This window comes from Ixodes scapularis, unplaced genomic scaffold (assembly GCF_016920785.2).
Source record: "Ixodes scapularis isolate PalLabHiFi unplaced genomic scaffold, ASM1692078v2 ptg003032l_1__unscaffolded, whole genome shotgun sequence".
Taxonomy (NCBI): Eukaryota; Metazoa; Arthropoda; class Arachnida; order Ixodida; family Ixodidae; genus Ixodes; species Ixodes scapularis.
Window position 1 is genome coordinate 3,509 of NW_024610290.1, and position 72,089 is coordinate 75,597.

Genomic DNA, 72,089 nt, shown 5'->3' on the forward strand with positions numbered 1-72,089 from the left:
GGGATATCAAGTTCCTGGAGTGTAAGAAACTGGCCTTTTGGGGCAGTGATCACAGTCTCCTTGAAGGCACAGTTCTGTTGCTGGGTCGCACAGAAATGCCGAGTTCATTTCACCAGTGTTGAATATTGAGCCTGTAACGTTCTCTAGAGCGGCAATACAAAGATAATAATTGGCGCAGCGCACACAAACGCACACTTCCTGGTGTGGAATACATTGGACCCATCTAGGGCGCAACGAATAAAATTTCGTTAGCCCAACGCCGGAATCGGGATGCTTGTCTTTGTATATACGGAAGTCCTCTCGTATTGAGCGTGTCATGAAGCGCTTTGGCACGAACGTTTTCTCTCCGTTGAGCATGACAGAGATGACGCCCTTCTGGTTGGGACTTTGGCGCGAACATTGTAGCTCGTCTTTCGTGAAGTACTCTAGGGCAGCAGACAGGTTCCCAGGACTCACCTTGCACCTCGTGTAAGGATCCGGCTCATATTACACGCCATGCTTTTCCTTGAGTTTTCGGAATTTACTGATGAGGTACATTGAGGCCTGTGGAATCATCTTTTGAACCTCATTCTTCGTCAGTGTTGACGGCAGGAGTGTAAGCAGTTGACAACGTTCCCGGAGAGAGGTGGCGGTTTCAAAGGCCTGCCGAAAGTTGTCCACCCACTCAGTGCATGTGGAGCATGTTGGTTCGGACGACCCCGATGGTGTGTCCCTGTCGTACGCAATACGTAGCCTTGAGCGTATATTCTTGACAGCAACCTGCTCCAGTTCTGTCTGCTTTCTCTTGACATAGGCAGGCCTGTCCCGACTTCTTACGACGCTTGGTTGTCTCAGCGGCGACACATCTGTAGGTAGTATGCTGCGATTTAGATCTTCAATTGCTTCTTCAGCTGGCACAAATATCTCAGGGCACTGCTCTGAGCTTCGCATCGAGATCTCCTTAGTGATGTGCATGAAGCAATGGTAGCACAGGTAGTCCGTCGCACTCACTTTGGTGGAACAGTCAGGCGGAAGAATTTGCTTCAACGAGTTTAGGTCCAACTCGCCAACACTTCGAAAATTCCGCTGCTTTGGTATAGTCTTTTTGTGTTTGCAAAAGTAATCTGCACAAAACACTCGTTCGGAGCTCCAGGACGTCTTCATAATGTATACATAAATAATAGAAATTAAACCCCAACTGATGGCATATAATTGCCAAGTGAAAGAACTACTGGGTGCACAAGTGACAAGTCCGAGGCTGAGGAGCTCACTCACTGCAAACGTACATTTGAAAAGAGAGGTCACAACTGAGGCTGTCGGCAAAGCTTGATCCACGTCAAAGGAAGAAAGAGGGAAAGTCTCCAGACAAAAAATTGTGGTCAGCGGCCTTCGAAAAAGACTTTCCGGAATCGCACTGTCGTCCCTCCACGCGCTGATATGAAAGCACCCGAGCTTCTACAACGTGGTTCATGACACAGCCTGAGCCATGTCGGCGACCGGTTCGCGAGGGGTTGGCGGTGGGGTTACGTTGATGGTCACTCGGATTAGCCCTTGCTGTACTGAGCTGCCGCCTGCAGTGCCTTATCGCCGGCTGGTGTCCACAACGAGCACACACACACCCTGTCTACACCAAAACTACAAGCGTTCACCGCACACGCGTCGCCGCCGCTTTTAAGCTTTTGTGAAATTGCTTTCTTCTGAAATCCTTCCAGGCGGGCGTACACAATATCAAGCGTTTCGAGAAATGCCCGTGGAGTAGAACTATGGGAAATTCGGAGCCCGCGATGTCGATATCGTCGCCGTTGTGTTAGTACGCCGTCGCGTACTGCAGTCCCCCGTTGGGGGAGGGGTGGGGGGGCGGTCTTACTACGATAACATGGCGACAGCGTTTACACTCTATGTATTTACGCGGGGCTCGAGTATTTGGGGATAATGCTGCCGGTTGGTGTGCCCCTTTGTGCCTGATATTATCGCCCGTGACGCCAGCGAGTGAGATGGCGACAGGCATGACTGCTCAGTAAACAGGCGTCGGCGGCCATGTTTTGCTGGTTGAAGCGAACCCCCTTGTCCTTGACAGCGAGCGGGGAAATGAGAAAAAAAGATTGTATCGGCCGTTTTGCCAGAACTAGCGACGAGTGTCGTCTGCGGTTTCCGGCAACTATTTTGCCATAATCGTGAGCTTAGCGAGGAAATGATTTTTGCTAGCCACAGAACACTACCACGCAGAAAGGGAATGCTTGAACATGTCTTTGTTCTGGATATATATCAGGGATATATATGAGAGAGAGAGAGAGATGAAGGTAGAGCGGAAGAGGGAATAGCATATAGTGTCGCAGGAGAATAAAGTAAACAAAGTTCCTAGTGGCCGATGGCTGCATGATCTTTTCTCGGATCACTATAGTCCGTAATATGATACCTCTTTGTACACAGTAGTTTCTCCTTAATTTAAGTGTGTGAACGATTTCTTTAGTTATCATTGGCCTCATCTGAATAAAAATATATAATAGATGTGTGTTGGTTTCATGAAACTGGAACTCAGAGTCAGTTCTTGTATAAAACACTGCTAAGTGTAGGCTTTGAAAAAGGACCCTATTTTGGGGAGTTGTATCTTGTTTCTCAATAAAATGATGCAACATGTTTTTAATGGAAATGAATGCCGAAATAGAGTATAACAGGTTACCTAAATTTAAAATAAATCGAGGGTGGTGTTTTTTTTTATTCGCATCGGAATTTTTCTTTGTTTGATTTTTTTTTCCATGTTTGACTAAATATATCCTAACTATTGTATCACACAGATACCTTAGTTATTTTTTAAATATTAGCTATATATTAGTAGAAATCTGCAAATTATATCATAATGATTAAATTATTTCATGAGATACAGACCTCCAAAGTTTGCCATCTGTCGTTCGAGCAGGCATGTTTGTCAATTTTTAGAAAAATAAATAAATTTTAAATAAATATGATTACTTTATATTACAAGCAAGCTATACCCATAGTTTGCGCCTAAACCGTATTACAGTTCTCCTAATGTTATCGCTTTAGTTATTCACTCTCAAACGGGCCCCCTCCATCAGTGCGCGTTAATGCAACTGTCCACCACCTCATGCATTACGATTTTTCCTGTCCCCAAGTATTTTTTCTAGTCAAAACTAAGTTTGGATTCGTTCATACCAGACACTAGACAATAACATATAAAAACATCAGTTGATTTGAAAATGTCGACTAGCCATCCTTTGGTCGATCTTATCTGAAATCACCCTGCTAACGACGCCGCCGTTCGAACGTCAGACCCTGGCTGGAGGGAGATGGTGGGTGGAGATAAAAACAGCTTTTGCGTCCACCCACTATCCTTCCAATCACAGCTCGGCGCTCGGGCGCCAATGCACCCTCTGTGCAGGAAGCAGACAAGCTTGCGCGCCGCATTAGTTTGGTGGAATTTGGGCGGGCGATGCATAAGCCTGAGCGGCAGAGTAGTGCCCGGCGACTACCTGTGCCATCGAAGTGCAAAGAGGCATTGACCCCGAGCTCATGCAACAGCGTCAAGTATTGCAGATCATTGTGCATTACATACATTGTGCATTACATATCTAGTCTTCTAACCTATACGCGACTCCAGCGACCTATAGGGGTCGCCACCACCAAACAAGCATGGCGGCTGGGTCCAGGTCGCATCGGCTCGGCCGGGCCGCCTGAATGGGTGGCGCATTCAATTTAAAAGATTTTCTTTTGTTTAATGCCCAATTTTATGGCTATGTGAACTGAGACGGTTAAGTGTAGCCGGTGCGCATAAACTTGCCGAGCATAGTTTTGTTTTGCCGGTGTTTTTTGTTCTTTTCATGTCAAACTTTCGTTTCGGAGACTTCGTTCAAAACCGAAACTATGGGCTCCGGAGAAACGGTAATATACTCTAATTAGTCTGATCATCTAAGGAAAGCGGCGAGGGCTACAAAATTGTTCCACCAAGAGTAATTTTTAAATAACTCGCATGCCTCGACCATGCGACTTATCTGTCCGCGAAATTGAGATTTTGTGCGTATCCGCGTTTCAAGAAACAGCTCCAGTCGTGTGCTCGGTCAAGAACACAGGCTGCAGGAAAATTACGAAAATTAAGCAAGCGCTTCTTGAGCCAAGGAGCATGTTAACTCGCTGGCGCTTCACTAAGCAGCTGAAACTCGTATTTCCATTCAGGGTTTAGTAGCAATCGAGGTTATTTTGTCGAATATGCGGATTATGTATTATATTACGTACTATGTCCCACTAAAGTGATATTAATATAATCTTCGGGTTGAAATATGAACCTAGTTGACTAACTATTCGGTGAACTGCTGAATAAAAGTATATTTGACAGACAGAGAGATACTACTTAAACATAGTCAAATGGTTCTAGCCGGTAGAACGGAGACGAATGCGGACAAACTGAGGAGAGTCTTCATCGGAGATTTAGTCAGACCTCTCTGCATTGAACTTGACTTCGAATCCTGAACGGATAAAATTAGTATTTTTTTTTGGCCGGTCAACCTGAGCAATGTAGACGTATATTGCTGCTGGCTTCGACAGGGGCTATAATATAAACATTGGAGGGGCGCGATAGACCCTAATGACGTGACAGCTTCTAACTTAGCGAGACGCGTCCCCCAACTTTTGAAAGCAGATAACTTCCCTCATTAATCATATGCAGCGAGCAGGTTTTCTGAATCAAGTAATTGCGAAATTAGCCCAACTCCTTCGGTGTGGTCTTTTTCGGCGAAAAGCAGCCAAGGTGAATAGCCAACGCACCGGCCGGCGTTAGTGGCTCAAATTAACTTGAAGCTAATCGAGCACAACCAAACTCAAGGGAAGCAGCTATCGAACCTTCCTACTCACTTGACTGCAACATTGGTGTTCCCTTCAGTGAAACACTTCGGCTGCCGACCTCAGTCCACTGTTCTACATCCTTATAAAGAAACCACTTATCAGTTACCAAGTAGTCGTCACTTTGAATGTGATTAGAGAAAGACAAGAAATCAAAACGTTTTTCCGTGATTCCTCCCCATCCAAAAAATTGAAAGCACGCAACCGTGTGTTGAGTAAACGGGCTTTCAAACACGTGATGGAAAGAAACAATCTACTGAGGCTTCACCACACTAATGAGCACTGAGGCAAACTTAAGAAATTTTCGGACCTTCGTCAAATTAGATTGCTCGCCCCCGCGCCGACAGGGTGACAGCACGTGTCCGCGAAAGCCACCAGAGACGCGGCGGGGCGCGGAGCGACCTGGACCGACTGGTTCCCTGTTTTCCCGCTTGGCGGCGTCCGTTTTGCTGGAGTCGCGCGGAATGATTAGGGAAAGAATCACCGGCTAAAATGTCACAGACGAATGTAACGTGATTGACATATGTAAAATCACGGACTGAGAACACATGCCAATAAATTTAGAGGAGGAATAATTCCTTCTCAATTTGGCGGGGAAGGTTTTCCAATAAATTTAGCAGTTAAATTGTTTCGCTGCATTCCGTGAAGACGTTTGCCACGTCAGGTTATGTGACCACGTGACGTGACGTCACGATGTTACATGACAGCGTGACACTTGTGAACATTATCTACGATCTCCAGAGTTTGACGAGAGCTTAAGCATTATTATATCAATGTTTGTTTTTGCGTGCTTTGGAGAGGTGGGCCTTCGGCTTATTTTTCGCCCCACGCATATTTTAATATGAAACGATCTTTGCAACACTTTGCTGTACCCATTCATACAACAAATCGTCAAGAATGTCTCCGCGATAATTAACCGAAGCTAAACGAAATTTTGTGTTTATGTACTCGTCTCATCTAACCAGGGCCGGATTACTAGAAACAGCGCCTCAGCTGAGACGCTGTGCTAGCAAGTTCTAGCATATGTCATCTCTATTTAAAATATTTTTCATCACCTGCAGTGTCATGTAAACACGGACCTTTGTTGTCCGAAGTTAAATAAACAAAACCAACCACTGTATAAACAGTACTATTGACTTTTTATTTATTTATTCTATTTATTTTACTCTCAGGGTGTGACCATTAGAGAGGGATAAGCGTTTGCATGAATTATTGAAAACACAGGCACACACAGACGGAAATACAATCAGTGTAGATTAGAAAAAAAATATATTCCAAGGCATTTCTAAAAAGGTCATGATTTATAATAGAGACTACGGGCCCAGCAAGGTGGTTCCAGTCACAGGATCTCTTAGATGGTATGAAAGAATTGTGAAAGACATTGGTGCGAGCCTATGGCACGCCAGCTTTTTGTTGATGGTCGTGTCTAGGTGGAATATAAATGATAGGTATGATCAGCTTATTACCCAGCGTGTCGTTAGTGAATTAATTTGTATGAAACAAACTTAGACGGGCTATTATTCTATGAGTTGATAATTGAGGGAGAAAAAGATTTGATTTCATAGTGCTTTGGCTGGATGTTTGATGGTAATTAGAAAGCATATATCTAACGGATTGATTTTGGACAGCTTGAGTCAAATCAGTTAGTATACACCGGCCATATTGTAAATATTATACAAATAATCTGTACACTATGTTGTAAAGAAAAAAATTTTCCTGGACGTACTGTCTAGCAACTTCAAAGCCAATTTAAAATTATTGTTTTTATGGATTTAATAAATAGCTATAGTCTTCGTAGTCTGTAGGGTGCCAGTAATATCCACTCACCTTGCAGAGCTCACGCTTGTTGAGCATGGCGTCGTAAGTGGCGCCCTCTGTGGGCTGCACGGTGCGCGGTGCCACTCCTTGTGCAATCAATTCCACGGCTTCTCCCTGCAGATGAGAGCGCACGGTCACCGCCAAGATGGCATCGGGAGTTGTGTGTATGTTTATACAGCCTAGAACTCGGTCTGCCTCAACGGGCGACGAGTCTCCCAGCTGTAGATGAGCAATTTAGCCAGTGCGTTACAACCGCTAGCCTGGGGTCTTTAACGTGCATCACGCAGCAGTGATACACGACCGCACGCCGGTACGATGCTCATCCAGATCGAAACGGACAGGGGTGGGGATCGATGGCATCGGGGACACAACCCAATAACAACTACACTCTGATTTTTTTTTTCCAGAGGTCACTTGACGTAAAGTCCCGAATTAGAACACGCTGTTCAAAAAAGGAACTTTCAACAACTCATTTACACCTGAGCGTGATGCGGTGGCGGGAAAGATCACAGGCACGAGAGCCATGCTTAAAAAAGATACGAGTCCGCAATCCCGCACGCATGTAGAAGTTTACGACATGGTAAGATCATGGATTAGAATATCTATATAAAGGAATATTTTACATAAAGATCAATTTTATATGTGAGTTAGAATTTATATACAAAAGAAAAGTTTTTTATATCAAGGAGCCTTCACATAGAAACTCTAGTGAATTTTTCAGCATCTTGTGTACCTGTAAGGGGGCTGGGGACCAGTCAAGCTGCTTGAACGGATTTCTTCCCTAGCCCCCACCGCATATGCATGTACGTAGTACATGATGACGAGAGTTAATAAGATTATTAGTAGTATTAATAACTTATCAAACTTTCAACTCCCAGTTTATTTTTCACGTAGAATGTCAAAAAGCGTATTAAGCGATACCTGACAGTACCGGTGACGTAGGCTGGGTAAGGTTTTATTAACCTGTATATATGATAAGTCATTTTTCTGAAGAATACTTACGTCGTATATCACCAAAAATATAAAACTGCCTCATATCTTTATTCGAGAATTTCAAATGCAGCAATGACACCCGAACACGACGGTCCAGAATTGCAGAGAAACGCTTGAAACAATCCCAAAGTTTTTTTTTTTTTTTAATGCAATAAGTTCTACGATTAAGGATTGAAATTTGGAACACACAACTGTGAAAACGAACCGAAAGTTGTAGAAAAAATCTTAGCTAGAAAAAGAGTTCCACACCACATTTTGAAAAAAAAAAAAATAGGCGTGGGTATTTACGGTTTAAAAATTGCAAATGTGGCTTGAACGAGACCAGAATTAAGCTTTACGTGCAATAAAAAGAGCTCGCAGCCAGAAGAAGCCCCTATATTGTCTGGTACTTATTGCTGTAAACATCTTTCTCGCAATTCTTACGTACACAGAATTGGTTAAAATATTATATTGCTTAATTTGCCAAGTGAAATGCGATAGAATTCAAGAGCTTCAAAAATAATTTGTGTTCTTTCCCAGCAATTGTTTTTCGTCGCCCAACCAAACCACTACAGAATTCAATATGGTAAATGTCACAGGAAAATTGTTCTTCTTGTTTTTCATTGTCATGCGTCAAGTTTGGCAGTAAGAGGGGATGTATTCTGCCAAGGACATTGTTAGAGCTTGTCAATTTCTGATACCGAATACACGAGCTCAGACACCGATACTTCCCGTGTTCCCACTTCCTTTTGTGGAAATAAATAATAGTTAATTGATCGAATGATTATCCGCCGATGTATTTATTGTACTTAAACTCAAAAAAACCAAACGCTGAGTTACTAGAGAATTAACATTATTAGATATCGTACATTTTGTAATGATCCAAACGATCATGTCAGCAAGCTTTGCAAAAAGGGCTGGCCTCCACCACTGAGAAAAGGCAATGGCTTCTGACTCAGTAAAGTTGCGTCGTCGACTATTCACGTCTTTAATCAAACTTGAGGAGGAAAACGACAAGGGACGGAGTTTAATTGTCCCTACCAACCCGCTCGTTCTGTCCTTACTTACGTCTCTTGCTCGTCTTCATAGTCCTGCAAAACGCGTGAGATTCTTGCAGTGTTAAGTGAGTCCAGGCTAACCTTTCTGCTTACATTCATCTATGTGCAATGAAGTTCTTGCAGTTTTCATTGCGTCCAGGCTAACTTCTCTGTTTACATTCATCTGTATGCAATGAAGTTCTTGTAGTTTTATTTGCGTCCAGGTTAAGCTCTCTGCTGAAGCGAAGTTCTTGGAATGTTAAATGCGTCCAGACTAACTTCTGTGTTCACATTCCTAAATATTTTATTAACTTCTTGAAGTGTTAAATGATTCCAGACTAACACATCTGTTTACATTCATCTGTATGCAATGAAGTTCTTATAATTTTATTTGCGTCCAGGTTAAGCTCTCTGTTGAAGCGAAGTTCTTGGAATGTTAAATGCGTCCAGGCTAACTTCTCTGTTCCCATTCATCAATATTTTATTAAGTCCGTAAGCTTTAAATGAGTTCAGGTTAACCTCTCTGTTTACATTCATAAACACTATTCAATTAATTGAAGTAATCGAAGGCCAGGCAGACTTTTTTGTTTACAGTCGCGAACACTGCTTAATGAAGTGAAGGACTTGAAAGCCTAAACGTATCAAAGCAAACCTGTCTGTTTACATTCATCGACACTATCCAATGAAGTAAGTTCTTGAAGTATTAAATAAGTCCAGGCGAACCCCTTTATTTACAATCATCAGCACAGTATTGGGAGCATGCAACACCTAAAGGGTGCGCGCCGATCCGCCTTGGCATGCCAACGACAACGTCCGTGCTACGTCGCAAGTGAAGAGCTGCCCGCTCAGACATTTTCCACAGCATCCACATCGCCTTGGCCGCGTCTGCGCCAAGCCGCGACCGCGCTTCTCGATCTCGATCAGGATTAAAAATTTAAAGGTTTGGCAGCACCTTAAGGTTCAACAACGTATCCGGGCCCAACATTGCTTTCTATTTGTTTTCACGTCATTCAAGCCGTAGGAGTTGCTCGAAGCTTGAAGTCAACCAAGTCCCCCGCGATCGTAAAAGGCAACGACGGCAACACGCCGCAAGCGCTGCCCACTCAGACATTTTCCACAGCATCCACATCGCCTTGGCCGCGTCTGCGCCAAGCCGCGACCGCGCTTCTCGATCTCGATCAGGATTAAAGATTTAAAGGTTTGGCAGCACCTTAAGGTTCAACAACGTATCCGGGCCCAACATTGCTTTCTATTTGTTTTCACGTCATTCAAGCCGTAGGAGTTGCTCGAAGCTTGAAGTCAACCAAGTCCCCCGCGATCGTAAAAGGCAACGACGGCAACACACCACAAGCGCTGCCCACTCAGACATTTTCCACAGCATCCACATCGCCTTGGCCGCGTCTGCGCCAAGCCGCGACCGCGCTTCTCGATCTCGATCAGGATTAAAGATTTAAAGGTTTGGCAGCACCTTAAGGTTCAACAACGTATCCGGGCCCAACGTTGCTTTCTATTTGTTTTCACGTCATTCAACCCGTAGGAGTTGCTCGAAGCTTGAAGTCAACCAAGTCCCCCGTGATCGTAAAAGGCAACGACGGCAACACACCGCAAGCGCTGAACACTCCGACATCTTCCAATGCATCCACATCGCCTTGGCCGCGTCTGCGCCAAGCCGCGACCGCGCTTCTCGATCTCGATCAGGATTAAAGATTTAAAGGTTTGGCAGCACCTTAAGGTTCAACAACGTATCCGGGCCCAACGTTGCTTTCTATTTGTTTTCACGTCATTCAACCCGTAGGAGTTACTCGAAGCTTGAAGTCAACCAAGTCCCCCGCGATCGTAAACGGCAACGACGGCAACACGCCGCAAGCGCTGCCCGCTCAGACATCTTCCAATGCATCCACATCGTCTTGGCCGCGTCTGCGCCAAGCCGCGACCGCGCTTCTCGATTTCGATCAGGATTAAAGATGTAAACGTTTGGCAGCACCTTAAGGTTCAACAACGTATCCATGCCCAACGTTGCTTTCTATTTGTTTTCACGTCATTCAACCCGTAGGAGTTGCTCGAAGCTTGAAGTCAACCAAGTCCCCCGCGATCGTAAACGGCAACGACGGCAACACAGCGCAAGCGCTGCCCGCTAAGACATCTTCCAATGCATCCACATCGTCTTGGCCGCGTCTGCGCCAAGCCGCGACCGCGCTTCTCGATTTCGATCAGGATTAAAGATGTAAAGGTTTGGCAGCACCTTAAGGTTCAACAACGTATCCATGCCCAACGTTGCTTTCTATTTGTTTTCACGTCATTCAACCCGTAGGGATTGCTCGAAGCTTGAAGTCAACAAAGTCCCCCGCGATCGTAAACGGCAACGACGGCAACACACCGCAGGCGCTGCCCGCTCAGACATCTTCCAATGCATCCACATCGTCTTGGCCGCGTCTGCGCCAAGCCGCGACTGCGCTTCTCGATTTCGATCAGGATTAAAGATGTAAAGGTTTGGCAGCACCTTAAGGTTCAACAACGTATCCATGCCCAACGTTGCTTTCTATTTGTTTTCACGTCATTCAACCCGTAGGAGTTGCTCGAAGCTTGAAGTCAACCAAGTCCCCCGCGATCGTAAACGGCAACGACGGCAACACAGCGCAAGCGCTGCCCGCTAAGACATCTTCCAATGCATCCACATCGTCTTGGCCGCGTCTGCGCCAAGCCGCGACCGCGCTTCTCGATTTCGATCAGGATTAAAGATGTAAACGTTTGGCAGCACCTTAAGGTTCAACAACGTATCCATGCCCAACGTTGCTTTCTATTTGTTTTCACGTCATTCAACCCGTAGGGATTGCTCGAAGCTTGAAGTCAACAAAGTCCCCCGCGATCGTAAACGGCAACGACGGCAACACACCGCAGGCGCTGCCCGCTCAGACATCTTCCAATGCATCCACATCGTCTTGGCCGCGTCTGCGCCAAGCCGCGACTGCGCTTCTCGATTTCGATCAGGATTAAAGATGTAAAGGTTTGGCAGCACCTTAAGGTTCAACAACGTATCCATGCCCAACGTTGCTTTCTATTTGTTTTCACGTCATTCAACCCGTAGGAGTTGCTCGAAGCTTGAAGTCAACCAAGTCCCCCGCGATCGTAAACGGCAACGACGGCAACACAGCGCAAGCGCTGCCCGCTAAGACATCTTCCAATGCATCCACATCGTCTTGGCCGCGTCTGCGCCAAGCCGCGACCGCGCTTCTCGATTTCGATCAGGATTAAAGATGTAAACGTTTGGCAGCACCTTAAGGTTCAACAACGTATCCATGCCCAACGTTGCTTTCTATTTGTTTTCACGTCATTCAACCCGTAGGGGTTGCTCGAAGCTTGAAGTCAACCAAGTCCCCCGCGATCGTAAACGGCAACGACGGCAACACAGCGCAAGCGCTGCCCGCTAAGACATCTTCCAATGCATCCACATCGTCTTGGCCGCGTCTGCGCCAAGCCGCGACTGCGCTTCTCGATTTCGATCAGGATTAAAGATGTAAAGGTTTGGCAGCACCTTAAGGTTCAACAACGTATCCATGCCCAACGTTGCTTTCTATTTGTTTTCACGTCATTCAACCCGTAGGAGTTGCTCGAAGCTTGAAGTCAACCAAGTCCCCCGCGATCGTAAACGGCAACGACGGCAACACAGCGCAAGCGCTGCCCGCTAAGACATCTTCCAATGCATCCACATCGTCTTGGCCGCGTCTGCGCCAAGCCGCGACCGCGCTTCTCGATTTCGATCAGGATTAAAGATGTAAACGTTTGGCAGCACCTTAAGGTTCAACAACGTATCCATGCCCAACGTTGCTTTCTATTTGTTTTCACGTCATTCAACCCGTAGGGATTGCTCGAAGCTTGAAGTCAACAAAGTCCCCCGCGATCGTAAACGGCAACGACGGCAACACACCGCAGGCGCTGCCCGCTCAGACATCTTCCAATGCATCCACATCGTCTTGGCCGCGTCTGCGCCAAGCCGCGACTGCGCTTCTCGATTTCGATCAGGATTAAAGATGTAAAGGTTTGGCAGCACCTTAAGGTTCAACAACGTATCCATGCCCAACGTTGCTTTCTATTTGTTTTCACGTCATTCAACCCGTAGGAGTTGCTCGAAGCTTGAAGTCAACCAAGTCCCCCGCGATCGTAAACGGCAACGACGGCAACACAGCGCAAGCGCTGCCCGCTAAGACATCTTCCAATGCATCCACATCGTCTTGGCCGCGTCTGCGCCAAGCCGCGACCGCGCTTCTCGATTTCGATCAGGATTAAAGATGTAAACGTTTGGCAGCACCTTAAGGTTCAACAACGTATCCATGCCCAACGTTGCTTTCTATTTGTTTTCACGTCATTCAACCCGTAGGGGTTGCTCGAAGCTTGAAGTCAACAAAGTCCCCCGCGATCGTAAACGGCAACGACGGCAACACACCGCAGGCGCTGCCCGCTCAGACATCTTCCAATGCATCCACATCGTCTTGGCCGCGTCTGCGCCAAGCCGCGACTGCGCTTCTCGATTTCGATCAGGATTAAAGATGTAAAGATTTGGCAGCACCTTAAGGTTCAACAACGTATCCATGCCCAACGTTGCTTTCTATTTGTTTTCACGTCATTCAACCCGTAGGGGTTGCTCGAAGCTTGAAGTCAACCAAGTCCCCCGCGATCGTAAACGGCAACGACGGCAACACAGCGCAAGCGCTGCCCGCTAAGACATCTTCCAATGCATCCACATCGTCTTGGCCGCGTCTGCGCCAAGCCGCGACCGCGCTTCTCGATCTCGATCAGGATTAAAGATGTAAAGGTTTGGCAGCACCTTAAGGTTCAACAACGTATCCATGCCCAACGTTGCTTTCTATTTGTTTTCACGTCATTCAACCCGTAGGGGTTGCTCGAAGCTTGAAGTCAACAAAGTCCCCCGCGATCGTAAACGGCAACGACGGCAACACACCGCAGGCGCTGCCCGCTCAGACATCTTCCAATGCATCCACATCGTCTTGGCCGCGTCTGCGCCAAGCCGCGACTGCGCTTCTCGATTTCGATCAGGATTAAAGATGTAAAGATTTGGCAGCACCTTAAGGTTCAACAACGTATCCATGCCCAACGTTGCTTTCTATTTGTTTTCACGTCATTCAACCCGTAGGGGTTGCTCGAAGCTTGAAGTCAACCAAGTCCCCCGCGATCGTAAACGGCAACGACGGCAACACACCGCCATGTTTTCCGTTTATCTGCGCTAGAAAATACCTCTACGGAGCGTTTGTATGTTCGACGGTCCGGAAATCACTAGGAGACGACATTAGTCAGTGCCACTATGTGATGAACTCCACACGAGAATTATTTTTTATCTTTAATGTAAGATTGTTCTTCGCTCGCCCAAGCGGATTGAGTAAGCGTATTGGGATTGAGATGATCGTAGCTGCGTTCACCAGCGCATGGAGGGGATGTGTTCAAAATTTCTGGGTCCTCTGTCAAAAAAGTTAGTGCCGGCTGTGGCCCTGAACGTTTTGCACATATCGCTGTGCCCGGGCAAGCTGACCTTAATTAGAAACAAAGGTCAGGTGCTGCACCCGATGCCTCTGCGAAATGCTTCTGCTAAGATCCGCACCGTGATGCCACTGTCTTGTAGCACGCTTCCAATTCAATAAGGTTAAGTTCTAGAAGTGCTATAATAGTCCACTAACCTCTCTGCTTATATACATCAACTTTATTCAATGAAGTAGAGTTATGTAAAAGCAGTAAAGGCTAACCCCCTTGTTCACATCAATTGACACTATTCAATCACTGCAAGAAAAGTGGTAATTAACAATAAAATATTTTTGTATTAAATGTTTCGGATAGGCAGTTTTTGTACGAGGTACATTTGGCCATTATTATTTGACGTTATCAAAGGCTTTTATCAAAATCTTCCTTATTAAAAAAAAATGCAACCAAAGTGATTATAGGTTTGTAAAAATGAATTTTTAAAGTCTCATTTATGTACGCGCCTTAGAAACATGTTGACCCATTTTTCTAGCTGCGTTTTACGTTATTTCCGAATATATTTCACAGCCCTGGTGATCAGATCCCACCAGGAGAATATTTAATCACGAAAGTGATTTGTTTACCTTCTAATTCGAGGTGTCAATTCGAGAATTAACACCTCGGTCTAGTGCTCTCACAACGCAGCAACTATCAAAGTTTTGGGCAAGTGCTAGCTGCACTCCTTTCACCTTTAAGCTGAAACTGCAGCCACGGACACAAGGTCACTGTTTTGAAGCGTTCTTCCACAGAACGAGCACTCGCGCAAGAAACGCACGCCTCAAAGCCAGGAGCGCGGGCTAGCTCGCGCGAGTAGCTTTGGCTGCAGTCTCAGCTCAAGGGTGAACAGAGTATAGGGAGTATTCACTGGTGGCCATATCCGTGTGCGCTGCTGCTGAGCGCGTGCTGACGGCGAACTTCCACAGTGCTTTTGGAGCGTGCATTTAGCACCATCAAGATTGCCGGTCCTAGCGGGCTATTAATGTGAGCTCGTTCTGAGCATGCGCTCTAAACATCGCCCTCAAATATGTCGTCCAGTTTGGCCATAGCTGTGTGCGCGAACGCTGAGCGCGTGATGATGGCGAGCTTCCACAGTTCTTTTGCAACGTGCATTCCGCACCATCAAGAGCGCCGGTCTTAGCAGCCTATAGCCTAGTTCACATGCAGCGGTTTTGGCCCTAGAGCGGCGCGATTTGTGCCGTCGCGGCGCTCTGGCCAGCACCAGCAATTCTGCGGCACGAGCGCCGCGACGGCAGAAATCGCGCCGCTTTAGGGCCAAAATCGCTGCATGTGAAACCCGCTTACTGATGTGAGCTCGTTCTGAGCATCCGCTCTAAACAGCACCCACAAATATGGCGTCCAGTGAATACTCCCTATTGGCGACGTGATCGAAAGCGTTGCTGTGGTCGACCCACCACAATTGGCTGAATGCTGACTACGACGTCAGCAAAGGATGTCTCATCGACGGAAATAAGAGGAACGTTAGAACTTCAATTTTGACGGTGTTGGTAGTGTTGCTTTGAGAGCGCTATGATTTCCGGCTTCCATTATGCCCATTACAAACACCATCGAACTTGGTCTTCACAAGGTAATGACGTCACGAAAGGTAACCGAACGAGGGCGCCACCGCAACATCTCGCCGCTAATAGTGCCTTAAACAAAATCAGGGTGTTCCCTGGATAGCTGATATATTTAAGAGAGGAGCAGCTCAGATCATGAAGAGCATTTAATGGCGGAACCTAGTGCGCAAATCGGTTGCTTATGCGCATTTCCGCGTTGACGCGTTGCCAGGATGATAGCTGGTGGGAAAGCTGAGCCTATTGGAGACTCTTGGGGACGATCGAGAACTTTCGCCCTCTCCTCGCACCTTTACTGAAAACGCGGCTCATGGTCAGGGTTTTGTGTTTTCATCAAATATCGATCAACCATCAAAAGTAACCTCCAAGTCGGTTTTATTGCAATAAAGAAAACACGAAAAAAGAAAAAAACCGAACGCCGCTTCGCCTTTAATAAAAGTTCACAAAATTTCAGTGAAAAAACTCTTTACCTACAGCTTCATTTTACGTTTGTGTAAAACGCAGCCCACACTGAACTGACCGCGGATCTACCTTTCTTCGGGGGCTACACTCGCTGTCTTCGTTTCCTTGCCTAGTCGGTTCGGGGCCATTTTTCAAGCATGCGGTTCCCCGAAGGATAAGAAATGCCACGCCCACGTCCTGTTTTTTTCGACTTAAGTCCCTCTAAAAACTAGGGCGAGGCGTGGAATACAATTTTTAACCCGGTTAGTCGACGACCTTTAATCGATTTATATCGATTAATTGGTTTTGTTCATTCCCATGTATACTTTTTTTTTTTTTTTTGCTTGATATGGTAGAAATGGCGCAATGTGCAGTTTAGGATTTTAAATCAACCTCGATGTATTTGCGGCGAGAAGTTTCGGTATCACCGCCTGGTGGAATGGTTTCGCAACCCAGAGTGAGGATACTTCAACTTCATCTCTGCTGGTGCAAGCACATGCAGTGCCAAGCTCCAATGCACTATGACAATTAAACTCAACCGCGTGAATAGCACGTGCACTATCCATAGTGGGGAAAACAGAAGCGCCCCTAGCGAGCTTCCCACCGCGAATGGTTGAGAACAGTCAAAAGACACGTGCACTAACAAATTATTGTTTCAGCCAGGCAAGGAGGTTCGTTGATATCCTCCGGCAATAGCGAACACTTTTGATTGTTAACAATAGTAGCTGCTGCGCTAAACAGAAACTCTGACTGCATTCAAGCGCCTGGGACACGTACAAAGGCCCATCCACACACTTGCAACTGCTTACGACCGAAGAAGCTAAAAACCGGTTTTTAAGCCTTTCGTGGTAGCATACGACCGGGTGCGCTGTGGCGGAGCCGGTCATAAAGCTTAACAAGCGGCCTAAAAACCAGTCGTGTCGAAGTCAGTTAGAGTCAAATGCAAGTGTGTGAACGGGCCTTAAACCTTCTCTACTTGTTTGGAATTACAAATCTCTCCCCTGCAGTTTACTTTATGTCAAAGGTTCATCTAAAGTTTGCTTTCATACTTGTGTGCTTGTCCACGTCTGCATGGTGAAAGCGTTAAATTTTTACTTTAGCAGTTTATCAAAGCTTTACCGATCAACTGGTAAAAACATAATACGCGATTACAGACTCGATTAATTGGTAGGTTAGTCGGTCAAGTGGCCAGGCTTGCTAGAAACCAATGTTTTGGTTCGACAGAAAACACTAACAAAAACAAAAGTCTAATATTCGCGAAGAAAAAAACCAAAACAAAACACCCTCGAATTTGAATGTAAACAAACCCCGAAACCACGGGACCTAGGGTCACACTAAAGCTCACCATGGCCTTGACACCCTCTGGGAAAAGGAAGCGCATATAGAGCGTGTCCACGGTGTCGTTGGGTTCCACGGGGCACTGTCTTTGCAGCAGCAGCGGACCGGTGTCCAAGCCGTCGTCAGCCCAGAAGACACTCAGGCCTGCCGTGGTGTCCCCTTCCATCAGGGTCCTGAGCGAAGAGGTCGGAATAGCTTCACACCGCCTTAGCCAGAGTCACTAAAGAAAGCTGCGCTTAGAGTATCGGCATTTTATTTCCCAGATTGGGGTTTCGAGGGCTCCCGCCATTTCGATACCTAGTGCAAACGTTGCAGAGTGAGCACGACTGGAAATAGTTGCTACTCAAAAATTCCCCATTTTGACCTTTAAGCCGCAGCTACACTGTTTATACATCGTACAAAAGACACGGTATGCGGAAAGCAAGTCGTCTTTCCTGAAGCTGCTTCTTGCGCTGTTTTGAAGCTGCTTCTTACGCAGAAGTTGCGGTGACGTCAGAACAACGCCGAGCTCTGATTGGCTCTGATCGAAGGATAGTGGGCAGACCTCAAAGCAAGCTGCCTTGAAGTCTACCCACTATTTTTTTTTTTTTTTTTGCGATCAGAAAATAAGAGTTCGGCGTTCTGACATCATCGCAACCCCTGCGCAAGAAACAGACGAAGTTGCGTTCCGCATTCGCTGCAGAAACGATGGCAGAATTATCAGCAAACACGGCTCAAGCGTGTTCGAAGCACGTCTGCTTCACGCATGCTTTGAGAATGTCTGAAGACAGTTTCTGTATGACCACTGTGACCGTCATGCAAGGAACGCCTCAGACGTTACCTGCAGACCGTTTCTTGTATGATTTATTTGATGTTTGACCACGGAATAGGTACCATGTCAGGAAGCTCAACTAGGCGATATCGATTTGGTCTGTCCCGGACTTTGTCTAAGATTTCCCAAAACAAAAGCATTTTTTGAGATTTAAAGTAATTGGAAACCATGATGTTCAGCAACAAGATGGCTCGAGGGTGGCTGCTCTAAAGCGTAGCTTACTTAGTGGCTCTGGTCTAAGCCATGGAAACATCACCGGAAGCCAGCACCACGCTTTTTTTCTTCCCCATCGGGAAGCGCACGCAGACTTTGGAAATTCTCGCAAAATCTTTTTTTGCTCGTGTGCGTGACTCCATCTTTGTAGATTCGTGTTTTCGAGCACGCTTCACGGTGGCGGGACGTGCAGACTTTGGCCGATAGATACTGTGTCCAAACTATTAAGCAGAGGTGGTTAGGGTTCTCCGGGGAGTCGGGAAATACAGAGAGCAAGTCGCTGGAATTTGCCAACAGTGCGTCTCTCATGACGCTTTGTTCCAGATACGATACGTGTTCTGGTGCACTGAGAATGAAATCTCAAATTTCCAGATGAAGAGTGTTCTAGCGCTAGTCATTATAGTAAGTATCAGCAACAGCTGGGCTGGACATAGTGAATCACTATGCGCGTGGACAGGTTCAAAACGAAATTTTGTGGCAGATATCGTATGTGGCGATTCGGCGATTTTCAAAGCCCTCAGAAGTGCCTAAGTGTATACTTTTCCCGCGGTGACCTCCGAAGCCCCATCACTAATATACCTAGTCAGCACCGTCAGTTATACTACCGTAAGGTATTGCGCACGTTCCAATCGTCACAAGCACCCAACAACAACGAGATAACCAGCCCTCTTGTCACCGAGACTGCACACCGACTACCGGGATAGCGCTAGCCTTCCTCATTGGTCATCCTGGTTGAAGGAATATCCGTGATTGGTGCCCCGAGTGCACCTTTGAGGAGCGCCAGCGGTGACGCGAACTTAACCTGTTAGGTGCCAGCTGAAAAGGTTAAAGGGCCGCATGGGGTAGCAGATGCAGGCATTCCTAAGAATGGCAGAACAAGAAGTGCCGTCGTATCTTGAACCGTGGCTGCGCTTGCAAGCTTGAAGCTTTCTAGTCGCCGAAATGCTGTCTAAAGTTTCGCGCTTGAGGCGAAACGACCTCAAATATTTCCCTATTACTCATTCCCTGTCAGAGACTAACATAGATTATGATAAACTCTTTTCCGTGGAAAGATGATGCGGGCGCGAGCTTCACGGAATTTCAGCGAATGTGTACCAGTTGATGGCGGAGGCCCCCCGATGCCTAGGCAGCAGCGACGGGTGGTACACGATGGACTGGTGCTTGGGCCATGTGATCACCTCCATCGGGATGAACTGGCTGCAGAAGGGCATCACGTTCAGCTCGGCGCCCACGGACTGGTACGCCTCCAGGACCTCGGGCAGGGCCACGCCCTTCAGGCGCCAGCGGGGGAACTTGAAGACACGGGTGCCGGCCTCGGACGCTGTCGTCGCTGCGTTCGAATGGAACCCCGGTCTGGTAAACATAAGGCCTTACCGCTGAATTTTCTCCGTCAACCAGTGTCGGCCCTTCTTAGACAAAAAGGCCCAAAATCCAAATTTTTCTGCGCAATTAAACGAGGCCGCCGTAGCGCACAAATTGGACTGCTGCGTCAGCGTAGGGCTGGGATTGGTGTTATCGCTCATCGAACACGAGTCCGAGCAAAACGCTGACGCAGCTTTTGTGTTGCGTCTGTGCTCCGAGCTAGCCTCCGGTCGGTGACGTCAGAGATCCACAACTACGGCCTTCTTTTGTTTAGGGGGTGTTTGTTTTGCACGACTCAGCTGATGACAACGACGTCACCACAGAACGTTTGCTACCGAAACTGCGTGAAAGATCAACTCAATTAAAAAACGACGCAGTCGAATTGTCTAGTTATTTTAATTTGCGATATTGTAAGCGAAAAATGAAACTGCAAGAAAGAAAGCAAAAAGAATGCAAAAAAAAACAGCTGCACAATTTTAATTGTAATTATCGAATCTTTTTTTTCGGCTGTTGCACTTTTGTCTTCGGTATGTGTTTATGCACGACGTGAAATCATAAGAAAATTTGTTATAGCTACTGATACATTCTTGTAGTCACTCACAATAGGCGCGAAGCAATCAGACGGAAGGCGTTGCTTCGCTGCTTTTTATCGTCCTGTAATTTCGCTTCTGCTTCAAAGTCCGAAGGCACTACAGAGAGGAGTGGATATCTAGCCTTGAGCTGGGAAACTAGTGTGCCGCATTCTCGCTTGTATCTACGAAACATTCGGAAAAACCGATCTGCCTTTATTTTTAGCTCCCATTGCAAGCAGACATGAAATTAATGAGAAACGCTGTGTTCACTAATAATTTAAAAAAAAACTTTAAATGGCTGACCAGCTACACGCTGTATAAATATCCCCACCACCACAACTATTATTTAAAAAAAGCAATTGCTGGTCATGGTCATGGCTAAATAATGTAGAACCAATACAATATTTTTTATGGGATGCCTCTTTGAAAAATTCCTCTAAATCAGCAAAGAGATACATTATACTCTAGGTGGTTTAGTGTGTTGGTTTCTAATTTACGATAAGGAAAGAGGGCCATTCAAGACAAACAAACAACACAGCTTACCTGGTCTAAAGTCCTTCGATACTTTCTTTTACAAGTAATGTCCCTTTTTCCTTATCGTAAAAACAGCAACATAATGCTGTAAGGGTGCGGACGCGTGCCACAGCCACACACAGAACATAGGCGCTCGCGCGCCACACAACGTGCTCGGCATTGAGTTCACGCCTTGTTCAGCGGGTGGCACATCACGACATTGTTGCTCACGAGGAACGATGCAATGGGCTCATGTGGAGTGGATTTATGTAGAATAAACCCCTAGACCCTAATAATAGAATAAGATGGTTTGCACTTATTCAAGGGGTACCATGGGTTATCGCGCCTTCAGAGTGAACAGGTGGTATCGAGCACTTCAGTAAAAGTCCTGTGATCTATGGTTTGTTGCAGGTTAAGAAAAGTGGTACAAGCTTCCCCCACGAATCTTTCAACTCGTTTCACTTTGGCAGAGCGAACGCTGGAGTGAAGGTGAAGCGGGTACTCGCTTTCTCCCCAGCGCTCTCTGCTGACGGTTCGAAGTAACGCGTTAGATTTTCAGTAACGTACTATCATACTCACTAGAATTCGAAATGACTAAGGAGTAAAGTATTGTTTTAACATTTCGCGCTGTTGCCTATCAAATTACGTCACTCTTTACTCATTACTTTCGATTAAAATTAGTCATGTTTTTGGTCTCCTCAAAGGGACAACGCGCCCTCGGGACCTCGGTTCTACAGATGTGATAAACACAGAAAAAGGGTAATGTGAAATCGCTCTGTAAAAACTGAATTGGTGTCGAAGTTCGTAAACGCAGCTTATCGCTGACGAATACTGAAACTTAAAGTAACGCTACTAACGTCCGTTCGTTTTTGGAAGCAACGGTAACGGTATTTCGTTACATCAAAGGACGGTAAAGAATATTAGTGACACATAATTTTTTTGTCTATCTAACGAGTAACATTGTTTTCTTTGTTAGTTTTGGTAACGTAACCAACAATGGCCTCGGCTAAAGTGGAAAAAGGGGAGGCTTTGTGGGATGAACTTGTACCGCGTTCTTAGACTGCAACAGACCGTAGCAGAAACAAGTCTGGTCTAAAGTCCTTCGATACCTTCTTTTACAGGTAAAGACAACCGACACGCACGACGAAGATCCTTCCGCTGGAACAAGATAGAGTCCTTCAGTTGATTCGCCTAATGTTAGCCACCATTCGATTTTTAAATCCTGCACCACCACGCAGTCGGCGCTTCAGAAAATGACGTTACTTATGAAGCTTTAGTTTGATACTGCCGCATTAATCATAACTCGGTTCTTTGACGATGGCTCCTCCATAGACGCCGGTTAACGATCATGAACCGTGAAAAGTACCCTGAAAAACTCGGGTCGCATCAACAACCACCTCAGTGTCTACGTCACCCCGAGGAGGCGAACGCGGATTGGACACTAGCGTCGCGTCATCGTTCGGCCGACTCTCGTTTCCAATTAGAGAGGACACGAGCCTGAGCCGAACGCTTGGGTAGCACTCGTGTCCACTCAGCGTTAGCCTTCTCAAGGTGACGTGAAAGATTCCGCGCTACGGCCTTTTCGTATAGAAGGTGTCGGTCGTATTCGACGCGGATAACGGTTCGCGCGCTTACCGAGGATGTCCTCCCTGCCGGCCTTGTCCGGGATGGTGAAGACGGCCACGATGTCGTGCCCGTTCTTGAGCAGCAGCTTGAACACGTCGCTGGCGAAGGCACTCTGGCCGATGATGGCGATCTTCATGGCCGCGGCTGGGGGACCTCAGCTCAATCTGCGCGCAGGAGATCAACGAAACCAACCAGAGCTGCGATTTACGCAAAATTTATGTCTAACACTCCTTCATCAACTTTCGAGTGCTTATAATTAGGGTTCCGTGTTTTCGGTAAACACCGATAAGTACCGCGAAGTAACCCCCCAGCCGGTTTTAACAAAATCGGGGGAAATCGAAAAACCCCAAATGGAAGCTGTTCTTAAATACGAAACACCCACGCTTCATCGGAAGCTTGGGTGTTTCGTAACGAATCAAGTTAATCGAGTCAAAATCAAATTAATAGAATTTATGTGATTTGGGGTAAACTTATTTTATATAAATTAAATGAACTATTATGCAAAGAACAGTTTTAAATGATCGAGCATTGCAAAAAAGCAATGCCCGACATTTTTTTTCCTCTCTCCCCAGAAAATAAAACATAAAAATTTAAAGGTTTCAACATTTATATTTTCAGCATACATGGGTGTAATTTTACGGCCGTTACAAGATAACACTGTTTCAATAGTCCGTGAACATGGTGTCTCTGTCTGACATGCGTCAGAAACAACTAGCTGTAACTGACTTTCTGGTTGCGGAGAAAAGGCATTTGAGAAAACTTCATAACCGTTTCTGTGCTGTGAATAAGCGTTCTACAATATATAGGAGCATGGTTTGATGCTGGGTGAAAAGAATGAAAGCTTCAGAAGGCCGAGAGATGGAGTTGGGTGACCGGTCGCAGTCGGAGCTTCCTGCCACAGCCGCCAAGCCAAGCATATTGCAGCGCGCCGATGAATTTATTTGTGGGAACTGGCACAATGCAAGTAAACAAATGGCCCCAGATGTTTTAGTCAGCGAAGGAAATGAATTGCCATTTGTGGACGTTATCGCCATGTGCGGAATAGGAGAAATCGCAGAGAAATTTTTTCTTCAACTTGACAACGCCCGCCCTCACAAAATCTAAAATACCCAGGAGGCAATCACAAATTTGTTAGACTGTAATCCCTATCCCACCTCCACCTATAAGCATCATCTGGAACCGACATATTTTCATATGTTTATGATGAGAAATGGAAAGATCACGCGGGCATCTTATCGCATCAGTAGCATTGCCCCTGCTTCAAGAGTGGTAAACTTAGCGCACTGCTGCGCATCTCACGCGCTCAAAGTCTTTCTGAAAATTACTGACTTAGGGGTTTCGATGGCGCTCAGCAAGTTTCTAATCGAAAACATATATCTATTTTCACTAATTAAAAAGTTAATTAAGATATTCTACTTAATAAGCCGATTTGTAGCTTTCACAGATTTTGTTTAAACAAATCTGTAAAGCTTAAAAAATACACCCTGTGGATTTATTTTAGGCAAATGAAAATACCCACACCGACACGTGTGTTCGATTTCAAGCACCAAGCAAGAAAGATACCAGGCTAAACACGAGCAAGAAGTGGTGGCCCTTTGAGCAAATACTACCGCTGCACTCCGTTTCTCTCCTCCACCAAAATATAATGCGTATGTGCACTCTATAATATAATTAAATTTGCAGAAAATTCTTTTTACACTGCTTTCGGTGAACGAGAAGATTGAAGCAGATTGAAGCATCTTGAACGCCAGAGAGTAAGAACAAAAATGAGACTACAAACACACACAGGTGCGAGTGTGTGTCTACATTGTGCTTTTAGTCTCGGGTGTTCAATATGTTGAAGGTTCAATAGTTCGCCTGCTTTTTTAAAAGGGTTGATAGCTGGGCTAGTGTGCGCTAATACCGTTTAAATGCCTGCTTCTTTTTTGTTATTGCCATAATAAAGACTCAATTTGCCATGCTTGAACATACTTCCAGTAAAAAAAATATCAATTGAGGGGGTTGCTTAGAAAGTAATGCCACACATTTGTTTTCTCGAAAACTGTTTATTTAAAATATATGGCATTCACGCCAAATATTTCCGCATGTTTCTTGCATACATGCTATCTTTTGCATAACCTCTGCTCAGTTGTTCGGCTTTACGCTAAAGTGTAACAAGGACATGCACGTCCTTCCAGTGCCATCTAGTTTTCGGCTCATGTAGCCAAGTTCTCACTCCACAAATTATGATAATGTCATTTCTTAAACCTTGTTGAGAACAGTGCATCCTTTACACTCTAAACGATGCCTGCGCGTCAACTTACCGGCAAAGCACTCGAAGAGCCAATCTCTGCGATCTACGAAATCAGTTGAGCGAATGATGTGGCAGAACATCTGTTTAGACTTAAAAATGAAGACTGCGCTGTTGCATTACGGAATGCAAAGCGTCATGCTTGCATTGCGTAATGCCACAGGGCAGACTCTATTTTAAAGACTAAACAGATGTTCCGCCTCATGATTCGCCGAGCTAATTTCGTAGGTCGCAAAGATTGGCTCTTCGAGTGCTTTGCGGGTCACGTGCTCGCTTCCGCAGAGGGAGTCTAGCGCCCAGGAAGGAACTCGACGACCGGCGAGGCCGGTCCGAACGTTGACGCCGACGTAATTCAGCTTTGCACCAGTATGACACGGATCTCTCGCGTGTTCACGTCATGGGCCATTTCGCGTTGCAGAGTTCGTACTCGGGTCGCAACCATATCTTTCTGCTTCCTGATTCGCCGACCTTCGTCCGCACGTCGATCCGATTGGATATATCCGGGTGCTCCGCGGGTTAGTGCAGTGCATGGAGATCTTCCTATGGGACGGTCGGTGTTGCGAGGATCCCGCAGGACGTCCAGCGACTCGATAGTTGGTGCGACGTGCAAATCGGTAATATAGACGCTTCACACGCGCGCTAGATGACAACCGCCATTACTGACCTTCTCTCGTCTTACTGAGATACTGAGCCACTGGAAAGGGCGGTGGCGAGTCTCCACGAAGGCCAATGCCGGGGAGAAGCACACGATACACCCCGTTCGAAATACTGCCCTCTCTCGGCAGCTATGGAATCTCCGCACAATGGCGGACTAAAGTCGCAATGTAACGGCACAGCTTATGCGTCTGGTTGGAGCAGGCACGTAGCCAAGGGGGGGGGGGGCATGGGGCCTGGGCTCCCCCCCCCCCCCCCCCGAAATCTTCCATTTTGTTGGGACCTCCTCTCCCCCCTCCCCTTCATACAGCATTTTGTCATGGGCGGCCCTCCCCCTCCCCCCCCCCCACCCCCCCCCCCCCCCCCGTAACAAAATCCTGGTTACGTGCCTGGGTTGGAGTACAGAAGAACAAACACACCCACACAAAAATGTGATGACCGCAGTGACGTTGGACTTTCGACGCTGTTTGATTGGCTCGTCGGCTCCTAGCCTTGGCCGCACGACGACGTTCGCAATCTTAAGGCTCTGACGTTGGGCACACCAAACCCAAATCCATCGGCCGGCGAGCAGGAACTCGATATCTGCGACCAATCAGTATCGGTGTCCGCCGCCCTACACCGTGTTTGCTAATCTCCACTTACAACACACACACACACACACAGAGAGACAGACAGACAGACAGACAGACAGACACACACACACACACACACACACGATGTCGGACTACTAAAACAGAGTCTTTATGGAATGACTTGCACGTCTCACGACGTCAGTTGTTCCGCCATTGTGCAGGGGTTCTCCGACCTTCTAGTAATCGGCACTTGAATTTCGAAAGGGGTCTGTAATATCTAAAATGGCAATGACCGGGCATGTTACGGTAATGATGAAGTGAAGTAAACGGAAGAAGAGGAAATTTAAAAAAAAAAATTATGTCCAAAAACTAGGCAGTTGTGCTGGACACGTGAATTGTCCTTGCATCAGAAACGTTTAGCGATACTCCAGACGCCTACGTTCGCGGCGCATTACGTCGGATAATTTAGCGCATGCGTGTCGCCTTAATTTTCTCCCTAAATTTAGCGGGGAAGTGGAATTGGTGTATAAGTAACGTGATATCAGGTCACATGACGTCAATTTCCCCGCTTAGTTTACCGGAGAAACTGAATTGGGGTGCATAGGTCACGTAACGTCCTAACATGAGACGTCATTGTTACGTCATGTGACGTCACAGGCCACGGATTCAACACCCCAAGTGACGTCAGGTGATGTGACATCGATTTCCCCTCCAAATTTAGTGGGGAAGCTGATGCGTTTTGTATGTCATGTGACGTTAATTTTCCCGCTAAGTTTAGAAGATGAACTAAATTGGCGTATAGGTCACGCGACATCGGGTTACGTGACGTCACTTTCCCCGCTAAATTTAGCGGGCGAAACTGAATTAAAGAAAGGTCACGTACGTGACGTCTAATATTGCGATGACATTCTGACGTCATGTGACGTCACAGGCCACGGCCTCACAAAATCCGGAGCAACTAGCCAAAGATCGTTTCACGCAAAAAACAACCGAAGGTCGCTTATGGCGGCGCCCATGCACAGCTCCTGCAAAGCGCGTATACTCTACCTCGTGGCTTCGCGCCGCGCTTCGGCAGCGCCTGGAAGGAAGTGTTATCAAAGGTATCAATTAGCTCGCACCGGATGGCCAGCATCTACTGAGCTCTTAAGCCGCCACCAAGATAAGCGGAGCAGTCGACGTGGCCAGCGCCGACCTTCTGGTCATCATTGGCCAGTCCGTGATATCGCTACGTTTGTCGATAAAAATTACTAATATTCCACCATCCTCCGAGCGACGAACGCCTCCAGTAAAAGTAAAGGTGGATCTTACTTAGGTCTTTATAAGTCAGAGCGGAGAGCAAGTCGTCTGCTTCTTGCTCAGGAGTGGCGCTGACGTCAGAACGCCGCCGAGCACTGTTTGGCTGATTGAAAGAAGTAGTAAGTAGACCTCAAGACATTTAGCATAGAGGTCTACCCACTATTTTTTTTTTCATTCAGCTAATAAGAGCTCGGCGTCGTTCTGACGTCAGCGCCACTCCTGAGCAAGAAGCAGACGACTTGCTCTCCGCATAACTAGAAACAATATAACCATCACAACTTAAAAAAAAAAAAAAAAAAAAAAAAAAAAAAAACGCGTGGCATAAGTACTATGTTCAGGCTTCTTGGCTCGTGGTTTGTTGTTCGGCCTTCTTACCGGCTACGGAGCGAGAGCTATAGACGCTTTACACACGCGCCAGAATATCGCCGCCATTGCTGACCTTCTCTTGTTTTACCGAGATACCGAGCCACTGAAATGGGTATGGACGAGCCTCCACAAAAAGCCAATGCTGGGGAGAAAGAGAATAAAATCTAAGGTGGAAATAAGCTAGCCTGCTATGGTAATATTGAAGTGAAGTAAGCGTAGTAAGGGGAAACAAAAACTGAAGGTCAGTTATGGCGGTGCCCATGCACAGCTGCTGCAAAGCGTCTATAAGTTGCGCGGTTTTCGCTTCGCCCTCTATGTCGATTACTATCGGCGGCGACCAAAGTGCCATTGCGGTCCACGTTCCACGGGTGGTCAAACGCTCACTACGACGTCTTTAGTGGAATCGATTCTGCTTTCATCGACGGATATAAGAGCAATGCCACACTGTCAACCTGACGGTGTTGTTGTAACAACGCGATGACTCCACGTTTCCACCGTGCTTTTTACGAGCATTATCGAACTTGTCGTTCGCAGCTGATCATAAGCCGCCAGGATCACAACTCGTGACGTCACGGTGAGGCTCACGGAAAGAGTCCGTAACAGAGCGCCAACGAAACATTTCGGCGCTAATATAGACGAACATAGGAGAACTACTGCTCGGAGAAATCACACGCTCGCACATAATAAAACCACCTTTCATTTTTTAATTTTTTTTTTCTTTTTTTTTTTTACGTAGAAATATTATTGACCGTTGGACAAAGAAACACGTTCGCAAGCACGCTGTACCGGCGGAAAAATCTCCTATCAACCCTCGTATAACAAAAACAAATGATTCCTTTCCACGAAGCGGAGCAGTTGGTTCTTTGTACCTGGGCAATATTTATTCGAACATATTCGGACGAAATTCAAAACGAGCAATACCATTGTTGTTATAGAAGCCGATTATAAGGAAGAGTCGGTGTGATTAAACGAATATTGGAAGGACAACAGACAGAAAAGATCCCCGAGGACACGAGAACGTACCAAAAACACGCATAAAAATCACTAGTGCCCCGTAACGCAGACAAACCTTCCAAACTGAATGATTCAGAAACCGGAATATTCGACCTTACGAGTAAACGCCGCCCTACATTACGTGTCTTTCCTCTCGAACGAGGAAAGGGAGCAGCCATTCGATGACATGCGCAACATATCTCTGCCCTGACATTGCATATCTCACCTCGAAGAAGTTCACTGGAGCGAAGACCGTGAGCTTTCCGCAGAGCTCCGGGGCCACCCTGGTTTACCCACTGGCATAGGTCGGCATTTCAGAGCCCCTTCATTCACCATCACATCACGAACAAAATCACGTATCCCAATTCATTCGCATTCACGTCACAAGGTACTCTGACCTCCCAAAGTCACGGCCTTTCACATCCCGGCGTTCAACCGCGCCAAAACTTCATCTCCTTCACATCATGGCATTCAACCGCGCCAAGAATTCATCCCCATCACATCACCGCCGCCTCCGAATTTACGGAATCATTCACCATCACATCACCAATTCCCGAAGTCATTCACCATCACCACGATTTCATCGGAATTCACCATCGTGAATTCATAGGAATTCACCATCACATCTTGAATTCATCCGAATTCACCATCACTTCACGAATTCATCCGAATTCACCATCACGAGTCATTCGAATTCACCATCACATCATGAATTTATCTGAATTCACCATCACATCACGAGTTCATTGGAATTCACCATCACATCATGAATTCATCCGAATTCACCATCACTTCACGAAGTTATTCATCATCACGGTCAACACGAAATCACCGGAATTCACCATCACATCATGAATTCCGCATAATTCACGAAGTCATTCAGGTTCATTCTGACTAAATTCGACTTCACGGCTGGTAGCCCTTCACGAGCTCACAATTCTTGCGGAATAGGACTGTGGCGCCTTTCTGTGTCAGCCACTTGAAACCAGAACCTGACTCTGCCGGGGAAGTGGGGTATTTCGAGTGCGTGCGCGAAACGCAAAACACATTGATAGAGCGCCAACCCAGCCAATGCCACGCTGCGATCATGTCACGTGAATGTGCTCCGTGCGCCACCGCGCGGAACCGGCAGGTCACGTAATATGGTCTCGGCGCCGGATTAGGTGCGCCTGCTCGTGATGTCGGCATTGGCTTCGTCTCTTTTAAAATGATATATGGCTGCGCCGCGTCGACGAAGCGGCGCCTGCTGCTACGTGCCCGCGGACAATGCGGCTGTGCCACGCACGACTCACGAGCGAAACGGCACAGCCAGAGCCTTCAGGAATTCCGGACCATATACCCTGAGACACGGAAGGACAAGGTCGGCAAGGAGCTCAGGACCCTTTCCGGAATTCAGTGCCATCTGGTGACTCAAATGGCAGTTTATCTTTTACTATACTAATGGCGGCAATGAACCTGTGGTCTGCAGTATTTTATGGGGCACCGTCATTTTTCAAGGTCAACGGTAAACGAGAATGCGCAATTCACTACAACTATTTTTCAATCTCTTTTAGTGTCGATGGCGAAACAAATGCAGCCAGTCGGAACAAAGCGCCAACCCACATAGACGCCTTGATAGAGAGTTCTATACATCAAAGGGCTTTGAAGCCGAGTGAGTGCTACTAACAGATTGACTGGGACCGAGTTAGAAATGAACGCTTATGCAGCTCTTGCGTCCAATTCCTACTTCACGCCGCGCTAACAACTAGAATGTATAGGCCTCGAATCATCTGCTTAGGAGCATCTTCAACTTCTTCCTTCATCAGTAAACAGAGGGCCGCCATTAATATAGCACATAAGCCGTTTTCAGACGATAATGATAGTGATCAAAGTGGCCAGACTGAATTCCGGAATTCCGCAAAATCAAATGTGAAGTGCCAAAGAAAACGACTAGCCCCCCCCCCCTTCATTGCCACTGCCACCGCACTTCCCTTATGAACAGCTGTTACTACGAAACTGCTCGACAAAGGGCCACCGCGCTGAGGCGCGCACGGCTACGCAGCGAGACTGGTGCTCAAACCGCTAAAGTCAAATGGGTTCCTGTGGTTTGCGGTGAAGGTGAAGCAAGCAAGCAAGCACCTGCGTAGCATGTTTTCCGCCTATTCTGAACTCATAACCGTATTCACTATCACGTCGAGAATTAAGTTCACAATATTACTTCCCATCACGAACTTATCAAGTTCACGAGCCACGCACATCACAAATTCATCGTGTTCACAAGCCATTCACCATCACGTCACGAATTCATTGAGTCATTCACATCACATAGAATTCTATTCACTTCACGAAGTCCTTCACAATCACAACACATCATGAGTTCATTCAAATTCACGAAGTCATTCACCATCACATCACGAATTCCTTCACCACCATATCACGAATTCATTCAAATTCACGAAGTCATTCACCCATCAGATCACGACTTCATTCAAAATCTCATCACGAATTCATTCAAATTCACGAAGTCATTCACCATCACATCACGACTTCATTCACCATCACATCATGAATTCATTCAAATTCACGAAGTCATTCACCCTCACATCACGAGTTCACGATTTCATTCACCATCAGATCACGAATTCATTCAAATTCACGAATTCATTCACCATCATATCACGAATTCATTCAAATTCACGAAGTCATTCACCATCACATCATGAATTCCTTCAAATTCACGAAGTCACTCACCATCACATCATGATTTTTTTCAAATTCAAGAATTCATTCAGAGCCATTCAGATTCACGCCGTGAATGTGAATGAAGGTGAATGAGCGAGTTCATGAATGAATTTGCTGAGGTATGCCCACTGGAGCAAGCGAAGAAAGCCGACGCTTTGAATGTTGGCTTGCATTTCGCAACTGAGGGCGTCGTGTCCACGGAAGAATTGCGACTCCTTGCTTTCTTCGCGAGAGAAATTTCGCACCGGGATTCTCGAGAAAGCCGTTCGTGATACATGTATACATACGCTTCTGGAAAAATGCACAAAAAAAAAGTGATCGGATGTCCTCCAGCGTACCGGTTCCGCTGACGGAAGACGACGTGATCTGACGACGCGGTGGGTCGGAAACAGAAGCGTGAATCTTGAGCGGCATTCTCTCGGTCTCCTCTCGTGAGTCCGGAAGCAATTTGGGCCGTTCCAAAAACATTCGAGTTCTAATAAATTGCGTCGGGAAATTGTTACCTCCGTTCTGGGAAGTCCATCGACTAAAGAATCGGTGCTTCGTTGTTCTATTTAGTAGCCAATAATCGATAATATTTCGCTTGCGAAGCACCGAAACAGTAAGCCACGCTGTAAGTAGTGAAGTTTAACACAGTTCGCCTTCTCATAAAAAAAAAAAAAATAAAAAAAAATGCAATATGCGGAAGAGGTTTCTGAAAACGTAAAAAGGTAGAGGTAAATTTTAGAGTATGTTTATATAGTGAATCGCTATAGATCACGTTCGTTTTCCCCGAAGATGTAACTAAACGCGAGAAAACCCAAAAAAGCCTCCGATCAGTCGTTACGACATAAAATGACATTTCAGCCGCCAGGCCCGTGTCGTTCGTGTGGAACGCGTGTGGAATTGCAGCCTTTGCCAGGTATATTCCTCCGCACTGACACCAGACGTGGCGTCGTTTTCTGACCTTTTTGAAAATAGCGAGAATGCGCGTGCATCGCTTTGATAGCCACCGAAGGTGCGCCAAAGCGGAGATTCCAAAAACCCATTTTATGACTTCACGCTCCGGAAAAAAGGCGTTTCTTCAGCAGTACTTTGAAAATGATTTCTTTGCAGGTTCCGTGCACAAGATTAAAAAAAAAAAATAAAAGAATCTTAATAATTGTGACCCTGAAGGGCAAATGCAGACGATTTAGGTGTTTTTGCTCAAATAGAGAACCGCTTCACTTTTTCTTCAAGCTAAGACTAGAAGCTCCGCCTTCAGCGCGATCTTTTTGCAATTGCTCACACAAGTGTGGACGCGCAGGAATGCGCAACCAAAGCACTGCGAAAGTCAGCGAGCTCGCACTCAAGGTAGAGCTTATAGTCTCAGCTTAAGGGTTAACGGACTTTATACATGTATGCACGCATCGAGGCAGCGTGGCATCACGTGATCTCACGCTTTTCTGCGGTATTGAGGTGCCAAATGCGGTGTCACGCGTTGTCACGTCTCATGGTACTGTGTCATGTGACGCCGTGACATCACCTGCCACCACGACCTCGCACTGTGAGTCACGTGAAACCGTTCCGTTACGCGACCTGACATGGCCTGACGCCGGTCATGGGGTAACGTCATTCGTATAGTATCACCGGTTACGTGACCACGTGACTGAAAGTGGCACCAAGACGTGACCTATGGTAGCATAGCCCGTTAAGTTTAGCAGACCATTATTGAGAAAAAGAGATAATCAAAGGTAGTCATATGAGTCGCCACATCACTTCCCTTTGATGGAAGTTAGACCACTATTTACAACGGCGCGAACGGTTTGTGTGACTTTTCACTGGCGCCCACATCTTCGCATAGCTGGAAATGAAGATACGACACTGAACAATTAGCGAGCCCGCTGACAAGATCAACAAAGTGACATGCAACCGATTGGACTTCAGTGCTTCGAGTCGCAGCTTCAACGGGAGTGAACGATTCCTGACGCCCACCGACCTTCCGGTTGCCTTCCTATTCGATTATGACGGGGCAGAAATCAGCTGCCCAGAAATTATTTTGCCAATTTTTCTTTCAATAAATGTGCGAATGACTCGGCGAGTCTATAAATTTATAAAATTTCGACAAAGTTAACGTGAAGTTCTTTCTTTACATTCTTTTGCATAATAATATTTCTATAGAAACAACCCCCAAGAAAAAAATTAATCGATGTCCTTCATCTGTTAGGTCTACATTTTGTGTAAGAATTGTGTAAATGTTCCTTTCACTAAATATGCATAGTGCCCCATTACGATGAATGTGTCAGTGTACTTTTTTGTTTTTGGAAATGTTCTTCTGTTCCTGCCCACTGCTGTCATGTGTAGGGGCGCAGGGGGCCCTCAAGCTGCACCACACAGCTTTTTCCCTAGCGTCCCATCTCACGATGTAATGTTGAGAGATAAATAATTTCACATTCAAATTCAAGTTAAACATCTGAAGAATAGGACCAAGTAAGGCTCAGGATATCTTTTTAAATTTGTTTCGATGATAAATGTTGACATTTCGAAATTCAAAACGATTTCGTTTCAGTCGGTATAGGAGTACTGAAGTTATCTCATTTCTATAGTGAAAAATTATTCGTGCCCGAAATAAAACATATTCCATCAGTGTATGTTTTTTTTGTTTTTTTGGGCGCAGATACACATCGAAGAAAAATTTCTTGGTTTGCAAATATTGCTCAAAATTTAAATTAAACTTAACATCATTGATGCGCTCTGAATTCATTTTTCTGCTCATTCGTTAGTTCAAAGCATCCATATTTTAAGATCTAAGGTAAACACCGTCATACCGAGAACTTGAAATTTAATCAATTGAAACTTCGATAAACGCCGAATTGGCGATAAAAATTAAACTCTAAAAATGACCCTCCGAATGTCGACAAAGATAAACTCTGAAAAGCTGGAACCATAAAGCTCGTATAAAGGGTGGAATAGAGGTTTATACTGAGAACATGATATAACACACAAGTTACCATAAGTTCAATTTCATTTATTGGAACACCTTGGACTCAAAGCATACCTTTTTCTTCAGAACAAAATGCTTTCGCAACGCTCGATTCGCTTACAACCGTCTGCTTTGTGCTTTGTGTTGGACAACAAGCATGCGCTGCTAAGAAGCAGTTGTCTAAAGAAGATATGCACATATACCAAAGAAGGTCGCTTGAATGTGCGCCCAAGAAAATTTCGAGATACTCCGTGAAGATGTCTCCTTGGATTGCCTTTTACGCGACCATTCAGCCCAAAAATCGCTATCCCAACCGCTAAATTCGCAGTACACGTTGGTTACCAGGCTATGCTTTGCAGCGAAGGTACCCTCACCGCTTTAAATGTCGAAAACCATGATTCCGCCCATATTCGGGCTGGCCGGGCTATGAACCTGCTGCCCACAGGGTTCACAGGAGTGACGATGGAGGCGCTTGACGCAGAAACGAGGCAGTTTGTCTCGTTATCAACGTGCGTTCCCACGGGGTCGATGCCGAAGGATGAACACCGTCCGCAGACCTCCCTGAGGCTGACCTTTCGATCTAGCCTGATCGTCGGAAAACCTCCACGGACACTGTAGCGGTGGCGCGATAGACCGAGGGAAAAGATGATGAGTCCCTTCAGCCTGTGCCACGAGTCAGCAAACGCATCTCTCGCGGCTTTCTTGAGAGCGGACAACCTGTGCTTCTTCGCGTCGTTGCTACACAATGAGAATGATGATGATGCTTGTAGCTCTCCTCTTTAGATGGGAGGGGGGGGGGGGGGGGGGGGAAGCCGTTGGGCCCACTTATGTAGCCCTCAGTGTTTACAATATTATTTCTCCTTCCACCAATTTAGTAGTTTCTCGCTGACACCATGGTGACGAATAGGTGTCCACCATCCACACTCTGTCTCCAGCCTAAAAATGAACGTCAGGATGGCGCAGGTTCTACAGGCCAGCGTCGATACGTTGTTGGTCTCAAATCCGAAGTCGGGCGAGCTGGCCGACCTCTTCTGCCCGTTGAGTGAGTATCTGGGCATCGCCTCTTCCGTTGTCAACAGGCTTGTGATGCAGCATTCAGTAAATCATCGCCGTCAGCTTTCTCCATGCACCAGCTAAAATGGTGTCACATTTCGGTAGTCTACTGAACCGCCGTGTTGTAGGCAAACGTGACGTAGGGCAACACCTTGCCCGCCGTCTTGTGCTCTACGTCGACGTGCTACTCGTTCATTGACATCATGTCGGCGATGGTCTTGTTTAGTCGCTCCGTCAGCCCGTTGGTTCGCGGGTAGTAAGCAGTGGTTCGAAGATGTCTGGTGTAGCTGAGCAGAAGAATATTTTAGCGTCAGCGGCGCTAAAAAAAAAACAAAAAAAAACGATGTTCTTCGGTCTGCAATTAAGATTTCCGGCGCTCCGTGACTAAGAAAGATAGACTCAACAAAAAACTTGGCGAAGGCTTTCGTTTCGGCGTATCGCGTAAGATAATAGTGAGCTTAAGTATTGCGTACACGAGCGAATCAAGCGCTGTGCGTTTGCGTTAGCGTTGCGTGTTCCAGACTGCGCGTGCGCGGAGCCCAAACTGCACAGCGTGGAGAACGCAACGCTAACGCAAACGCACAGCGCTTGATTCGCTCGGATACGCAATACTAAAACTCACTAATCTGTCGCCACGATTATCCACCGGTTTCCTGTCGTCGAAATTGGGAATGGTCCAAATTGAAAGAGCGCACATACTTGGTAGACACTGTGTTGGCAAAACTCGACCACTTATCACAAACTTTGCATCTTTCGAAGAAAAACAATCTGTCTTGTCAAACGCAAAGAAACTAAAAGGTACTACAATTAGCATCTCGGGAGATTTTTCAGGGTCAGTCCGAAAGAAAAGAAAACAATTTGGGACCTGGGAAAAGAACACCGTGATGATAATACTAGTGTAAACCTTCGATATAATATGCACTGTTCTTAAGCGATACTAGATACGTAAATGACGAAGCACATGGTCAAGTTGTTCAGACTTCTGGACAGGAAAAATGCTGCTCGACTTCAAGCATATCTTTTTTTTTTATTGTGAACTACCGGAGCGTTAAAAATAAAGTAAATGATTTCAATAGTTTGTTGTGAAGCCAACTGGGGTTCTTGCTACTGAATTATGGCAAGATAGTAATAGCATTAGTGATGACTAGGTATTTCCAAGCAACTACACATGTTACAGATACGACAGGAACCATTATGATGGGAACATTTTTACACTGGCAGATAATACTGTCTATTGCTCTCCCCTTGACATCACTATTAGGTCGTGCGAAGCTGCCTGGAAATCACTATCGCTCTGTCTTTGTTATAAACCGCCTGGAAGCTCTGCTGATGTCATCATTGAACTTTCTGAAAAAATAGAAACGATTCAGACGGACTGTCTTGTTATAGGTGGTGATTTTAATATACCTGAGGTTTCTTGGAATCCTTATATGCTGCAGTTTGGTCTGGTATCTGGAGTAGGACGGGAAATTATAAACAGGACGTGCACATCTGCGCTCTCACAAATTGTAGAAGAACCAACTAGAGGAAGCAATATTTTACACATAACGAACCAACCACTTTGGGGAAAGTCTAGCTTAATTCTACCTAAAATAAGTGTCTACCACGTCGTTGTTCGTGAAATGAATGTATCGTACGAAAACATTCAGCCAACCACTGCCCGGAAAATGTACAATTACGCCAGTGGAAATACTGGGGATATATGTTTTACCCTAGACGAAGATTTGCAGGAATTTAAAATTTTTTAGATTATCTTAGTGTTAACGATCTATGGTTTCTTTTCAAATCAAAAACTTCTTAAGTTGCGAGACCGCTTTGTTCCGTCTTGGTTACTAACAGCAAGACGCGCAAATGTTAAACCGTGGTTCAGTAAGGAGTTACGGGCACTTAGAAAGAGGAGACAGAGGGTGTTTACTCATTTTAAAAACAATCCATCTCCAGAGTGTACAGCGAAATTACGGGCTACCAACAAAGAATTTAAAAGAGCAATGGGTGAAGCAAGAACTAAATTTCTAAAGTAATTCCCACCGCGATTAAAAAAAAAAAAGAAACGTAGAGTTCCGAAGGTTCTTTAAACAAATGGAAAATATAAAGTATGCGTCCCACCATTTTCACATGACGGCGGTTCGAAAAAAAATAGCCTTTGCACCAGCAAACTGCCTAAACGACTTTTTTGGTTCAGTTTTTTCTCCTAACACGGTAAATTCTAATCAATCAAGCCCATCCAGAGTGAATATTGAAACCATGGGGTAGGTGGTACTTGACGAGCATAGAATCGCAATGCCACTACAGTGCTTGGGTGCAACCACGGCGGGATGACCGGACGGCTTGAGAGGTTGTATCCATAAAGTTGCATGTACGGTCCGTTTCACCCTCTCTGAAGGCGTTGTTCGCTAAATCATTGAGTATATGTTGCCTTCGCAGCGACTGGAAGATATAGCTTGTGTTGTCCCTGTACACAAATCTGACCTATAGGGAGCTTGTTTCTGATTCCCGGTCCATCTCTTTAACAAGTATTCTTTCTAAGACCTTGAAACATACTTTATTAACAAGCGTGATAAAACACATCAACGCGCACGCATTGTTTAATCCAAACCAGCATGGTTTTTGGCAAGGAGTATCACGTGTTACCCAACTAACAAAACTGTTCATCAAGTAATTGAAAAGTTTGATCAGCGAAGTTCCCTAGTATGTGCATTCATAAATTTTGAAAAGGCTTTTGACGTCGTACACCATAATTTGCTTGTCCGTCAACTACATTGCTTTAATATTAACTCCCACGTAGTTCAGTGGATTCCAAAAAGTTGAATTTAAGGTCTCAATATGTAGTTGCAAATGGAGGTGCACCTCAAGCTATTGATGTGACCTCGGGGGGCCCACAGGGGTCGGTTCTGGGCCCACTGCTGTTTTTAGTTGATATAAATGACGTTTCAGGAAATATTACTTCTCATAGTAGAGTGTTTGCAGATGACTGTGTCGTGTATCGAGACATTAGAAGTGTGGAGGACTGCAATAAATTACAACGCGACCTGCTCAGGATACAGGTGCCAAGAATGGAATATGAAACTAAACCTAGTAAAAATTGTACACATATGTTTTCCAAGACAAAAAAGATGCACCTGGGAAAGTATACACCTTTCACAGTACCCCCCAATACTTAGAAATATACCTAACATCCTCTTTGTGTTGGCATGGGCACGTAGATTTGGTAACAGCAAAAGCTTGTAAATTATTGGACTTTTTACGACGCAATGCTCGACAATTCCCGCAAAGTACGCGAGACTTGCTACACAAAACTTACATTAGATCCGATCTCGAGTATGGTTGTACAGTTTGGGACCCACCAGCAGCTATCGAGAGAAATAAACTTGAAAGAGTTCAAAACTTAGCAGCTAGATAAGTCTCTGGAAATTACAGCAGGCAATTTAGCATAACAAGTATGGAGCAATCCTTAGGTAGAGAATTTATCAGTGAAAGAAGAAGAAACTACGGCAAAAACTATTTAATAACGTCTATTACTGTAGAGTAGATATACACCGTGAAAACTTCATGTTCTCCCCGCATAACATATCTCATCGTGTCGATTATGAACTAAAGATCCGAGAATACAGATGTAACATACAAACAAGTTTGAATCATTTTCTTCCCCAAAACCATTAACAAATGAAACCAACTGTCTTCGCAGGTTCTAGACATTTTAGACAATGACGCTGTTTTCACTGCATTGTGAGAAGGTTTCTGTTGTTTCCAGTATATCCTCTTTTTTTTCTCTCTCAAAGTGTATGCATGTGCGTTTTTTGTTGCGTTTCTCCATATTACTTTAATGTATCACTTGGTGTACACCCCCCCCCCCCTTGTAATTTCATCTGGCGCTCTGGGTAAGCGAATAAATAAATAAATAAAATCCATTCCAATCTGCTAAAACGGTGAAGTCGAGGAGCAATCGGCTGGAGGAGTCCTTCCGACTTCGTCGGCAGTTTCTGGCGTCGTTGGCACTCATAACGCGATCGTGTGTACGAATGAACGGACTTTGGAAGCTTGGGCCAGTACTACTTTCTCACGAATCCTATCGACTGTCATGATATAGCCAAGGTAGTAGCTTGACGAAGAGGCTGCAGTGACGCCACGTAGTCGCCGGTGGTGCGGGGCTTGTGCCCCTGCAGGGCACGTTCGATATATGCGGGCAACACCCGCAAGGGTGCTTCTTTTGACCCCTTGCATGAGAATCGCCAGGTTCTTCACTTCAGGAAATTCGGTATCCGCTCGGTTGCTGAGTCGAAGCACGTCATCAACGAAGCTGACGAAGCTCACGTTGGGGCCTTAAACCCTTGCCTGTAGGAGCTCCTCAGTGCGTTCTCGCTGGAGCTGGGTCACAAACGCCTCGGCGGATTTCATATTAGCATGCATCCGAGGTGGTGATCGTCGCCTCGTGGATTTCATGCCAGGTACAGTATTTCTCAAAAGACTACTGACCACAGCGCGCGTGGCCTAAGCGGGCTCGCTCCCGTGCAGCGGCGCTCTTGTCGTGGCGCTCTCTGGGTGCGAAATATTTTCAGAGCGAGGGGGAACTTTGCTTTCGCGTCGCGCTCGCCTTGATAAAAAAATGGCGCAAAATTGCGAAAGTGAGGTTCCCCCTCACTGTCAAAAATCTCGCACCCAGCGAGCGTCGACGATAACAGCGCCGATGCACGGGAACGAGCCCGTTCCAGCCACTCGCGCGGTGGACTCCAAACTTTTGAAAAAGACTGTACGAGTTGTTTTGCAGGCATTGCTCTGGCGTCCATCCAGTGTGACGGACAACTCGCTCATACTGCTGCGTACAGCTGTCGATGTCCCCGTGTAGGTCGCCGTGGAAGGGCGTCGGGGTACGAGGTGCGACGGGCAGAAAAGCGACGGAGGATGCGGAAACAGGTGTTTCGGTCGGCTGGCGCTGCGGAAAAATCTCCGGGTACGTCGAATTTTTTCCTGGATGTTTCACCAATGGACCAAATTCCGACGGCTGGCCTTGAGTACGGCGGCTTGCTCGGGATTTTTCTGGCTCCAGACGAAGAAGTTCTCCGGGGCTTGAAATCGATCTGGCATACGGCGGATCCTCGGGGGCGTTCGAGTAAAATGACATAAAAAGTGACCCCGCACCTTCACCATAAATTTCGCGGAAGAAAAAGGATAGACGAGAGTATAAACTGAAAACAAAGGTTTCCTCAGCGACCTTGTGCCAGCAACCGAACAAAGGATGAGCGTCGAAACGGCAGAAGCGAACATCGCAGCGTCGGCGTGACTCAGCGGGCTGGAGCAAGATGCGAGAGGGAGAGTCTCTGAGTCGGCAAAACCACGTTCAGCTCCTTTTTTGCTGCAGTAATTTTTAATGTAATTTCGTTGCAAAATAATTGGAATGAATTACTTTAATTAGTTTCTTTTTTTTTTTTGATATGAATATAATACATAAACTGGAGCAATATGAGCAATATAAACTGAGCTGCCATTTTACCAGCATGAAGATTGCAAGTTTAACAAAATAGAAAACATTGTGAAGAGGAGAATAACCGAAAAGAAAACACGCTTTTTCGTTGATAGGTCACAAGAACCACTCGAAAAACGTGCGAGGCACAAACGAATATCCGAAAAACGCAGATCAAGAGGAGTTGTAGTAGGAGTTGTCTTCTTGATCTCTTTAGCGGAGGCAGACACTGCATGCTACTGAGCATGCGCACCACTAGCTTTGTTTGTCTGCGGAATTCCGGGCATCATTTCCGGTTGCCGTAAGCTAGCGGGATGGCGGGTGTGGTCGCAGCTTTCGCTGCCTTCTCAGCTGGCCGATCAACGGAGTGCACCTTCGTTCTTTTTATTAAATACAATATTTTAATTTCACATGGACTACCATAATTCGAGGTTATAAGAAATGGAAAGTCGTGTTGCAGAACATATTTGAAAACATCAAATCGTTCCTAAAGTAGCGTGAAAGTAATTTGTAACGTAACGAGTAAAGTATCCCGCTACTTTTCAGCGAAAGTAATTTCTAATGGTAATCCATTATATTTGAGGCTTGCTAATCTGTAACTGTAAGATTTTTTACATTTTTTTTTCAAGCAACGGGCACAAGTCTGCGTCCAGTCTATGTTATATTTTCACGAATCAGAAAAGTTTTTCTCTGGCGACAGTTGCAAAACAGAGCTGACAGGTATGCCGATGCTTGGAACGCTACAATCACTAACATAATGAAAAAAAACAGGGCGTGTCTTTGGATGTAGCCTCCTATATACTGACAAAGCGTGCAGATCGCCAGGAGTAGCGGCCGCCGAAATGTAAAAGGTGGAGCGGTACACGACGGATGAGAGGAGAGCCACGTGACTGTCGCCCCGCTGCGGCGAGACGCCGAAACACACTTGTCCCGAGCGAACAAGTGTGTTTACGGTCCACGCGCCGCTGCAAAAGCTGTGCGCTGACGTCCAGGTTCCCCGAGAAATTGCTCTTTGATGCTCTGTGCTACCAGATCTTCGCGCTCCAAATCTGCGTCCGGGCACTGTATGGCTCCGTCGTCAAACTGCCAGGCTTTGTGAGTATAGAGGACGCTATAGGGCTTTGGAACGCCGAACTTCCAACAGGCGCTTCATGCCTTCCGCCGTGCTTTGGCTGCGCGCGCGGGCTCAAGGCCGGTGCACGAGGCGCAGAAGAGTTGTGGAAGGCATGAAGCTCGCGCTAGAGGCAAGACAAATCAAGCTCCTTTCTGCCGCTTTTACCGTGTTATTAAAGAGTTTTAGTACATTGTCTAGTACCGGTAACGATACCCCATTCCGCCGCCGGCTTCGCGCATACGTCGGATCGTTATCGGGTATTAGAGAGTTTTAGCTTACCGCGTACCGGGCGACCGCCGGGGTTACCGCGACCGCGACCATCGAGCCGGTACCGGACCGAGAGCGTAGCGGGTAAAGAACGTTTTAGCATACCGTAACCGCTCCTGACCGCGCCTATGGAAGTTTCTTCTTTCTCCAACGGCTGGAAAAAGTCATGATGATGATAGTGAATACCGGCGTGGTTCGTTTTTAAAGCGGTACATTTATTTGGACAAATGCCGCATAAAAAGCCACTTTTAAAAAATATTTTCCCATTACGAGTAGTTATAGTGGTACTTCCTTGGTATACGACCAAGTAACTTAATTTGTCAGCTAAGCTGTTGGATACTGGTCGCGCCTCAAGCCGGTACAGCCGGTACGATGCTCGTCCAGATCGAACCGGGCAGGGACGGGGATTTGAACCCAGTGCTCTGAGTTCTGCAGCGCGAGCTTTCGCTACACGTGCTCCGAGCTGTGGTGCGTTAGCCCACTCGGCCACCGTTCTCCCACGAATGCAAAGCAAACAGCATCATCCTGTACGCTGCTTGTTTGCATTCGCAGCTCCATTGCCATCAGCACCAGTCTCTAATGTCGGCTAGGTGGCTCAGGTTGCCGCCCGAAACAAGGGGCATAGCAGTTACCATCCATCTATTCAACCGGCCTGTCCGGCGGCCATGGAAGCCCGGATTTTCGCTATGGACCTCGGGTAGGCGAAAGCCTTTATAGGCCAACCAGAGCCGCTTCACTTGCCCTTTCCCATGTTATGTGGTGCGACGATTGTTTCTAGACGCCTCCCCCGCCATTCCAAAACAGTAAGTGATTAGTCTACGCCGGCCGTCGGAGCCGATGCTCGGCAGTCGCCATTGACGGTAAACGCGGTAAACCGAGTAGCGTGGCATAATTGGCGCATGCGCAGTTCCGCAGTGACGGTCGCGGTAACCCCCCGGTCGCCCGGTAGGCGGTAAGCTAATACTCTCTATTATCAGAGAGTTTTAGGGAACCGTTTTTGCACGTCCGATACGGTGCGATGGCCCCTCTGGTACAAACTGCGCATGCGCGAGTCTTCTGCGGTAGCGCATGCGCAGTTCGTACCGGACGGCGCATCGCGCCCTATCGGATGTGCAAAGACGGTTCCTTCAAACTCTCTAATATCGGAGGTATTGCAACGGATCGCAAAAGCTCCGTATGCTGATTACGCACATTCGTCACAGTTTCACTGTTGGCAGCTTGCGGTCTTTACATCTCTCCTGGTATAAACGACCTACTGGAGATAATTTTTTTTTAAAGAAGTCAAGGGCAGCCGCGAATGATAAAATATATAATCATACGCACTTGTCTTCTTGTCATCGACCGAAAAGAGCTCCTCATTGAAGAAAACATAAATTACGTCTTCCGGTGTCCCGTACACAACTGCACACGTTCGTGTAATAGCTCAGCTAAAGATAGCCTATCGTTCCAAATATCTTATCCGGGTTACCTCGTTGCCTGGGCATGAGAGCCCAAAGTGCGCCGCTTGTTTTGCTTGGGTTTCTCCGGATGGGCTTCACCAACGCTGAGGATACGCGACCCCGCACAAAAAAAAAAAAAAAGTAAATAAAGGACATTTTAAGTACATGTAGATATGAGACCTATCTAAAAACAAAGAAAACTCCGAAAAAAATGTTTTCATTTAAACCTAGCTTGACCAAATGCCTTCCTACAATAAAACTGTCTTAGAGAAAACGTTTCTTTATTGAATGAAACGGCGTTCCACTTATTCGATGAAAGTGAGTTCGAAGAAATGTCCCCGCGCAAAATAAAACTGCGTTCGAAGAAGTATTTTCTTATCGAATGAAACGGCGTTAAATCACGAGCTTCCTTATTCGAAGAAATGGCGTTCAATGAAATGTCCACTTGTTTAATGAAACAGCATTCGATAAAGTGCCCCTCTTATTGCACGAAACTGCATAGATAAAATACCTCGTAATCGAAGGCGTCGAAATTGGGTTGTGTGTGTATGTGTTACACAGCCTAGAACTTGGTCTGCCTCAACGGGCGACGAGAAGACAAGGCCTGCGCGTGACGCCATCGTCGGTGGATCGCCTCCCCCCCTCCCATTTTTTTTTTTCGAGGCGTCAAGAAAAAAAGGGGGAGGGGATCCACCGATGATGACGTCACGCGCTGGCCTTTTCTTCTAGGCGTCATTGGTACGGTATAGCGATTCATGACGTCACAGATTTGCCAGACGCCCTATGCTCCGAGGCTACATTCCTGCTGGACCAACGGCTGCCTGTCAACCACTCGTGACTGGTTAGGAGGCGGTCACGTGTTATAACTTGTAAGGCTGTTGAGGGTGCCTTAAAAACAACTATGCACCATATGCCGCTACACACCCACACTCAAGCGGTGAATGGCTGACGGTTGATTGGTAGAGGGGGCATCCAACTTCCGTATCGCTGTCAGCTTACAGCCACCTTCTCATGACTTTGCAGATTACTTAACCTTACATACTTGGAACCGCGGCATCTTTGAAGGGATGGTATTTATAACTAATTTTAAAGTGAGTCTCACGATTTTGCGTGTATCAAGATAGTACATTATTTAGGTACAGACAGAAATTCTTAAAAAATACGAAAGAGCGATGGCGTCTACAAATGTTTTGCGGCATAATACCGAGAGGAACCGCCGAGCTTCCATCACGGACTTCCTCTTCCTCCACGCCACAGTTATGACGGACGAAGGAGACGAGATCGCAAGCGCTTAGATCCAGCGACCACGTGAGCGTACACGGGAAATAGTGCAGTCCCTACTCACGTTGCGGATGGTACCGTGTGAAGCGGGCAAGTGTTCCGATTGAGCGTTGCAACGTCGTCTTCCACCCGAACGTGGTCAGAACGGAGCGTCCGGAGTGCAGAGTGGGAAAGTGTGGGTCGTCGCCCCGTCAAACGTTCCGGGCCAGACACTCGGCGCAGCGCAAGAAACGAGGACAAGAGCGGCAGCCCAGGCTGGACCGGTTCCGACCGGCTCCGAAATAGCGGTCGGCATCGCTTCGGAGACCCGCCTCGGAGCGGCCACGACGTTTAGGCTATCATTTGCCCATTATATTCGTCCTTGGTTACATTTATTTCTTTCACCGAAAGGCCAACGGAATGATCACGCACACGCGGACAAATAGAAGGCCTTCAGAGAACTAGTCAAGGGGGGAAAAAACGGGGGTTAACCAGACGGGTTTCTCCCAGGAGAGTTGCTCTGTCGGGCGATAAGTCCATGCTGATGTAGATGCCAGAGGAGGCGCTTCACAAGGCGGGACACACGCACACGCGAGAAGCAGGCTATTGTTCTGCAAGAAGGGCAACAGTTCCGCCCACGAAGCAGGCTATGCGCAGTTGTTCTGAAGGAATGAAAGCTAGATCGAAACTAAAAACAGCCCACAGCACCTAGAGGTCCCCAGACGTCCATCACAAGTGGATTCACGCAGCGCCACCTAGGTTGTGTCAGCATCGTCACAGCGAGCGCAAGGCAACGCAAAGACCGACGCGTCTGCCATTCACTCTCGCCGAGCTTCTTCAGCACGGGACCACTAGCCGCGATTTCATGCGCTGGCCTTGTCTTCTAGCTGACAATTCTCATAAGGGCTGTACTGTACATCCAAACAGAAGACTTCAGAAAGTTGGAAACAGCACAACTCGTCCGTGTTTTTTTATACCGTGGCGAAAGTTTACCTCCCCCAACATCCGCTTCTGTCCATCACAAAAGCCCAGAGCTGTGGTTCTCAACCATTGATGGTTGGTGCACTTTTTGTGGATCGGCGGAGATGATGGAGGACCCCGTTCGCGGTGAGGGGAAGTGAATGCTACAGGTTAATTATCATAGTGATTTAGTAAATGGATATAAGTAACGGCTAGTGTGAAGGAAGACTTCACTCGGTGACACATACACTCCAAAAAACTCACTCAAAAATTTAATCGCTCCTCCTCAATCTGAAAAAAAAAAATACAACTTTAATGGCGTTTTACTATAGTCCATTGCTACTCAAGAAAGTAGGGCGAGGGAAAGGAAGGCCAGGGTGGAGAAAGCAGACGGAACGATGGAGAGGAGCGGGGGAAACCTCCTCCTCCCTGTAGCGTTCTGTCTGCTTTCTCCTCCCCGGCCTTCCTTTCCCTCGTTCTACCTTCTTGAGTTACAACGCACTCTAGTGCGGCACGGTTTTGCGGAACCCCAATTGAGAACCATTGACCTAGAACATGTTTATCACTCGCGTCCGGACAGACACTCACACGCTCTGTTGGTTGTCGATGAATCGCTCGAGGCCTCCGCTGCTGTTGAAGTCCCGAAAACGGGAAAAGGAAGGATACGAAGGCGAGGCAGACAAGATGGACAGTCACACCATTGGCAGATCGCGTTTGACGTCAAGTCTGACGAGCAGAGACGTCAAAGAAAAAAAAAGGCATGCAAGGAGGAAAGCCGTGCCGTTTGCCTGGTGGATGTCCAAACAAAATACGTTCTGACTTTAATATGGAGGTCAAGTGGCGCTTCACGCGCTCTGAAGTATCCTCTTTGGGCATCCCTTCAGACTGAAACGCGGCTCCAATTTTGTTGATTTACGTTGATTCGTGCTAGAAAACTCTCGCTTTGTCTGTATTTCCTCGCTTCGGACAGCGTTATGACAAAGAATATTGTTTCGTGTAACGTAAAATTGAGGTTGAAGTTAATGTCAGAGCTGAAATTTATCGTTCAAAGTTGGCGCAGAGGCATCCCATGCAAGGTGCAATGATAGTATAAACACTTTTAAGCAGCTGTGCATGGGCGCCGCCATAACAGAGCTTCCTTTTTTTTTTCTTATTCCGTTTCCTTTATCATTATTTTTATTATACTCATTTTATATTCTATTATGTCCTACTCTCCAGAATTGGCCTTTGTGAAGGCACGTCAACGCCCGTTTCAGTGGATCGGTATCTCGGTCAAACAAGACAAGGTCAGAAATGGCTGTAATCTGGCGCGTTTTTAAAGCGTCTATAACTAGCTTCTTGCTTAACGAAGTCAGGTAACGTAATCGTATGAAGCAAGGGCACAAACGTGGCCGCGCCTTGCGACGCCGGGCTGCAGCCAAGTATATATATATTTCTCTTTCTTTTTTATTGTCTAGAAAAACTCTAGATATATATAAAAAAATTTTTTCCAGATTTTACAATTTGAGTTTTGTATACTATCCTCGTGGGTTCCTTTTTTCCTGTCTCTACGTCGTTTGACAAACACCTGGTGCCTGGCTTGATGTGACGAGCCGCCAGGTGTCTGCCTTCCAAACATTCTTATATGGGGCCAAGTACCCCCATAAGAATACTAGGGGGTGGGAAGGCGCTGGCCCCTTGACCCCGGTTCCAGCGTCCCTGGCCGTGCCAACACCAGATAACAAGGCCAGAAGGCTGCACCTACAAGATAACATAAAGACGGAAACGCGGGGCACGGATAGACCGATCTCACTAAGCATTCCACGCATGCGTGACGCCGCCATAACTATAGTTCACATGGGACAGGCACGAGATGGCTCGTGCCGTTTTGCTCGGCTCGCGCAGAGCTCCAGCGCAGAGCTCGCGCGTGCAGAAAGACTACAGTTGCCAATAAAGCCATTAAATGCGCCTTGCTGGGAGTATCGGCACTCTGTTCCCCGATATTGTTGTAGGCGATGCCATCTTGGTGACTGTGCAGAGCAGACGGAACTGACGATAGTCATGATTCAAAAGTGCGAATTCTTCAGCACTAGAGTCAATGTTAGAAAAATCATGTAGTACTTCTTTGCTCTGTCGCTAACTGTTAAGACATCTGTGGAGGAGGGAAAAGCGTTTCCTGTGATTTCAGATAAAGCTTTAGATAACTGGCAACCATGATTTTAAGCCACAAGATGGGCAAATGTCGTTACTCTGAAGCGTAGTTTATTTAGTGGCACTAGTTTTCATGATCTACCATGATCCATGCCGGCAGCGGCCGCGTAACAAAACACACAGGTGGGGTCGGTTTTTTGGGCACGAGTGCTGGATCAGCGTTGACTCTCCGAAACAGGGGCTGTAGTACTTACACCGCTTGTTGAGAATTAAAGGAGGAGAAAGAGCGCACGGACGATTGGGGGGGGGGGGGGGGGGGGAGAGAGGAGGGGGGGGGGGGGCGCGCAGGGCTTCGGCATGCCTGTAATACCCCATTCACACGACCGTAAAGGTACCTTTAGCTAAGGGACCTTTATTCTCTGCGGCCAATCGATTAACGATATTCCGCGCGTGGCTGTGTGCTCGCGACCCAAGAGCATGGGCTGATTCGCCGATAGCAAAGGGACCTATGTTAAAGGTACTTTATGTTGACCTAGTGAATGGGGTATTAGTCAGTATTCCATAAACGGCCATCCGAACCAGTGCACGTCTCGGGTTCTTACCTCCACATTACTTTGGTGCCAAAACCGCCGAGAGTACTTGGACCGCCTACGCAGGACCCATGGCGTTGTCCGTTCCGCCGTCACCAGGACGATATCCCAGCTGGACGATCTTATCCAGAACCGCACACAACAGAGCCTGACTTGCAGCTCCTGCTCGACTATCTCACACAGAAGCAAAGAAGCCTAGCCGATCTGAACCGTGATATCCTGACCTCAACAACCGATGGCGGCTTGGAGAACGAGATCGAGAGAGTTGAGGACTATCGTACGGGGATCAGCCACGGCATCACGCGCCTTCGGTACACACTGGACAAACTGAAACAACTCATAAACATCGCCATGCGTGTTGCAAACATCCCAACCGACAGACTGCAGCCAAGAAGCCTCCCTCACACAACGGAAACCCTGAGCAACCTTTTTCCCACCGGAGCTGTCCCTCCAGCACCAGCTTGTGGCAGTCATCGCACGGACCCTCCCTTAACTCCAGGTACCTACCTTTGCTGGAAACATCACTGATTGGCAGGGATTTTGGGACCATTTTGATGTCACGATTCACAGAAATGCCGATCTCACTCCCATTGAGAAATTTAAGCACCTCATGACATACCTCACTCGCAACGCAAATTGGGCTGTCGAAGGCATTCGTCTCTCCGAGCAGAATCATGACATGGCAGTTCGTACACTTTATGACAAATTTAGAAGACACGATATCTTGATCGACGAACATATTAACTAGCCACTGAATCTCCCGAAAGTAAGCAGCTCAAGAAACGTCGACCCTACTTCGTCAGCTTTTCGACGCGATTGGCTTCCGCACAACATCTCTAGAAGGCTTAGATGTTTTGCCCAAAAATTACGCGGTGGTCATTCCTCGTGAACTGCTGAGAGCTGTCCCCGAAGATCTAGCACTCATGTACCACCAAAAACTAAAGGAGAGCGCGACAACAGCCAGCCCCAACGCGCTCGAATGACGCCAAACGATCAAGTCAAGGTTATCATGACGTTTCTTCAAATCCAGATAGAGATACAAGAGGAAGCATGCATGGAACAGGCCATTCGGGCATACGAAGGCACACCACCTCAGCCGAACTTAAAAACTCAGTTCATATCAAACAATACATCTGCACTGGCACTGACCAACGAATCAGTTCAATACGCCGAGTACAGGGATGGGCAAAATAGATGCAAATATGTATAGAGATACAAATAAAATACTTCGTCAAAAATGTATTTAATTACAAATATAATTACATTTAAAAAAAAAAGCATTTAAGTACAAGATACAAATACAACTAAATGTATTTGGTCTCCTCCAAATACTTTTCCAGACACATTCCTCGAAATTTGCGTCAGCGACTTCAGGGCATCTGCAACGGGTTTCTGGGTATCTCATTTTAATTTTGCATCGCACACTCGGGAGTCAGTGTGCGAGGCTCTAGTAACGTAATAGAAATATAATCACAAAAAAAAATGTAATCAGCTTGGACGTAATAAGTGAAAAAAGTACAGAGCTTCAAGCAGCTTTTTTTGTCGATTACATTTTGGTATAAACCAACAAAAAACCGAGAAGACCAAGACGCGCAGCGCTAGCCAGAGACTTTTTTATTGTTGCAACACGCACCGGTTACGAAAATCTGGACGACCCGCGTATTTAGAATGTTCCACGCAAAAATATGGATGGAAATTAAGCTGGAAAGCATCACAAGTTGTCACAGACACTTATTTAGCCAGTCTGCCTGTGAACGTCGATTTCGTCATTGTTCTGGACTAGCACTGTAATCACAAAGTCACTGAACGCGTGTGCTTGATTAGGAGACACTGCATTCGGTGCAGAACGTGGTTTTCTTCCTGCTCTGGACAGTGACAATAAATTTGAGGGATACATTTTCGCCCACAAAATTGTATTTAATTACAATTGTATTTGAAATACCTACGTTTTTAGTATTTAAATAGACATGTCAAACACATTACCAAATTTGTAAGTAAATACAAGTGCAAAATACACAAAGTATTTGAAACACGTATTTCAAATACTTGTATTTGAAATACTGCCCATCCCCGGCCGAGTCCTTTCGCGTCCGCTCTACGGCTCCGCCGAACACAACGTTCAGAGCTGTCAGGTTACATTATCGACGCAGCAGAAACAATCAAGGCTCAAACGGGCACGCTGCTGCTTTAAGTGCGCCAAACGCAATCACATCGCCCGTGCCTGCCGCGCAGCAAGGAACCTAACTTGTACCACTTGCGGAGGGCACCACCTGACCATTCTATGCAATCTTTCCTGACCCCCTCAAGCTGCGCAATGCATCGGCCAATCTGGAGAAGTCTCTACTCCAAACTCTTATTATACTCCGCGACGACTTTTCTTGGCAATGCAGTGGAAGGTACGTCCCGCATCCCCTCTCTCATTTTGAGTGTACGCAGGCTCTCCTCCTCCCCCATTTTCGGGGAGAGGAGGAGAGCCTTCGTACACTCAAAATGGGAGAGGGGACGCGGGCCTCTACCTTCCACTGCATTGCCAAGAACCGAGTATAGTGTCCCAACGAACGCGGTAAAGCAAGGACCATCAGTTCTACTTCAAACGGGCCAAGTGTGGGCGTCTTCGCTCTAGCAAAAAGTCCTTGTTTGAATATTGCTGGACAGCGGCTGTCAAAACACTTCCGTGCGTCGCGACGTCTAAAAAAATATTTAATTACACAGCTCTTGGAAACGAAGAGCTCACCGTATTCACGTTTGGTAACGCTCAACGACCTTCACGCTATCATTGTCGACAAGTTACCAATGAACTATCGGGTCGCACCACCGGCACACGAATCAACTTGGAAGCATTGGAGGAGCCAGAAATCTGCACTGTCAGCAGTCATCCGATCGACGAAGAGCTGCAAGCTCGACTCCACTCTGAAAGATGCTGAGCGCCGATATTGTGCCGGAAGGTGTGCTATGCCGAAATGAGTCATTCCATGCTAAAGGAGACGGCGATTTTCGTCATATTTTGGATATGCTTGAAAAAAACTAATATGAATAAAGACACGCCTGAAAGTAAAATGGCTAAGTTTGAGGGCTGAATTACGTTTATTTTTGCTGACGTCATGCTCCAAATTGAAAGGAAACGGAGAAAACCTTCTGTACTTAAAAAAAATGCCGAAAAAAATGAGATTTTTTACCATATAAATTTAAGTTTGCATTCAATCGAACACTACTATATTCTATCTTACCTTAAAAGGAAAACACCTTACGCCGCCATTTTGTGTCCAGACAGGCACTCCAGTCCCAAGCAAACTCTTAACATTTCTTGAATTGTTTAGTAATCTTGAAATTAGAATTTGATTAAGAAACTTTTTGTTACTTATTTTTCTGAACCTTGTGCTCGACTAGATTGCATTACAATTCTAAAATATTATTCGGACAATTTTTTTTTTATTAAAATGGGAATATGTCGCTTTCTTCAAAAACAACCATATTGAGGGTGAAAAGAAGAAGAGAGCCATGTGGACAACGGTGCTCGCATTTTCTGAAATAGCCGAAAGTTCAACCGACCCCTTCTGTTCAACATATAAAAAAATTTGAAAAGTATCTTTTTGTTATTTCGGAGAAATTTATTTTTTAAATAGGCGGCAGAACGGCATCGCCTCCAGGCGTCCATCTCGTCAGCAACGCACGCCGTCGTCTGCTACGGTCAAGTGAAACACTGAATGTGGTCCTTAATTTCGTTAATTATATTTGTATATATAGCTAACGCTGAGAATCCTGGCATTATGACATGTCTACTTATAGTAACTACAGAGTGCATATTTTTTTGCTACAAACAATATGTACGGCTGCGCCTCCAAGTTGAATAGCGACAACTCTAAATATTGTTTGGGATACTTTTTATCAAAGGCAAAATAAAGCACATTTGTAGCTCACCGGCGTTTTTCTTTTTTTCGTCTTTTCTTTCTTATGCACATAAATGTAAAATATAGTCCAGAAATACTATATCAGATTTAGAATATCAGTGTTTCATTAGCTTTCAGTTCATGTCATAGGCTCGAACACTGCGCACGTTTGGAACGTCACCGGTATGATCCGTCTGCTGCAATGTCTTCAAATTCGCGCGCAAAACTCTTCCTGTTTGCTGTATCAGGGTTTCATATTAAATACCACGTAATAATATTCGTTTGGCACGCTGATTGGAAGGCTTTAATTCCACATTTCACGTGCTCAGGTGACGGGAGACAAAGCCATGGTCTGCTAGCCGAGTTTGTGAATGCAGACGGTTTGTCAGAGTTGGGTAGCAGATGGCGCGTTTTCACTTTTCGGTCATACTGCGTTTGCTTGTAAAAAATGAAATAGTGGACGCGGGAGATCGTCAACGATGCCGAACAATAACGGTAATTCAGCTTCCCCTTCAACGAAAAGGTATTGTGGTACAAATACATAGTCCAACTGAAAAACAGAGTGAAACATTGGAAGAAGCAGAACATAATAAATGGATTTTTCAGGCCAACGCACATTCAAAGGTTATGACACAGCAGAAGCATGTTGCGTGTTTACCGCTTGTTAAATATATGTCTACGCTATATAAACAACATCCGTATTGTGCCCCTATCTAAAACCCCTAAATACAGGTATTCGCTTACCTTTCCTGGTATATTGAGGCGTTATCTGAGTGACATTTGTACCCTATTTATGCCTCGGAACAGCACCGCTGTTAGCATGTAGGACTAGAGTTGACCAGAAAAAATGTCATAACTTATAGTGCATAAGAAAGAAGGCTCATTTTAGAACAGAGTGTTCACATATATACCAACATCGATCCTTTTTAATTCCAGTCCTGTTGATTCCGCAGAGGATTGTTCGTTCGGCCCAGGGAGTTGCTATCTCAAACACTATGTACGAAAAACATGGGTCAAGCTGTTTTCAGACTTGCCACACAACCAACAGGATGTTATTTGTCGTTGTGGAAAAAAACTCCAGTCTATTATCACGGGCATTTGCGCACGCCATTTTGACATGTAATTTTCTAAGTACATGACACACACCGTGCACTTCCAAGATGTGCGTGGACCACTTCGCGAAACACAGAAGACCATGCCGTGGAACTTTTGTTATTTGTAACACTTTTGGCGCGAAGGGTGAGCTCTTTCACTTTGTTTCTGGTGACAGGTTATTTCCCAATTGTTATATATAGTGTGCAAGTCTGAAAGAGGCATCCGAGCTCGACGGCGACAGAGCAGCTCAAATGTCATCCGGGGAGAATGTTGCGGATACACCTTACGGCCCCAAAACAGAGGCTTCAGGAAGCAGAAGGCATCCCGCAAAGGACGGCAAGAACCCTAAGCCATCCAAGAGCAGAATCGCGGGATCCATTTCCTGCGTGGATTCCAGTGCCAGTCTATCCAAATATGTCACAAATTGAAATTCCCGGAGAGGAGAAATCATTGCTGCGCGATTGTAAGTCTTTTGTGGATAGCCTTCGAGGAAAATTTCAAAGCTCGATGTCCAGACAAGAAAAGCTGTTAATTCTAGCACTATGCCCGCCATCATGGACAATTCCCGAAACTAGTGGATATTTTTGTTGCAGCAAGAAGGTAGTGTGATCTGCCAGACGACTCAGAGACACCAGAGGAATTCTCGAAAAACCCGATCCACAAAAACATCGCCCACTGTTCTCATACGCGAAAACCTCAATTAAGGTATTTTACCAAGATGACAGGTTATTGTACTGTCTTCCTGGAATGAAAGACGTCCTGAAGGAAATGAAAAGCGGCTTCTTTTGTTGAACCTAAAGGAAGCTTTCATGCAATAGAAAGAAGAAAATCCAGACCTGCTACCCTCTTATTCAACCTCCGCATCTCTGCGTCCCCCCTGGTGTGTGTTAGCAGGCTCAGCTGGCACACACTCTGTTTGTGAGTGCGAGTATTACCAAAACGCCAAGCTTATGCGGCATGCGTTGAAAATAAAAGAAACCTGTGGCGACCTTAAGGGTTTAACCGTTTGTTCGATCGAAGAAGAAAGCTGCATGATGGACACCTGCTCGATATGCCCAGGACGGGAACCGCTCAAATATTTTCTCCATGGCAAGACTCCCGAAGACGACGAAATGAAGTACAAGCGGTGGGTTTACTCGGACAAGTGCCTGCTCATGACAGTTGTATAGTGTACCACAAGAGTAGTCTAGAACACATCGAAAAGCTGGAGAACTTGAAATGCCATTACTGTTTGAGCAAAGTTCAGTCAAATTATTTTAGGTTTCTGAAATCGTCACTTCCACCAACCGAGGTAGTTGCATCATGGACTTTGCACAGAACTACAACTTCATTGTTCAGGACGCTGCGCATTCCTGAACAATGAAGAACGATGAAGCAAGATGGAACAGCACGCAAGCGACACTTCATCCTGTTGTTGCCTACACTCGAAGCATGAAGGAAGGAATTGACTTGTACATTACTCATTCCTTCGTGGTTGTGACCGACTCCCTTCAACATGACAACGCGGCAGTGCATGCATTTCAACACCACTTTCAGCATGAACTCAGAAAACAAAAAGAAGACCTCTCAAAAGTTCATGATTTTAAGGATGGGGCCGCTTCTCAGTTTAACAACAGGAAAAACTTCCTTAACCTCTGCTTTTACAAGGAAGACTTCGAGTTGGAAGCAACGTGGCACTTTTTCGCTGCATATCACTATAAAAAGGCTGGCTAGCAAAGCTAGCATGCAAAAGCCATTTCACAATCAGATCATCCCAGCACAAGATCTTTATGAATGGGCAAAGGCTTCAATGAAAACTGTGAACGTCATATGGGTTCCAGATAGCGTCGTCACAGCTGAGAGACAGACTCAGCAACCGCTATGAGCAAGTAAAAGCCATACCAAAAACACGTCAATACTATTATGTGGCGCCTACAGGACACGGGCATGTGTTAGCTGAAATAACGTCCACATCAAACGCGCAGAAAGAGTTTTCTGTGCGACGCTAAAGACATTGCAGCAGACGGACTATACCAGTGATGTTCCAGACGCGTGAGTGTTCTAGAATATGACGTAAACTGAAAGCCAATGAAACACTGGTATTTTAAATGTGATAGAGAATTTCTGGACTATGTTTTATAAGAAAAAAACACCGGTGAGCTAGAAATGTGCTTTGTTTTGCCTTTGATAAAAAGTATCCCAAACAATATTTCAGGTTGTCGCTATTACACTAGCAAGCGCACCAGGACATATTGTTGAGAGCAAACAAATATGCAATAAGATGAGCTGGCGGACTAGTTGGCTGTCCATCATCAATAAAATAGCGCAAAACAACAAGGAAGGAAGGACGAGGTAGACAGGAAGGGCGGTACCACGGCGGCCATCTTGAACAAAACATTAGTTGAACCACCAGGGCGGCGCTGGCTGTCCGTATGAGCAAATGCTGCAAAACCTGCGCGCCAATTTCGAAACCCTTTTTCCCGTCGCTTGCGACCTTGAGTTTCCTTCTCCACTCTTACGCCCCTCCTTTCACGTGTTCACCCTCTGCCTGGCGCGTCGCGTGAAAAGACGGCCGCCGTAAATGGGAAAGGAGGGGTGGAGAAACGGGAGCGGAGAGAACCTTTGCTGCTAGCGCCACAAAAGAGCGAGCGGCCAAACGCAGAAACAATTCTTTTTTTCCTCTCTCTCTCTCTTTTCTTGTCGCTATCGTGGAGAGGAGAAACTCAACGTCCACCCTTTCCCGTTTCTCCCTGCGCCCTTTCGAATCGCCGCGCCCGTTTCTCCCGGAGTACGAAAACGACGGTGACGAAAACACAAAAACAAGCGTGGTTCGGGGAGCGGCCGCTCATGACCCAAGCGCTCGCTGTCTAGGTCTGCCCTTTCTGCTCTGCGCTACCATATTGGTCACCGTTCGGCGCGCTCCTCCTCTCCTTTTACATGCGGGCAGGCTTTCTATGGTCGCGCCAACGTTCATTGTTGGGAGGACAATGTACCGGATAATCCCCAACTTGAGGCCCCCTGCCGAAATTGTCCGGCTGCCAAGAAGCGGTATGGAAAAGTGGGACCGTCAATTTTGAACTATGCCTTTTCGATACTGCATAAGTTGTGTACGGGGCTGGCCACGGCACGGGCGCGAGGACGTAACTGTATACAATGCTTGGGTTGCAGGAGCACTCGCGCGCAGAAATGGTAGGACGCGCTTTCTGAAATCACACGCCTACATTCCGCAGCGATGCAATCCTACGAGTAAAACAGAGTACATCTTCGGACAGTGCGTGAGTTGATGCCGGCCGTACGAAAGACACACCTCGCGCTTCCTGTCACTACTGCCTCTGCTTGCACGCGCTGCCGATTGGCGGTCCTTTCTTTATTTTGTTTCGTCGCTCTTTTGAAAATACTGAAACTATTATTTTCTCAGACCCTGCTCATCGTACCTCTGCACTACAGTTGTGTAAACACATTGTGATGTAATTTGAGATATGGGACGGAGTGTCTACATTCCTACTTCGTGTGTAATGCCGGCATAATATTCCTTTGCTGCCAGAGGGTCAAAATAATGGTAGGGTCGGCAGCAAAAACTATTTCAATGACCGAATTATGATCAAACACCAGTAAGAACATAAAAAGAAATCACATGGGGACAATAAAAATATTGCTACAAGAGGATGGTGCGAGGGGCACAAACAATATTCGGAGTGACGTTGAGGGAACGCGACAAGCCAGATCTTTCCTGATGGCAGCCGTAAAAGTTGATCTGGTGCCTCGTTTTGATCGGCTTTGCACGGAAACTCGTCGACTACCGACTATCTTGTCAGTGGTGAACGTAGTGAACATGAACTGGATGATTTTTTTTTTGTTGTTTTTGTTTCTGTAGTTAAATGAGAGTATGGAAATATGAGACGTCCGCTGACGCTTGCGTCGGCTAACGGAACCTCAATCGCCGATCGCGGCCGATGTCATGGGCGTATACAAATACATCAAGTCGTCTGGGCGGGAGCAGTTGAAGCGCCGCACTTTTTTGGCCGGTCAGTAGAGACTCCGCGAATTCTGACTCGAGGCTACTCTGTGCGGAGGGAGCCGCTACTGAGCGCGACCAATCGGAAACCAAGGATGGCTGAAATTTCCTAATTGCCATGAGATTTGCAAATTCGTTCTTCCGGTCGTAGTAAATTCGTCCGAATCGCTATTCGATTTACTAATCGATTATTTGGATGAAAAGATATATTTCAAAATTCGTACGTGGCTCACCAAATGGCAATAAAATTGGTATAGGATTTCAAACCTATATAGTGTCGCCCTAATTTACAAACTTGTTTCACTTGAAATTAGAGTTCACGCGCAAGCGAGCTGGTGGAAGCCTATACTAAAAAGGCCAGAAACAAGAGAAACAAAAAATAAATAAATAAGAGCGGGATAAGCGCAACACAGTCTCAAATCACAGCTGAAAATGGTTACTTGGTAAGTGTAAATGTCCAGACATTGTACTAGTAAAATGTATATATACATATATATATATATATATATATATATAAAAAGTCAAAAATGCGTACTGTCGGAGTTATTAATTCGAAGTTTATTCCGACGTTTCGAGCGGGGACCGTTCTTCATTAGGTGATGAAGAGTGGTCCCCGCTCGAAACGTCGTAGTAAACTTCGAATTAGTAACTCTGACAGTACGCATTTTTGCCTTTGTATATATATATATATATATAGAGAGAGAGAGAGAGAGAGAGAGAGAGATAGGTAGATAGATATTTTTCACTATTTGTTGACGGCCGAAACTAACTATGCAACACAACAAGTAAAACCACAGAGCTGCCCCGCCTCATATGACCCTCGGAGCTCTACTGACACATTGCGCCGATCAAGCATCACCAACAGCTCAACACCTAAACGCCACGGCGTTCACTATCTTTGTTTGGGTGATTCCACCCACTAATATAACAACTCATACAATGCGCCGTGATAAAGTGCTTTTTGTCTTTGTGTATGTGTTTTCGTGACATCTAACCTCTGTTTGCGCTCTTACTAAGAATGAAACCATGTATACTAAAACATCGATAGTGGTCTCTATTTTTAGCGACGCTCGCACACGTCTTGTCTTTGACGCAGTGGCATTCTCATCTCCCATACACGGACATTTGGACAAAATAGGTTCGTCGGCCTTCACTCATTAGCTGCGGAACGTTTTGACCGTGACGTATGTATAATTCAAAGAAGCACCGACAGGCGGGTGCCGCTTTGAAAACAAATCATGCTCGCGTAGAGATATTTAGCGGCGTCAGTCGGTACAGGCGCTGGAGGCGTGATGAAAATGCTGGCAGATGTCGGCTTGACGAGCCCCACACTCTCCCCTTACAGCAGATGGCAAATAAACCAACAACAATATTTGTCGACGGGCAATTGATTGAAGAGGTCAATCGGTAGTAGGATGACTCGACAAAGGGTAATTCATCAAAAATTCCAACTCGTTGACAATTGTCTGTGAGGCCATTCAGTTTCCACATTGCACTCATCTTCTGTATTAGAACACATACACATGTTAGACATTTTAATATAAGCAAGTTTCGGGCACCGGATATTTTTTTGAAAAGCTGTTTCACCGAATTTCGCATCTCCCGGTTCGTCGAATTTTGATATGAAATCATAATATAATTATTATACTTGTCACTTCTTCAATTAGAAATGGTTACAGAGAATTATAAAATAAAAGTAGGCTTTCGCAAAAATTATGTCGATCATAGCCTAGGCTATGCCAACGTAGACGAACAGTAAAAAAAAATGTTATGAGGGTGTTTTTGTTAGGGTTCAGGAAAGACAAAGGCAATTCTTCAAATGAGCACTGGTCACACAGGCCGACTGGTAACATAATTAAAATAAAAGCACCGACTTCACAGAACAGGAAAAAACAATTTCACTAGACGTTTCGCCTCCATGAATAAACGCCTCCATGAATCATGAATAACCAACTCGCCCAAGCTGAAGTTCTGACCAGTTTCGGCTCCCTTGCGGGAGGCATCTTCAGTAGTCACACAACAATGCCTGTGTAAGCTTCGTGGAGAGGGCCGCGTTTTTTGTTACACACGGATGTGTGCGTCCCTGCGAACCAACCACGATTCTAGGATTTTCGGGACCCCCATCTGTCCTCCCTCGCCAAGGTCGTCGCGGCCGGGAAGTCAAAATAATGCCCTATTGTCCACACATAGTACACCAGTTCAGACTTCAGTTGGGTCGCGTGGGATGCGCACGTGACGTCACGCTTGTGTTTACAAAGCAAATGAAAAGTTCAACCTCAAGTCAACGCTATTTATCAAATATGTCCGTACTTCGTGGAGAGGGCCGCGGTTTTTCTTACACACGGATGTGTCTCTGAGAACAAACACGATTTTAGGAGATTTTCGGGACCCCCACCTTTGTCATAGGGTGACTCGTTTATCGGACTGTTCGTCGCAGCGAGAGTACAGGGAAGGATAATAATTCAGAAGAGAAGAATATTAAAAAAAAAAAGAAAACGAAGCGAAATTTTCGATTTCCTTTCTTGTGGACAGGGCATTGTAGGTGAACGTGGCTTCCTTGTTTGATTCGCCAAAGTAGCAACAAAGCGGCATTTTACGATCGAGCGAGCACCGTCGGAAACACTGCCCAAAATAATTTTATAGGGAGTTTCACGGCTTTCCACTGCGACATAAGCACGTGGATAGAAAAACAAATATTGACAACAATAAATGTCGAATATTTTTGGCACGCTCACACCTGGTTTTTCTTCATAATTTGATAACTCATATGTTGATTTTGTTTGCGGAACCGTACTTCTGACCGGCAATTTTATTGCGTACGCGAAGCTTTTGCGTGCGATCCACTACAGTTAATTATTTTGGGGTGTCCAAGTTGAAGCGGTGCGTGTTATTTTTCGATCTCTGTTCGAATGATACAAAGTTTCACGTTTTCACCCTGTGAGTGAAGTGAGTTGGTCAGTGCTAGCATCGAAGGCTAACTTCGAACTCTAATTTGGAAATAATGTCTCTGCTGCCGCATCGCGGACAAAGATATATATGCTCTTATCACTGTAGCAAAATAACGTGGCAGGATTTGTGCACTTGTTATGATCGTGTACCATTGTAGTCGACGTCATCCCAGCACGGCGTATCGTTTTTGTATTCGGTTCAGCCCTGCAAACCACACTTAGGAAAAAAATAAAAGTTTGCACCTTGTTTGTTCAATTTTTTGTTATACTGCAGAAACACATTGCGCCCCGTGTTTTTGAAGGCACGGTAGACGGTGGTGACGGTGAGGTGACCGACCCCCATGTCAGCCGGCGTCTCGCTCGACCTCCTCGGAGGACGGGTCGTTTTTACTGGTGACTGGTGCATACGTGGAGCAACTCCGCGCGCATTGCGTTCTTCATCTCAGAGAACGCAAAACATGACTCAGCTCTATCTCGTCATCGCTCCAAAATGACAAGTGGAATTCGCAACTGTAGTCGGTGACAGGTCAAGAACGAAGTGGGAGCTCCTCCCACCCTGTTCCACTTCAGCGGAGCGAACGGGGGAGAGGAGGTCGCCCCCTCTCCAGCGTTCGCAAATGGCAAATTTTAGTTTATTAGGCCACTAACTGTCAATTTACGCTCGTTCCTTTACGTCCGCCGCAGCCGATAATGTTATCCCCGGGAATACCAAAAGTAAAATTTCTTTCAGAAAAAAAAAAAAAAAAAAAAAAACATAATAATAATAATAAAACGCCCGGTATATCACAGGTATATCACGTGTGTGAGGTTCGATGACCGACCGAGAACCACCGCTGGCCGTGCTCCCGAAGCGGGGAAGTGCAATTTATGGAGACCGATCATATTATCAGAAAGGTGCAGACTAGGAAGCCTTCATGTGCGCGAAGCGCACATGGAGGCACTCTAATGCAGACAATTGTGGTTCTCCTTGGGGCCACTGCCTTTGGGAGTACCACGTTCGCGGCGAGACGCTCTACCGCGAAGCGGGTTCGTACTCGCGTGGCATGCTGCTCGTTGAGCGCAAACGGACACCAGTCACGTTGGTAACGGTGATAAACTGTTTATTTACAATGAAACAAAATAACAACAACACAGCGGCTATAAGCTGGTGAACGCCGTCGGTGTGGAGATCGCCCACGGCCGAACGGTCGTTCATAAATGTATGTACAAAGGACGGGGTAAACGCTCACCGGTGCGCCGGAAGGTTCCCCGTTGTCGCCGCCGCCGAATCCCAGGAAGAAGAAGCGGAGATACTGCTGTCCGCTGGTTTTAAGATAACGGCGGGGGCGAAGTGGCCAATCAAGGAGCGACACGTCGATCTCCTTTGTGCGGGGGTTCGTTATGGAAATCGCCCCAAGGGGGAGAGGAGGAAGCCACTCACAGTGGTAAGCAGCGCCACCTCTCGCTACGTCGGCGCGGCCGCCACGGCGCGCCAAAACGCTGACGCGACAGAATGTTGAGGGATCACAATCCCCACACAATCCAGGAAAAGTATTCTTGCAACTATGAGGTTCCAGTTGTACTTACACATGCATTATCGTCAAATTTGACGGAGTTCCTTCCAACACTAAAGAGTTGTCAAGAGTGAAGATTATAAAGGAGAATATCAGCAGGAATCTATTGTCTGTTTACTGAAAACAAAACAAGCATCAGAAAAACGCATTTGGGCGGCCGGGGAGGCCAGAAGCACGGACTGCGCGCATCCAGTGTGGAACCAGCGAATGAGAGGGCACTCCTAGCAGTCTGTTTTCAGAGCCACGGTATGCCGGCTGCCGGCCAAATGTCCACTTTAATTCTATTATGGCTTTCGAAACGTAAATACACGCTCGAGAATTTTCAACAATATCACGCGAGCGCCGACCGGCCTGTAGATCAGCGCATCGTCACGGCGCGAAGTAGCGATATCAGTGACAGTACGCGCGTGCGCAGAAGAAACGCGCCGAAGTCGGCGTCGGCTGCTAAGCTGTTTCCCCAACCACGACCCACCCCTGGCGCGACGCCCACCGCTTGCTCCACCCCATAAGCAGGGGACCTAGTAATCAAAGCGACACACACGGTACGCAAACACGAACAGCCAGTAGGAAGGACACCGACACGAGCTTAGTCAGCGAACGAAAAGACAGACACAAACTTCACTCTAGGCAAACAGAGCAGGGGTAGTTACAAGGATGAGAGGCGTGCGCAGACGGAGGTAAGCAGTGCACAATAAATACGCGAAAACTCGCAGCAACCGAAGAACCACGCAGCAAACACGTACGTGCACACGCACCAGAAGCACGTGCGTCACGCTGCGTATCTACGCGGAACTGGCGATTTTGGCATTTCGGTAATTTGAAACTTCGATATCGATTCCGTGAACAATTTATTCAGCAAACTGAACCGGTGGAGCCTCGCATAAAAAAAAAAAATCGTTTTTAGCAATATGAAAGCGACTGAAATTCTTCCTAAAAGCTATATTAGCAGAAAGTACCGTGTTATAAAGGACCTCACGAGTTTCGACCAAGTTTTCCAGCACGTTATTTTGCAAGAAACGGAAGAAGCCAAGTGTACAACCAGTTTCCGAAGCTGGCAACGATGGATGGATGGATGGATCTGGCTAAACCCTGTGAATCGGGCGGTGGCTTGCGCCACCTAGCCAACATTATAAATCTAATTATATGTTTTGAATTCCAAGATTAAATCTCACCCCTGCCTCGATTTTAGCCACCAGTCTGATAACCTCCGCTTGGTTATTTCTACCCGTGTAAAGTCTATTTTTCCTTCACTGTCTTTAAAGGGGTTATGACACGAAAATTAAACGGATAGATTATTCTTGAAATGGAATGCTCATAGGCTACTTAGTATATACACCAAGTTACGCAATTTTTAGAGCTCTGATAATTGCAATATTCAATTTACGAATTTTTATCATTTTCATCTGGCGACCAGGCAACACTGCCCGAGCTAGTCACGCCATGGTGTCCATACACCACGTGACCATGAACGCTCTTTCATTCTAGGCGCCCCCATGATGGCCCGAGCTCTCCTCGCCTCGGTACGATCAAAACCGCTCAAACCCATTTTTCGGTAACCTGGAAGCTATTCTTGATCTCACCCCCAGCCTGTTGACCTTCCACCCTGCATGCACCTGCGAGATATTCCCGGACGACGGTCACAACGGCGAGCCCGTCTGCAACTCGCCATCGCTGTGGCTGGTCGCCAGCGGGTCGCAGTCAAAATGAACAGCTTCCAACATCTGTTGATAACAATCACTCTCATCGCTGCTGCGATCATTTTCGAACACTTTGACAAGGCGAGCGATGCCGTAGACGTAATCGTCACGGACCGCATGATCGAAACGCGGAAGGTAAACGAGGAAGCTGAAGCTCGAGACGCCAAGAGAGCCAAGTCTGTGAGTGCGTGCAAGGAAACGCCGCGCTAGAGGCTGGCTACGTCACCAGCCTTCAGCTCCACCCGGCCGGCCCCTCCGAGGGATCCGCACATAAATCGATTTATCCACAAAACTATCGCGCCATTTTCAATAAAAATTTATCAGGATTATAGGAACATACAGTGGGTTTTAGCAGTATTGTTATCTCATATTTTATTTTTGGCGTGTCATAACCCCTTTAAAGGGGCGGTGTAACAATTTGCGAACTTTGGCTAATTAATTGCGGGAATTGATCCCGGCCACATATGAAACGAAGGACCGAAAACCATTGTTTCCTACTTGCCCTAGTCTTCATTTAAAAAAAATGAAAAAAATTGATATCTCTGGCACCCCTCAACTCAACGTTGAAGCGGCACCAGCTTCGCCTGTGACGTCATTCGGAGTGGCGTTAGTTTCCGGTTGGGCTCTTCTGGCTTCCATTTCCCCAGCGCTCGCCGATTCCCGACCAACATGGCGGCATGGGCGGACGGCCTGAGCGACGTCGAGCGCAAGATACTTGCGACGCGGCGGGCAGTCGAAGTCGAGGTCGAGACACCAGGAACAATAACGATACCACGATACTACGGACCACGACCAACGGACTCCACCGAGCGAGGGAAAGACAAAATTCCGGGTTGCTCGTGTAGCCGCCGTAGGCGCCTCGGGCGTCGACGGATGACGGCGACGGCAGGTTTTGTTGACTTGCGGTAGATGGCGCCACAAATAATTCATACCCTTTTAGCGGCAATATTAGGCTTTTGAAGCGTTTCTGCATGCCTAAACAACAAGATTTTTTAAACTTAACCTTAAATCAAGCTTACAATTGCCTAACACTATCACTTACAAAAACCACTCCGAATGACGTCACACCACAGGTTCCATTTGCGGCCACCATGTGGCCGCAGGTTGAGAAAAAAAGTGTTTTTTATTTTACGATTACGCAGCGAAACAGAGGTATTTTGGGGTTTGGTGGCACTTTTTCTCTTACTTATGCCGAAGTAAACAATATAAAAAATACAAGTTGCACATTCGTTCAGTGTTAAAATCATTGCACCGCCTCTTTAAAACCCAATGCTTTGATTAAATCCGCCCGGTCACTGTTAACTGTTGGGTGAAGCCCTTTACAGAAAAGTATTAAGTGTTCAGCCGTTTCCTCCTGCTCCCCACACACACTACATAAAGTGTCCATCTCCTGATACTTAACCCGGTACGTCTTAGTCCGCAATACTCCTGCCCTGGCCTCAAACAACAAAGAGCTTCCCCTAGAATTGTCGTAGATATTTTCTTTGCAAATTTCCTGTTTGAACATTCTGTACGTCTCCAGTGCTGGTTTTGTCTGCATACCCGTTTCCCACAGACCCTTCTCTGTTTCTTTTATCCTTTTCTTAACCCGTAATTCCTGGTTGGCGCCCCCACTGCCGCCCAAATATTTGCTTGATAATTTTCTAGTTCGCTTTCTCCATTTGGTATCTGCATTCCTCATGTACAAATAACTGAAACCTTTCCTAGCCCACTGCTCTTCCTCCATTTCCCTCAAACGCTCCTCAAATTCTATCTTGCTGCTAGCTTCCCTGCCCTCGAATGACGTCCATCCCATGTCGCCTTGTACCCCCTGATTCGGCGTATTTCCATGAGCTCCCAAAGCAAGCCTACCTACGCCCCGCTGTTTAATTTCTAACTTTGCTTGAATATCTGGTCTCATGCACAGGACCGCATTGCCGAAGGTCAGGCCGGGAACCATGACCCCTTTCCAAATCCCCCTCACCACTTCATACCTACTGTAATTCCACAGAGCCCTATGTTTCATGACGGCTGCATTCCTGCTACCTTTCATCGCTACATGTTTTTCATGCTCCGTTAGATACTCAACATCATTATTTATCCATACCCCAAGATACCTGTACTTATCCACTACCTCCAACATGACCTCTTGTATCCTATGCTCGCCACCATCTTTATCATTAAAAATCATCACTGCCAATTTTTCTTGACTAAATTTAAGACCTAGTTTATCTCCCTCTGTACCACAGATATCCATTAATTTCTGCAAATCTTCTTTGTTGTCGGCCATTAGCACTATATCATCTGCATACATCAGCCCCGGTAGTGATTGTTTAATCCATTCACCTTGCTTGATGAAAGAAAGGTTGAAGCCAAACCCGCTCCGCTCTAGTTTGTTCTCCAATCCCTGTAAGTATAACATGAACAACAAAGGCGACAAAGGGCAGCCTTGCCTAAGCCCCCGCTCTATCTCTATAGGCTCCGATACATTTGTTTCCCATTTTATAAGCACCTTGTTGCTATTATATATATCTTTTAAAAGATTAGTTACTCCAGCTTCTACCCCTAATGTACCCAGTATGCCCCACAAATTCTCTTGAATTACACTGTCGTAGGCTCCTTTGATATCCAGAAACGCTAGCCATAGGGGCCTTCGTTCCTTTTCTGCTATTTCGATACACTGCGTTAAAGAGAACAGATTGTCCTCTAACCTCCTTTGCTTCCGGAACCCATTCTGCAGCTCCCCCAGCACCCCCTCGCTCTCCACCCATGCCTGCAGTCTATCCTTTATAATCTGCATCACCACCCTGTAAATCACTGACGTCACCGTTATAGGACGATAGTTGTTTATGTCCGCTTTGTCCCCCTTTCGTTTATATATCATGCTCATCCTGCTTAGTCTCCATTCATCGGGGGCTTTCCCATCCGTTACCATTTTATTCACTGCCTCTCTTAATGCTTGCTTAGATTTGGGGCCCAAGTTCTTGATTAACATAATGGGAATACCGTCAGGGCCTGTCGAGGTGCTACTAGGAACTCTTTTCTCTGCCCTTTCCCATTCTCTTTGTCCGAACGAATCCATAGCACTTACCGGTCTGTTCTCCTGCGATAAAGCATGTGCCTCATTCCTTCGGTCTTTAAATTTTTCCGCCATCATTGTCTCTATATGCTGCATTGCCTTATCCCCTTCCAGTCGAGTACTTTGAGCTGTAACTATAAACCTCTGTTTTAAACGTGTCTTATTACTCATGGAGTTCAGATGTTTCCAAAATTTCTTTGCTGCCTTTTTATCCTTTTTGTGCACTTTTAACAACCATTGGGACCCCCTTGTTCTCATTTTCTCACTGATTAAACAGGATGCTTCCCTTCTATAAATTATGAAATTATCCCATTTTCTGTCTACTTCGGCTTTTGGTTCCCCCCTTTGCTTGGAATGTCTGTGTTCCCTGGATGCGTCCTGGCGTCTCTCTATGGCGTTCTTAACCTCCCCATCCCACCAGCTCTTGGGTTTATGCCTTCCTTTTCCTTTTTCTCTAGGATTCCAACCACAGCTGGAATCAGCGCCATCCTCGGCAGTTTCCTGAACCTCGCGTAGTCACATTTCAGCCACCGCCACATAGCGGGCGCAACCCGACATCCAATTTGTGTTTTCTGTGTGTTTTATGATTTTCTTAATAAATAGGCTCGATTAGTGAAAATGTGGGCTAATAACCAGGACCTGGAACAGTAATCTCCATTTAATACTAAAAATATCGGCCTAAATGTCTGCCAAAAAGGGTCAAAATACTCGGTTTTGACTATCAACAAATTCGTGATTTCGCCTATATTCAAACTTTTTTTATGGAAACTCAAAGGTGAAATTTAGAAAAAGGGCCTCTAATGACAAAGCAGAATATGTTTTTCTTTGCAGGTCTACAATTTTATTCAAATGTGCCAATCCCTAAGCGCTCTGCCACTGTACTACCAAATGAAGTTTGCCAAAAAAAACTGTTTTTGTCACTTTTCACGTGAGCATTCCGAAAAAAGTTTAGGCCATATTACAATGAAATTTAGCGTAGCTCTTTCTATCATAGTTGCAAACACATGTAAAAAGTTTCAAATAAAATGACCGAGTAGGCGGCCAAAAATCCGCGACTGAATGTGCTTCCGCGAGGTACATTTTTTAAAGTAAATATCTGTCAAAATAAAATGAAAAACGAAAAAAGGGCCTCTAATGACAATGAACGCACTCTTCTTCTATAACATTCTAAAATTTGAAATAAATTGCTCCAATTGTGCACCCTGTACCACTGTACTACGAAACCATGTTTTGCCGAAAAGGCCAATGTTCGCGGGTGCCCACTGAATTAGCGTTTTGCACTAGGAAAACAAATCCTACATCAGAGGAAAGATAATGTTGTACAGGACAAGATGATATATAACACATAATTTTAGAAAGCTTGAACACGCCACAATCGCATTTCGAAAACGTGCGGAAAGCGTCATATGTCATGGCCGCCGTGGGACCGCAGCCTTAATATAATCTAGATGATACAAACAATACAGATTATCTAGTGCTTCTTTCAAAGAGACCCATGGTAAATGAAGCTCAGACAATCCACACTATCAAATCCACTTTCTTGAACGTAGGGCAAGGGCTCAACTTCACCCATTGAGTCTCCAACGAATTTAAGCCTTCAATTTTTAGATCTTCATCTGATGTTCAAAAACAAGCACACTGGCTGGAAACATTCACCAAGAACCAAAAAAAGCCTGCTTTAACACGACTCAGCTCATTCAAAAATCATCAAAAGAGGAATTGTCAAAAGCACAATGAGTTGAACATGATTGTAAACCTGAGACTGGGGCAAGAAGAGAACACAACAGAAGGTACTAAAAGAGGAGGCAACGTCTCAAACTCAGCTGCAAAGTTTATTTCGAACACGCTTTATATACCCCATCTCCAACGCCGTCTCTACAAAAAAAAAAAAAAAATGACAAGAGCACAATGACACTTCGGTAAACCTTCTCTTATCTCCCTTGACCTTGGCTGTGGGACACTCACACAAAGGGTCACATTCTAGCATAACCACCGCTACCCGGCGAACGTAGGTGAAAACACTACTGCTACCCGGCGAACCTACGTTCGCCGGGTAGCGGTGGTTATGCTAGAATGTGACCCTTTGTGTGAGTGTCCCACAGCCAAGGTCAAGGGAGATAAGAGAAGGTTTACCGAAGTGTCATTGTGCTCTTGTCATTTTTTTTTTTTTTTTTGTAGAGGCGGCGTTGGAGATGGGGTATATAAAGCGTGTTTGAAATAAACTTTGCAGCTGAGTTTGAGACGCTGCCTCCTCTTTTACTACCTTCTGTTGTGTTCTCTTCCTGCCCCAGTCTCAGGTTTACAATCATGTTCAACTTACACCAGCTCGCCTGCACTCTGACTATTTTTCACAATGAGTGCAGCCTTAAAAAAGTCGTGCACACATTCCGCGGCTGAACGTTTTGAAGCTCAAATGCAGCGCCTCAACACATCTGGGTTCCAGAGTTTTATTTTGTTTGAAGTCGCTGAATCATTACTCACCTACAGTGGACAACGAGAGCACACACGAGAGAAGAACCAACGACCAGCAGTGCTGCCATGCATTCATCAAATTACACATAGCTTAAAAAAATTGCATCTAAATATCAAGTCCAAGTGGCACTCTCTGCACCAGAAAAACTTAGGCGGTTGTGTTCGAGAATTAACCATCTCCAACCACAGCAATCTGAGTGCAAGGCAAAACATCAGCAGCCATACGTCGACTGCCAACAAGGAGTGGCGTACGAAATAGCTTTCACCTGCGGAAAAAATATATGTGGGACAAACAGGCCGATGCATCAATGACCACTTACGAGAACATGCCATAGCCTTGAGATCGTCACCAGCCGGCCATCTTTTAATACATGCAAGGGACTGTATGTGCTCAGCAATGTTTAGTCAAACCGAAATCCTAAGCCATTTTAGGTCCCAAAGAACACGCGAGTTGTACGAAGCTCAAACAATTGTGTCTCGTGGGGCTGTGTGCATCAGCGTCCCATCGATCGCCTTATCTCAAAAGGAACTTTACTACCTCAATCCTATGACTTGACGACAAGTATTCAGCCTGCAAAGTTCTGTTCCTTTTTGGTTCAAACTTCTTTTTTTTTTTCTTTTCATCATCTACGATTTCAGATCGTCTACCTTGGCAATTTTCTAATTTTTTGTTTCAAAATTATTGCTTCCTTCTTTCTTTTTTCTTCTTACTGTTTTTTTTACCACTCAAAGGTATTATCAGCAACTCTCCTTTTTCATCTATATTTCATTTTAAAAGTTTTACGTATAACAACTTTGAGGGTGTACTTTTTTTTTCTTTTAAGTAATAACCATCAGTAAATTCTTTCTTCTCTTTCTTTATAGACCGTATTAAATGTCAGTTAGCGCCCTTCCTGCCTGCCACGTCCTTCCTTCCTTGTTGTTTTGCGTTATTTCACTCATGACGAGGTGGACGCCTGGAGGTGATGCCGTTCAGCCTCCTATTTAAAAAAAAAAAAAAATATTTCTCCAAAATAACAAAAAGTACTTTTCAAATTTTTTTATATGTTAAATAGATGGGGTCGGTTGAACGTTCTGTTATTTCAGAAAGGCCGAGCACCGTTGTCCGCATGAAAGTGACATATCCACCATTTAACTAGGAAGTGTCCGGATACTTTTTTTACAATTCTATTGCAACCTAGTCGATCATAAGGTTCAGAAATATAAGTAAAAAAAAGTTTCTTAGTCAAATTATAATTTCAAGTTGACTAAAAAAATCAAGGAATCCTAGAATTTTCTTTAGGTTTGTAGTGCCTGTCTGGACCCAAAAAGGCGGCGTAAGGTGTTTTCCTTTCATGGTAAGATAGAATATATTAGTGCTCAATTGCATGCAAACTTAAAATTATGAGGTAAAAATAGCTTTTTGTCAGCAATTTTTTGAAGTACAGAAGTTTTTTTTTTTTTTTTTTCGATTCCCCGCACTTTGAAGCATGACGTCACAAAACGTAAACGTGATTCAGCCTTCAAACTTAGCCATCCTTATTTTCAGACGTGTCTTTGTGCATATTATTTTTTCAAGCATATACAAAATATGACAAAAATTGCAGTCTCCTTTGGCATGAAATGACCTAATTGAAATAGGTGTCCTCATTGGTGTCCTCACCGCCTCAGCGAGACAATAACGGCAGTTGACAACGCTTTCGGGCGGGTGATACAAGGAAGGTATATATATCATTCTGTCAACCCCCGAAGCACAGTCACCACCTTTTCTCTGTCATGTGAATTATCCAACGACGGGAACGAGGATTTTTATCATTCACAAATGTGGCGCCTAGATGCAGTGGGTATCACCAATTGAGCTGACACTCAACCAATTGATCACCCAGCGCTCCAGCGATTTGAAAGAGCATAAAAAGCATGATCAGCGGTACGAAGTGCCTCTCATGATAAGTAACGCAGGCCTAGGACCAGATTGCAATAACCGTAGCATTGCAGGAACCCGACTGATCTCACAACTTTGGAGGCTTAAGGGAGAACCGGGATTGCTGGAGCAATACGACAAAACTATTGGGCCTATTTCGATGACCACCACGCAGAGAGCGTGCAGCCATCTACCCAACGAGCAAAGAACACATGCTACCTACCTCACCGTGTTGTAATACGCCGGGATGTTATTACCACAAATATCCGCGCAGTATTCGACGCTTCTTCTCACGCTCCCAACAAACCATCGTTGAATGTCTTAGGAAAGGGTCCCACGTTGGATGCTAATCTTCTCCAACTTCTCCTCAGCATCCGATTCTCCAAGGTCGTATGCGTAGCCGACATTAGCAAAGCTTACCTACAGATTCAGGTTCGTCAAGATGATCGCGACGCACTTCGCTTCCTGTGGATCGACAAACTTCCCAACGGCACAGATGCCCCAAAGGTTTTTGAATAACGGATGACAAGAGTACCGTTTGGAGTCGCTTCAATTATATTTCTGCTCGCCGCCACTCTCGCCATCATTTCAAATCCTTGAAGAGCAGGTATACCCCGGAACTGTTGCCCAGATCAAGGATGCCTTCTATGTCGATGACTTAATTGATGGAGCATCCATGAAACACGGCGCGTCGCGACCACGAGAGTACAGCGATTCTCGCAGATGCTAGCATGGAATTAAGGAA

The 72,089-nt window shown here is 46.0% G+C and overlaps 1 protein-coding gene across 1 annotated transcript; it reads right to left on the bottom strand.

The window, feature by feature from the left end:
• Positions 1-6,660: 6,660 nt before the first annotated feature.
• LOC120837668 (mitochondrial 10-formyltetrahydrofolate dehydrogenase-like) lies at positions 6,661-43,755 on the bottom strand (the record flags this gene model as incomplete). Its single annotated transcript, XM_040207194.1, has 5 exons — positions 43,685-43,755; positions 22,646-22,800; positions 19,659-19,893; positions 17,547-17,712; positions 6,661-6,765 (listed from the first exon to the last, which is right to left on the bottom strand). Coding segments are annotated over exons 2-5 (633 nt in total), but the record flags the coding sequence as incomplete, so codon positions are not given.
• Positions 43,756-72,089: the final 28,334 nt, after the last annotated feature.